The following is a 72,089-nucleotide window of genomic DNA, read 5'->3' on the forward strand; positions in this document are numbered from 1 at the left end:
TTTGAATCGTGAGAATGTCATAGCTGTTTCCAGTTTGATGCCTCTTTTTGACAGGTCGTATCGGTGGAGCGGCCTGTTCAAACAAAGTTTTTGTTTTGGGATGATCTGTTCATGGGTGGATTGGCTTTTAGGCCTGGCGCCTCAATAGAACAGGTGGTGGTGAAGACAGATCGGATGTTCCCACCAGATCCACTCCATCTGGGTCCAGCAGGATACATTTTGGGGGGGCTCATTTACCCAAGAGTCGGGGAGATGTTGTTTGTATTAAACAACATTGTCGAATGTTCTCGTGTGGGGAGCATTCGACAACGTTGATGGTCGTGTTCGACAAGGGCCGACCCATTGCCGCTTTGTGGTAGTGACTCACTGTTTGGTGATTTGATGTGTATTGGTTGCCTCCTGGGCAACCATTTTGGTGGGGGAAGTGTTATGTACCATGATCTTGGTTACTCCTGTGTCACTGTGCATGCAGGTGATTGCTGCTAATTGGCTGATTGCTGCTAATTGGACACCTGGCTGGGAGGTTCAAAGGCACTTCCTCACCCACACATGCAGGGTCACGGTTGCTAGAAGAGATTGTTGAAACAGTGTATTTTACCCTTCCACCACTTTGGTCTTTAGTTTTGTGCTAGTTATCATAATTAGAGTAGTCTTTTGGTTTAAACACAGACCATTGGTGTCTGTGTGCACTAATGTTGCTTCCCTTTGAGCCAGGGTCGTAACAATACCTTTGATTATATACCTTTGATTTGGGAGTATTTGGGGTTTCAGGGAATCAACCAGAACGATTCGGGCTTATTGCACATAACACGTTTTATCTCGCGATCTATGGAAAAATACTGGATTATCTTGGAAATGCGCGATGTTTAGCGTGTAATAAACTACAAACTACAGTGTGTAGAAACTAACTCTCTTTTGCATGTTGGACTACAAGTAGTGTCTGTCAAATGAGCCACACCATTGTCTCCACAGCTATAATACAGAACACACACACAGCTCTGCAAACATCGTGAAACACCTCGGTCATGACTATGCTGGCCTTCTAGCGGCAGATATGGGGACAGCTTATGGCGCTGAAAGCTTGGTCCCGCCAGTTTTACAATGAACCAGAAAAAAATGTAATAAAAGAATATATATATATTATATTTATTTATTTTTTAATATAAAGTTTGCCAATAGGGATGTATCAGTAGTATTGGCAGTTGTAGTAGTCATAATAGTAATCCAGTATATATATTTTTTTTCTAAAAAATAAACCAGTTCAACACAGGTAACCACTTTTGCTTAATTTCTTTGATGGCTCAAGTGTATGCTCTAGTCTAGTCGATTTTGTGTTTTGAGCACAAAGTTCATCATAGATCTAGCCTCTTTATTTTGCTCTCAAAGTGCACCTGATTGATGCATTTGACTTTAAAATGTTAAAAGAGGGGCAGAGGTTCCCCCACCAGTCTCACAAAATCCTGTGGGAAACACTGTGAATGGTTGTCAAACCCATCTGTATACAGATGATACTGTTGTGTATTATATCGCTGACTCTGTACAGTTGGCCATTGAGAACTTTCCTTTATTACCCTCCAGGAACTTTACCAATAAACTTAAATTGGTTCTTAATGCTAGTAAAACTAAATTGATGCCTTTTTCTAGAGCGAGAAACATTGAATATTATGGTTTACTTTACTCATATCTACCGTAAGTGGTTCTAGCATTAGAGAGTCACTGAATAAATATATTTGTATGTGGCTTGATAGGAATTTTAAGGCCCTTATTGCTAAGCTACCTCCTTATACTACATCATTAATCAAATTCAAATCTGCACAAATTATGTTTCTGGCAATAAAAAAACGAATTACCAAGCAACATTAAAAAAAATGTCATAGCTAGAGTGTTTAAATAATTTTAGAGGGACATTAGCTTTAAAACAACCTATTGTACGTACAACTCTTAAAAGCATGTGCATTGCAGTTTGTGGGGTATCACTCTGGAATGGTCTGGATGCGAGTATAAAATTAAGCAATAATATCAACCAATTTAAACAAGCACTTATGGACACATAAAAGAGAGGAACTTGAGCAGTAATGTGATAATTTTTTTTTAACTTCCCCCTGTTCCTTCTCGAACACTTATTGAACTGTATGGAAATAGTCTTTGCCTTATTATTATTCTTTTTTTTTATGTTTCTATGTTAAAAAAAATCGAATTATTGGAATGGGATTTTGGTACCTATGGAACCCGTTCTAGTGACTGGCTGGTCCAGAGTTTGCTCTGAACAGGGTAGATCTGCATTTTTCTATGATGCCCCTCTGTAACGCTCCCCAGGTTGCTGCGCCATCCTGTGGACTAATTCAGGTGGTGCAGCTCTTGTCTTTATTTATTAATAATAATAATAAAATAATGGATTGGATTTATATAGCGCTCTTCTCTGACTGACTGTTGCTCTGACTCAGAGCGCTTCACAGAGTCCATTATTCGTTCATACACAGTCATACTGGTGGTGGTAAGCTACAATTGCAGCCAGAGCTGCCCTGAGGCAGACTCACGGAAGCGTGGCGAATAATCAACGCCTACGGCCCCTCCGACCACCACCAACATTCATTCACATGCATACACATTCATACGAGGCAAGTAGGTTAAGTGTCTTGCCCAAGGACACAACGGCAATGGGATGGACATGGGCTTGAGCGGGATTCGAACCACCAACCCTTCGATCATTGGACGCCCCGCTCTACCCCTGAGCCACGCCGCCCCACATGTGTAATGTGTTTCATGTGATTCTTATCAATCTGTTGTCTGTACATTTGATGTCTGTCTGGTCTGTGATGTTACACTCCCTGGTCTAATGTCTTCCCCATCTGTGTTGGTTTTGTGATCTGGTTAGTGTTGTGTTTGTGTGTATTTATATTTCAACCTGGTAATGTTCTGTGTCACTCTGTTGCCCCAGCTGAGTCTAATCACCTAATTACCCTCCTGTGTCAATCAGTGTCTGTATATATGCCTGTGAGTTCCTGTCTTCCCTGTCGCGTCATTACACCTTGTTCCTGGTTCCTGTCTTGTTGGTTCTGGGTGCCTCGTTCATGGGTGCCATCCCCGCTGCCGCTCCGACTCCAGACCCTTGGGAGGGAAGTCACCTGGTCCGCAGGGGAATGTCCGGGAAGGGACGCGGATCCCGACGCCACAGCCCCAGGGGGAGACAGGGTTCCAGGGACTACCGGTCCCCTTCACCGCCCTGGTCAGGGTCTCTTTCTCCCGAGGAGGTTCCTGAAAGCGATCCCTCGCTCTGGGACTACCTCAGGTCCCACGTCACCGGGGTGTCGTCTGCCCGGAGAGCGACGCCGGATCACACGGCCGGAAAGACCCCAGTCGGGGTTCCTACATCAGGTCCTACAACGGGTCTCGCCGCCGAGGAGCCTCCGGACCGCGGTCCTTCGCCGGGTCCTGCCGCTGTGGAGCCTCCAGTTCGGGGTCCTATGCAGGGTCCCACTGCAGAGAAGATCCCAGTCCCAGGTCCTACCCCTGGGTTATCTTCTCCACCCCCCCCCCTGTTCCAATCGCCCTGCCGCCATGGAGCCTCCTGTTCGGGGTCCTGTGCAGGGTCCTGCTGCTGAGGGGATTCCAGTCCCAGGTCCTACTCCTGGGTTATCTTCTCCACCCCCCCCCCTGCTCCAATCTCCCTCGCTCCTTTCGTCGACCCCCTCCCCCCGTCCCAATTCCCACTGTTTTTTTTTCTTCTCGACCCCCCTTCCCCCAGCCCCTCTTCGCCGGTGCTGCATCCCACCCTCCCACCCTGCCCGTTCCTGGGTGGCCTGATTGGCCGCCTAGTAGTCGTCCATTGAGGGGGGGGTACTGTAACGCTCCCCAGGTTGCTGCGCCATCCTGTGGACTAATTCAGGTGGTGCAGCTCTTGTCTTTATTTATTAATGTGTTTCATGTGATTCTTATCAATCTGTTGTCTGTACATTTGATGTCTGTCTGGTCTGTGATGTTACACTCCCTGGTCTAATGTCTTCCCTATCTGTGTTGGTTTTGTGATCTGGTTAGTGTTGTGTTTGTGTGTATTTATATTTCAACCTGGTAATGTTCTGTGTCACTCTGTTTCCCCAGCTGAGTCTAATCACCTAATTACCCTCCTGTGTCAATCAGTGTCTGTATATATGCCTGTGAGTTCCTGTCTTCCCTGTCGCGTAATTACACCTTGTTCCTGGTTCCTGTCTTGTGTTCGTTTGCTTGTTAGCCGTTCACTGAACTTTGTTTGTAAGTAGCTTAATCTGTCTTGTCGAAGTATCTATCGCTCCTTGTCACGGAGGATATAATTAGTTATATGTATTTATGTTTTGTAGGGCAAGTAGCACGTTTGGTGACTTGCCCTCTCTTTTTGTTTGTAAGCTACTCGTTCCAACATTAAAGGAGCATTTCTCACTTTTCAAGAGTCAACTTTTGTCTTTGTCTCTCCTCTGCTGGTCTGCTCCTGGGTTCGTCTGTCCACTATTATTAAGCCTAACCGTGACACCCCTCTAGCTCAGTCCTTAAAGCTTGAGATTCTCCCCTCTGTTGCAGTTTAAAACCTTGATCTTGTACATGTCTTAATTGATTGTTATCCTAACTTATTGTTATGATTTTATATGCTGTGTGAATATATGCCTTTTTTTTTGCACTTGTATGTACAAAACAAGATTACAAACATCACAAAACAAACTGGTCAGACTACTGCTTGACCTTACTCCTAGAACCAGTGGCGGCTCGCCACTAGGGGCGCTCGGGCGCCGCCCCCCCTGGTTAACCCTGGTTAAAAGAGAGATGAACAAGAAATATTTTTTTTTGTTTTTTGTTTTATAGCCCTATATATAATATAAACATGTTTAAAATGAATAATATTTACTCATTTTAAGTGTTTGTGTTTCCAATGCACAATATAACGTTAATAATATCAAATATAAATAATCGTTTTCCTGAACAGGAAGTGACTCACGTTCCGTTACCGTAGCCTCATTTCTCCTAGCCTTATTTCTCTCGTCTCGGGCTAGACGCAATAGCGCTCTGAGTGCACTGTTTCATCGCTGTATCCGTCGCAGCCAATCAGTGCGTAACGCGCTGTGCGTTGAAATATGATGTATTATGTTGGAAGCCGGGCGCGATTTGAAGCGGTCTAAGCCAGCAGCCTTAGCAGCGTCTATAATTTCCGTAGCCGCATTTCGCGGAGACGCTCTCTGATTGGCCGACGACAGTTTTTTTTTTTGGCCGCATTTCGCGGAGACGCTCTCTGATTGGCCGACGTCAGTTTCTGTTGTAGCTGTTGTGTAACTTGTGTTGTTGTGATGCAGCTATTTGTCTTAGAGTGTGACGGCAAGTTCTTTCGACGGTTAAGCTTAGGCACTCTTTCAAAGTTGGTTAAGGTTAGAGTTTGTCTTAGAGCATGGCGATAGAACGCCAGGTAGTTTGCAGTCTGTTCGACGCGGAAATGGGCAAAGAAATCATCACAGTACTTGTGTTGTGTGGTGCTAACACTTGGCTAACAAGAAGCTATAATATGGCGGATGCAGTCTGGACAGTGGTCTGGATATACATCAACAGTCTGGGACTGTGGGACAGTGGATTATACACTTTATCAAGCCCTCCTGCCCTGGACGTTTAAACTAAACAGTGAGTCTCTCTCTCTCGCTCTCTCTCTCTCTCGCTCTCTCAACACAGCGATGCTGTGTTCCTGTGTCTCCGAGAAATGCGGCTACGGAAAGTATTGACCGGTGCTTGCTGTGATGATAATAGCGCTTCAAAACGCGATGCTGTGTTGTGAACTATAACATTAATTTAGCTGCTGCTGATGCATAATGTATGAATGAATGAATGGTGAGTTGTTTAAAATGACAACATATACATGTGTTAATTATTTTATTGGATTGATCCGAGAGACAGAGAGAGAGATTGCTCCAGAGCATTTATTAACGTTACATTTTCAACTCGACCTAACGTGAACCCCCTGCGACCACCCAACAGTAGATAGTACGGGCCGCCACTGCCTAGAACCCACCTCACCCCTGCCCATTTTGACAACCTAGGATGGCTTAGAGTAGACGAGAGAGTACAGCAACTTGCAATGGGCCTGGTCTACAAGATACACTACACCACTAAGATACCCATGTACATGTCAAAATTACTTCCCAAAGATCAGTGAATACCACGACCACAACACCAGAGGGAGCTCCACACATCATGTGCAACCCAGATTAGGCTCAAACAAGGGACTAAACACGTTTAGCAATTATGCCACATCAATGTGGAACGCCCTACCCACAGCTGTAAAAAAAACGTGAATCCCTACCCACCTTCAAAACCGCTCTCAAAGAGCACCTACGGGAGGCTGCAATTCGAAACTGGCCCCGGTAAATGTCTGAACCCCTCCCACCCACCCCCTACTAATGTACAGTTCCCTCCCCCTCGTATGTATATATTTACTGTTAGGATCTCTGTTTAACTTAACAGTACTGTATATTTGCATATCTTGTATGTCACAAATGAAACAGTACTGTATGTCATAAATGTCATGATTAGATTAGATGATTAGATTAGATTTTTATATCTGTATATCTGTATGTCGTGTATGTCGAAAATGTCATGATGAATTGAAAATGGGGGACCCTGATGTAAACAAGACGAAAGTCTTTATAAATAAACAATAAACAATAAACCACCAACCTGGCGTTCCTCTTGGCTCTGCAGCCTCAGCTCCTGCGTCTGCGCCTCCAGGTTCTTGGTCTGATGCGACAGCTCCTGCAGGAGGGCAGAGTAGCGCTGCTCATAGTCCTGGTCCTGCTCCTGGTCCTGCTCCTGGTCCTGGTCCTGGTCCTGGTCCTTCTCTGGCTGGACCTTACTGAAGTACTGCAGCAGCCTGATCTGGAGCTGCCGGCCCGCCTCCTCTAACTCGGCATGGCGCTGCCGGAGGAGCTCTGTGTGTTCAGCATCTTCTTCAACTGGAGGAGCTACTGCAGTGTCTGCCATCTGCTGAATAATACACCTATATGTTTTATTATTTGACTAAATGTAAAAAAAATACTTTGTTTTAGAGTAGTAAAATTTAGTATTTTAGTATAGAGCAGTGTTAATTTTGTCAACGAAAATTAGGACGAAAGATGTTCATCAACGAAGGTTTTATTCATGACGACAACGTCACGTTATTGAAGACCATGTGACGCTAACGTGACTAAATAGTTAATTAAATATCGTTGACCACAACTGAGGACACAAAAATGTAGTTTACAAAAACCATGACGAATTCTCTCTTAATTTATGTTGACTAAAACAAGATGAGACAAAATAATTATAACTTTTAGAATAATTCACGTTATTATTTCAGCATTTCCCATTTCCGTTTCCGGATTAAGCTCTGCAGCGTTTATGGTTAAAAGCCAAGCTCCAGGGGCCAATATAAGAAAGATTTAATTCTTTTTCAGTTATTTTGTTTTTTCCATTATTGTTTCTCTATGGCCTACTAGGAGTAAGGGGGTACATGTCGTGGTTTAGAAAACCATGGCTGGGGTGGGTTGATGTATTTCATGTATGTTTTTTATTCTATGTATGTGTATTATATGTATGTTTTGTGTTCTATGTTTTTGTTTTTTGGTCATGTTTATTAATAAAAGCAATGGCAATATTTTCGAGGCAAATGTATACAGTCATAGATACTCCTCAAAGATTGCACCAACTACCATGTCAGATATAATTATAAATTCGTGGAACATTAAAGGCTTGGGAAATCCTATTAAAAGGAAAAAAATGTTATCCCTTCTAAAAGAAAACAAAGTAGATGTGGCTTTTTTACAAGAAACATATTTGTCAGACACTGAACACACAAAGTTAAAAAGAGAATGGGTAGGTCAGGTCTATTTCTCATCATATAAAAGTCATAGCAGGGGAACGGCTATTTTGATTAACAAAACAATACCATTTACAGTAGAAAAAACAATTACAGACCCAAACGGACGGTTTGTCTTGGTGTCGGGCTGCATTTGGGGAACATCCATTACTTTTTTGAACATTTATGCCCCCAATGCCGATGAACCCACATTTATGTCTGACATGGTGTTGCTGTTCAATGAAAACTGTAAAGGTTTTGGAGTGATGGCGGGAGATTTTAATCTGACAATGACAGCATTGGATAAGTCTAGTCAAACTAACCATAGCTCCAAATCCTCAAAAGTTCTTCAAGGGTTATGTGCAGAAAGTGGCCTAATTGATGTCTGGCGTGAATTACATCCAGGCATTAAAGACTACAGCTTCTTCTCAAATGTACATAACTCATATAGTAGAATAGACTATGCCTTTATTTACTCAAAATATATATACATGATAAAGGAATGTGAAATTAGCCCAATCATTTTATCAGATCATGCCAGAATATGCATGACTATTCAGTTTAATAGGAACAACTCGTTCACCAAACAATGGAAATTTGATAATTCATTACTCCAAGATGAAGAATTTAAAGTAAAAACGCGAACATGGATTACAAACTACATAAAGGAAAATAATGACCCCCTCATTGACCCTAACATTATCTGGGAGGCTGCAAAAGCCACTTTAAGAGGACTAATAATTTCATATGGTTCATTTAAAAAGCGAGTAAAAAGAGCACAAGCACAAGAACTTGAGAGAGAAGTAATAATATGTGAAGCACTTCATAAGACAGCGTCTACAGAGGACAATTGGAGACAATTAATTGTGGCCAGGGCCAAATTAAACCTTAATATTTCAAACGAAATTACAACAAAAATGAATTACGTTAGACAAAAGCATTACGAATTTGGCAATAAACCAAGTAAATTACTGGCCCATCAATTAAAGAAAGAACAAACTGAAAGAACGATTAAAGCAATTAATCTCAATGATAATATAACATATCAACCTAAAGAGATTAATCAAGCTTTCTTTGAATTCTACAATACACTTTACAAATCTCAAAGTTCTCATTCACAAGAACAACTGGACCAGTACTTACAAAATAAGAAATTGTCAAAATTGTCTGAATTAGACCAGCAATACCTTAACTCATCATTTACAAAAGAAGAGGTTCTGGCCACAATTAAGTTAATGCCCATAAATAAAAGCCCAGGACCAGATCAGTTTTTCTGCTGAATTTTATAAAGAATTTTGGACTGAACTTCATCCCATTTTTATGGCAATGATGTATAATTTCTGTCACAATAGAATACTCCCTCAATCAATGAACCTAGCACATATCACAGTATTGCACAAAAGTGGCAAAGATCCTTTAAATTGTTCATCATATAGACCTATTAGTCTTTTAGATCACGATTACAAGATTATAACCAAATTATTAGCAAAAAGACTAGAAGATATCTTGCCTAAATTGATTAATCCAGACCAATCAGGTTTCATAAAAGGGAGATATTCTGCTGACAATATAAGGAGACTTTTAAATGTAATAAACCATTTGGACACCAGTCGGAGCCCTTCTCTGCTCCTATCACTGGACGCAGAGAAGGCATTCGATAGGGTTGAATGGAACTTTCTTTTTTCTATACTTGACAAGCTTAATATGGGACCAAACTTTATCGCTTGGATTAAAGCAATCTATAAAAATCCTAAAGCAGCTGTCATTACCAATGGAGCTTCCTCTGATTTTTTTACACTAACGAGAGGGACAAGACAAGGATGCCCACTGTCGAGTTCACTCTTCGCGATGGTGATTGAATTGCTGGCGTCATGTGTACGAGACAATATTCACATTAAAGGACTGAAAATGAATAAGGAGGAACATAAAATATCCTTATACGCGGATGACATTATTTTATACATAAAAGACCCAGAACAGTCCTTATCACACTTATATAACGAAATAGAACAATTTGGAAAATACTCTGGATATAAGTTAAACTTTAATAAATCAAATGCTTGTCTCCTGCATATGACCCCAACCGAAACGATGTATAAAACATATCCTTTCAATTGGTCTCCAGAAGGGTTTAAATATTTGGGAATAAACATTACACCGCAACTAGAGAACTTGTACAGGGAAAACTATTGTCCTCTTATAGAAAAGATAAAAACTGATTTGTGTAAATGGTCCACGCTCCCATTATCTCTGCTGGGAAGAATAAATGTAATAAGAATGAACGTCCTTCCAAGACTAAATTTCCTTTTTCAAATGTTACCATGTTACTTATCTACAGAATTTTTCAAATCTATGAATAGACCCATCTCAAAATGTATTTGGTGCAACAAAATGCCTAGGATAAAGTTATTGACACTTATGAAACCAGAATCCATGGGAGGTCTCGGTCTCCCCAACCTCCAACATTATTTTTGGTCAGCCCAATTAAGAAATGTACTGTCATGGTCGTTGGGAAGACGGGACTCACAGTGGTTTCAGTTAGAAGCTAAATTTGTTGACCCGTTACCATTGGACTCTCTCATATTTATAAAACAATTTAAAAAGATAAGAAACATAGGTAATTGCTTCACTGTTTTTAACACACTATGTGCTTGGAAGGACTGCTCAAAAAAACTGGGTATCACCAATTGTACCTCCATATACTCTCCTATCTATCACAATCCTGATCTAGATAAACATCTAAGATCAATTAATATACTCAAATGGGCTCAGTTGGGGATAAGTCAATTCAAAGACCTGTTTCATACAAATATGCAGTTAAAATCATTTATGGATTTAAGAACAGAATATGCCATCCCAAATACTGATTTCTTTAAATATTTACAAATGAGAAACATTATACACATACTGAGAAGAGAAAATAAACTAAGACTAGAATTACATGAAATAGAAGAAATACTAATGTCATCGACCACAATTAAAGGTAAAATTAGTGAATTTTATGACATCTTCTCCAAAGAATGTCACTCATCTTTTTTGCCTTTGTTGAGGATCTGGGAGACAGACCTAACCATGACATTTGCAGAAAATACATGGCTAAATATTTGTGATAGAATACACTTTCCATTTACAAGTAACAAAATCAAAGAAGCAAATTTTAAATTTATCCATAAATTGTATTTAACTCCAATAAAAATGCATAAAATGTCTAGAGATAATTCAATAAACTGTCCTAGATGTAAAACTAACGAAGGAACATTTCTACACATGTTTTGGCACTGTGATAAACTAAAACGATTCTGGAATTGTATTCATTTATTTACTAAATCTGTATTAGAAACGGAATTTGACTTGTCCCCATGTGCCTATTTACTTAATGAATTACCAGAAATCAAGATGGATCCAAAAAAATATAGACTGCTGATTGTCATAACATACTTTGCCAAGAAATGTATTCTCCTGTTTTGGAAAAATGACTCTTCGCCCACTTTTGAGATGTTTCAAGATCAGATATCCCAGCTTCTTCCATTGGAGAGATTGACCTTGGAGGAGCGCGGCCGGGGGTGGATGTTCCGGGACCTTTGGTCTCCGCTGTTTTCTCGATTGAGCAGAGGGGCTGTTGATTGATACGGCTAGTGGCGGTATGTGAATATATCCGCATGCTGTCGCTGGCCGTGTCGATTGGTGGTTTTGCTGTTTGGTTGGGGGAGGGGTGGGGGCCGGGGGTCTTGGGATGTCTATCCCCGGTTGTGTATTTTTTGGAGGTGGGTTTCCCTAGTGGAAGAAGTTGTACAACAGACGCGTAAGAGGCCTGTCTGTTGTATAACAATGATGTTGTTGTTGTTGTCATTGTTGTTATTATTTATTATTGTTTATTTAAAAATACGTATGAGAAAAAATGAACAGTGTAAACAATATCATTAACTCTGAATATAAAAATATGAGAAAAGCAAACAAGACGCGGTCTCGGACTGGTGGGGGCCTCTGATTCGAGGTCTTGGTGAGTCGGAGTGTTAAAGAGGCATGATGCTCTGGCTCGCTGGGGCGCCGGATTTGGGGTCCTCACGGGGTAGGGACCTTGGTTGTCGATACTGGAGATGACTGGTGCTCAAGTAATCTCGCCTTATGGTACATACATGTGGGTATATGCATGTATATATGTATATATATGTATGTGTGTATGTATATGTATATATATATATATATATTCTTATTAATTTATATATTTAATTTATACATGACTATTTTATTTTTCATTATTCTGATTTAACTGATGGTCTTGTCATTGTCGTTATTATTATTATTATTATTATTATTATTATTATTATTATTATTATTATTATTATTATTATTATTATTATTATTATTATTATTATTATTATTATTATTATTATTATTATTATTATTATTACTGTTATTGTCCTGTGATGTCTTGTTTATTAGTATTGTTATTGTATTGTCTTGTTTCATGTTGAAAAGGGAAAATAAAGAAACTGTAAAAAAAAAAAAAAAAGCCAAGCTACATACGTGAGGCTAAAAACTGCGTCCCAGGTCTCTCGTGACTACAGCTTATACCAATAACCATGAACGAAATCTGCTACTCTCTCAACACTCCTGAGCCAAACAGTTCTACCAAAAGAACATAGCATTTAAGACGACGGAGGCTAAGAGGATGGCTAGGCTAATAGCCTGGGAGTCGGGACCTATATCTCAGACACAGACTTGCTCTCTTTCATCTGTGTACACCCACTACTATCAACATTACACATGGATACAACAAGGACAAGACCACGTTCACTTAAAAAGGTAATGTTGGTATGAAAAGAAAAGAAACAGACGAGTACTAACACTGAGAATGACCCTGCTATAAGTTGTTATGAATCCCTTTAGCGCTTGAAGTGCACTAAAACATCGTATATATATATTTTATCCACTTGCAAATGTCCCTGCGCTCCCATTGACTTTAACGCTGGCGTGGGAGCCTCTAATCGGTCATTAAGCTCCAGCGGGGAAGGAGTTTAAAGGAAGAGACGGTTAGTTCTTGGTTGTGAAGCAGAGGAGAGAGACACGGAGGCAAAAGGCTCGACTAGTGGTTTTGTCAGAACAGACAGCCAGTATCTAGAGGGCGGAGTCTCACGACTCACAAGGGTGGGGGCCACGAGGTCTGTGACTTTTTGGAATGGACCAGAGGCAAAAACATGCCAAAGTTCTTATTTTCTGGTAGAAAGTCTTGAAGTTTTCTCTGAGTAAAGAAGATATATTGTTGTGAGTCAAAGTGATTATAAGAAGTGAGATTTATAATCATTGTTTTGTTTGTTGTTTCTTTTTTTCTACGGTCCCAACGAGATGACCTAAGGAGAATAAAAAGAACAGGTTGTATAATTGACAAACAGAATTGACAACATATTTCGCATAAAAAATCCACACATATTTGGATACATATGTGAATACATATATATTGAGGAACATATTTGTGACATAGAGCAGATTATATAGATTGGGAACTGCAGGCAGAGAGGGTATTCAAAAGGATATCTATAAATATTCAAATAAAAATATCTGTGAACTACCAATACATTTATTTTAAGGACAAAAGGGTGACAGTTACATTGCTGATGAGAGCAGAAGCGAGTGTGATGCGGAGGGAGGCAAAGCTTGACTGGTCTGGGTGTTTTCGGGACAGACAGCCAGTATCTAGGGCAGGGGTGGCCAACCAGTCAGAGACTAAGAGCCACAAAAAAATGACTGTGATACCACAAAGAGCCACACCATATACCAGCGTTTCTCAACCTTTTTTTTCAGTCACGGCACCCTTCATGTGTTTATAGGTCTCACCCTCTGGCCTCTGAAGTTGCTAATGTCTTTTTTATTTGGGCCTCACAGGGTTAAAAGTACCCTGTGAGACCCACGGTTGCAAAATTACAAAATCACTTTTAGCCATTTAAAAAAATAATGTTTATTTAAAAAATGTTAAAGGGGAACTATTTTACTATTTCTTTCACTATTTGGGCACTTTTACACAATTCCTGTGAGTCTATGGAACACCTAGGTTTTTTTTCAAAAAAAATGCATTGTTTTGTATTTCTAATCAAGTACTAAAAACCGCATTTTTCTACCTCAAGATCTTAAGCCGTTTTGAGGCTGGGCTCCAACCACTGTGTGGCCTGGTGCCAACTGCCACATCAACTGCCACATTATTATGCAGCTGAGAAATCTCTGACATCACAGATATGCACATTTTCAGATGACTCAGTTCAGTGAGGGTGAATATTGTGAGAGGAGATTTGGAAGAATTCGCCAATATGAGAATTAGAGACATATATCCTATTAATATAAGTCCACATAGCTAAGAAACAATGGTAAACACTGAAAAAAGCCATTTATAAGATAGTTCCCCTTTAAGCACATGTATAGTCAATTGGTCCTGTTGTTCAGCCTCACAATGCTATTTGATAGTAAATGTGTTTATATGTCCCACCCTCTGGCCTCTGAAGTTGCTAATTTCTTTTTAATTTGGGCCTCACAGGGTTAACCTCTTAAGCCCGAGATATACAGTAAAAGTGTATATTTTCAGCATTATGTTTGTTTACCAATTATTTGAACTGTTATTAGTGAAATATAAGATTATAGAAATCTCAGGGCATTGAGTCGGAAACCGGCGCATATTGACAGGAGGAAGTAGCACATCCAAAAGTGAGTGTAGTCTTTTGAAGGAAGAGACTTAGGGCTTTCAAATTTCGAAAAACTACCCTACCCAGCTCACACCAGCCCCTGTCAATCATCTGACTTCTGGATTTACTTTTTAATTTCTCTTATTTTTTGGGATTATCTCCCACAAACCTGAACGTTATTGCCATAAAACAGAACGCAGTTCGTTTCTCTACCTTTCTGTGAATGTCTTGCAAAAAACGGTGTTGCAATATGATGAAGAATGGTGGAGAAATTTACATTATAAAAAATATGGCAGAATTCAGTACTGTATCTACAAAACCTTCTGTTTAATCATCTTCCCTTTATTCATTTGCTTAGATTTTTCAGGTCTGGTCAATTTTAGCATGGTGTTATTTACAGTCAAAGATAATTTTTTTTTTATATATATATATATATATATATATATATATTTTTTTTTTTTTTTTTTATACAGTCAACATATTCTTAAATAATAGCGCTGCCCAAGGCGGGGCATGATACAGTCAACATATAGCAAAAGAGAGAGCGAGAGAGAGCTCCCGTTCTACAGTCAATATACAGTGTACAGAGAGAGAGAGAGAGAGAGAGAGAGAGAGAGAGAGAGAGACACATTGGAAAGAAATTGAAATGCTATTTGGCCCTAAACAGAGAGTACACAGTGGCAGAATACCTGAGCACTGTGACTGAAGATCCTTGAGCACAGCCTAGCCATCGAGAAAGGCCGCCATAGGCACTGTGTGTGTTAGAAAGAGAGAGAGAGAGAGAGAGAGAACATGTGTGTTTGTCATGTGTGTGTGTGTTAGAGAGAGACTATAGCATGTATGAGAGATTCAAAAGGACAAAGATCAACACTTAAATCCAACAAGAAGAGAGAAACCAAAGCAGCAAGGAGCCAATGGCCGACATCAGCTAAATAGGCTAGCCAGGTACTGTGACACCAGGCCACGTGACACACAGCTTTGGCCAACGGCCCAACGCTACCCAAGCTACACAAACGACCATTCACACACAGCACATGTCGTATCTCCAAATGTTGTGAAGTAGCATATGTTTTGCCTGGAAAAAAACATCGTTATTAACAAAACATTCGGGAGGGGAAGGAAGGAAGAGTGGGGTAATGTCATGACATTTTCATGCACGAGGCGCAGGGCGAAAGGCCGCAACACAGGTCTCCACGTTGACGAAAGGCCTCTCGCTGTCGGGACAAAGCTATGGCCAGAGCCTTGTCATGGTGCAGGCCCGACTACATCTTCTGTCAAAGATGATGTCGTAGTCAGAGTGCCAGGGCCTGCTATTCTCAAGGCTAACTGATAGCATCAAACGAACGTTCCCAGCTGACGCTAAACAGCTAACTGGCTAACAGTTAGCTCAATCAGGCACCTGGCTGCATGTAGTAGCCGCATAGCTTGCTTCTGCGTTAGCTAACAGCTAACAAGCTATGCGGCTACTGTCTACATACAGCCAGGTGCTCTCACCAGGCACACACAGTTAGCTACTAGTAGTACTATATATTAGCTAGTCGACCAGTTTGGCTCCAGAGAGAGAGAAAGATAGATAGGTCAGGACAGGTCCACGGCGGGTATATAATCATAGGTTGACTCACCATAACGCAGTATCAATGAATGCGGCGCGGCCGGCGCCAATGGTAAAGTTGGAAGGAGACTTGGCCCACGCTGTAATTTCTTCTTCTTCTTCTTCTTCTTCTTCTTCTTCTTCGAGTACTTTCCGGCAGACTGGACACCTTTCGGCGTATTGCTGCCTAACAGATTTATCTGCTCACAAGTTCTCTTCTCCTTCTTTTGAAAAGACATCCACTCGCCTCGCCCCTCTGGATAGGTTAGCTAATGCTAGTTAGCCGTTAGCTAAGCTAGCTACTAGCCGACATCATCATGGCTATCCCGACTGAACCACACGTTAGCACTCAATATTATAACGTAGCTAAAGCTAACTAGCTGTCCCTGTCTTTAGCCGGGATGGCTAGCCTGACTGAACTGTCTAACATGCAACAACTTTCATCTTCAGTCCATCTGCCGAACGATGTCCTCTTCACCGTGGCTGGCATAAACTCCAATGCTGCACGCGTGGAATAGTCAGACGCTAACTTACCTGTAACCCCTCCCCTCATTGAAACCAATGCCTGCTGCAGAGCACCAGAGCTCCAATAGTGACCCAGGTGCAGACCCAGGAACAAGTCATTCTACAAACGTGTCTAATGTGAAATATATAAGCATATAAGCAAAACTAGATTTTAGGTCTGTGATGAAAAAGGGCCTCGCGGGAAGGGGGGCCTCGCCAAACATTTTTTTTTTTTTTTTTTTTTTTTTTTTTTTTTTTTTTTGCGAGGCCCCCCTTCCCGCGAGGCCCTGTGCGACCGCACTGCTCGCACACCCCCTGAGGCGGCCCTGCATATATGTCCCTAGATTCAGATACCAAGAACATGCAAATGGACCATTTAAAAAAAATTGTAAATGTTTATTCTACGTCCTTATGGAATGAGTGACATAAAAAAAAGTTCTGTGAGCAGTCTATTAATAGAAACGACACAGAGGTTTCTCTCAGAGAGTCTAAGAGACTAAGTATTAGTAAATAATTCAAACAACTGTTATGATGGATAGTAGGGGTGTAACGGTACGTGGATATGTACTGTACCGCGTCAATGTGGTCCTCCGGTACAGTACGGGCTGTGCACCGTACGATTGCAACGGTGCGGAACTTTATTTTGCGGAACTTAAATCCCCCCGGCCCCACGTAATTTATCAACAACACTGCGGTCTGCTGTGAGCATTATAAAACAAACGTGTGTTTAACCGGCCGTGAATTAAAGTGTCAATGCTGTTTGTCATTTTAACAGCAGATACTTTCTTAAATGCCATCCTCCCGACAGAGCGGTGTTGACGGGGAGCTCTGATGGGTTCGCTTGGTGGTGTTATTAGCATTGAACAGCTAACCGAAAGCTAGCATTAACTAACGTTAAAGGTTTAGCCATAACGTTACCTTGGCTAAAGTTGGGGCTATTCATAATCCAGCAATAATGGCTGGATTATGATAATAATGGTGAGAGCAGGCAACTGCACCTCCTCATCCATCACCCTCAACATAGGGGCCCCCCAGGGCTGTGTTCTGAGTCCCCTCCTCTACTCCCTGTACACACACGACTGTGTGGCTCAGCGGAGTAGCAATACAATCGTCAAATTTGCTGACGACACAGTGGTGGTGGGCCTGATCTCTGCCAACGACGAGAGGGCCTACCTGGAAGAGGTCAAGGTCCTGGCGGGATGGTGCCAGGAAAACAGCCTCTCCCTGAACGTCAGCAAAACAAAGGAGATGATTGTAGACTTCAGGAGGTCGGGGGTCAAGGACTACAGCCCCCTCAGCATCGACGGGGCACCGGTTGAGAGAGTCAACAGCTTCAAGTACCTCGGAGCCTACATATCCGAGGACTTGACATGGACCACACACATTAACAGTGTGGTGAAGAAGGCACGACAACGCCTCTACTTCCTCAGGCGCCTAAGGAAGTTCCAAGTCAGCCAGAAGATCCTTAAGAACTTCTACTCATGTACAATAGAGAGCATCTTGACCGGCAACATCACCTCCTGGTTTGGGAATAGCACTGCACAAGACCGAAGCAGACTACAAAGAGTGACACGTTCAGCCGAACGCACAATTGGAGGGGGGCTCCCCACCCTCCAGAACATTTACTACAAGCGTTGCAAGGGCAAGGCTAAGAGAATCATTAAAGACTCCAGTCACCCGAACTGCCTCTTTGAACTGCTGCGGTCAGGCAAGCGATACCGGAGTCTCAAGGCGAGCACAGAAAGACTCAGAAGTAGCTTCTATCCCCAGGCCATCAGGCTGCTAAACGAACAATGAATGAACACTACACAACAACAACCACCAAACGCACATAGCACACACATCCACACGCACACACTCACTTTAAACAAACACACTGTAGCACCCACTCCACACACTTTATAGCACACACCCACTTTAAACAAACACACTGTAGCACCCACTCCCCACACTTTATATTTATGGATGAAGGATTGCACTACAACTCGTACACCTTACTGTAAATTGTACCTAAAATTGTACTCATCCCATTTCTGCTTTGCACTAGATAGTACTGTACATTAGTACACTGCATAGTATTGTGTATTGTATATTATATGGTAACTCAGAACATTGTACATATGTCTATACCGAACACTGTGACCTCATTTTCTTCTTCTAAATTCATGCTATATTATGTTATTATGTTATTTGATACTATCTTGTCTAGCACAGTCTCTGGAGCGTAACAGTAAGAAGCATTTTGTATGAAAGTATTCTGTACTTCTGTATGACAACTATTAAAGAACTTGAACTTGAACTTGAACTTGCAGACCTGCAAGCAAAGTACAGCAAGTTGGCAAAGGAGTATTCCAACGTAAATCACATTTTCACCAGTAAAGTTACAGTCTTTCCATCTCCCGGTAGCTCATGCTAGCTAACCTAGCTCACGTTAACGTTGTCACTGAACCACCTCGCGTACACAATTAATGACATGTTGCGGACAGCCATATCGGTGACAATGTTTAGCTTTTAGTGCCAAATGATAAGAGTCTGAGGCAGTCTCAAAAGAGAATGTTGAATATTTATTGTGCAAAAATCACAACAGATCCTCTGTGCTACTTCAACGGAGCCTTGTAGACTGAGTAGGGTATATCTGCAGAGCCACTGGGTAGCGAGTGCAACACCGTCTAATGTCCGTGTGGATCATTGGAGTAGGGTATATCTGCAGTGCTGCAGCCCCATACTCATTGTATAGATTTGTATTAGTATCATTAATCAATCACCTGTTGTTGAATAAATACCATTACTTTCTAGTTATTACTAAAACAGTATATATAAAACAGTAGCTGTATAAAAAAATATATATAATTTATATAATAAAAAAAAATGTAATGTATGCACTGGTATCACTGGGCCACGCCCACAAGTTTGTTGGCTGTGCGGAAATCCAGGCCACATGGCAAACACCTGTCCAAAACGGCAGATGAACCACAATGGGGGTGGACAGGGTGATGGGGGTCAGTCCAATAGACAGAGAAAACCTGCGAATCCATGGGCAGGGCGAAACCACGGTTGCACGGTGACGAGGGATAGGGCATCCCCCTCCTGTGACACAGGAATGTTTGACACTTTTGATATTGTTGTCGCATTTTGTCTACCCCAGAAGAGGTCGGTGAATAGTCAAACAGTGGATCCCACAGGTCCCATAGGACCCACCCCACAGTCACAAACGAATACATAAATAAATAAAAAACAGGCCTGCAGTAGTCGATGAAGAAATTATTAAAAGATTATTTTATTTACATTTGCTACATTTGATTCACATTAAGTGTGAAGTATAATACAAATATATATTAACAGTATATTAATAGTGTACTAACAGTATATAAATAAAGTAAAAATGTGAAGTATATGATGTGTGACCTAAATAGATTTTTTTTTAAACTGCATGATGAGATGGCAGGCAGCCATTTTGGGAGGTCTGGGAGGTCATGGAAATAAAGTCAGGAGAAATCCACAAGCATAATCTCTTGGCAGAATAGACAGGTTTTAGCAGTGGCGGCCGCCACTGGGGGGCGCTAGGGCGCCGCCCCCCCTCAGGCCCTGCCCTGGTTATATGAGAGAAGAACAAGAAAAATAATTTTTTAGTTTTTAGTTTTATAGCCCTATAAATAATATAAACATGTTTAAAATGAATAATATTTACTCATTTTAAGTATGTTTGTGTTTCCAATGCACAATATAACGTTAATATATAAAATAAAAAAATACTCGTTTTCCTGAACAGGAAGTGACTCACTTTTTTTTTTTTTTTTTTTTTTTTTTTTTTTTATCGGCCCGGGCTAGACGCGATAGCGCTCTGAGTGCGCGTCACTGTTCGATCGCTGTATCCGTCGCAGCCAATCAGTGCTTAACGCGTTGTGCGTTGAAATATGACTATTATGTTGGAATCCGGGCGCGATTTGAAGCGGTCTAGGCAGCAGCGTCAAGAATTTCTGTAGCCGCATTTCACGGAGATGCTCTCTGATTGGCCGAATCCACTTTCTATGTTCCAATTCTAGCTTATTCGGGAGAGAGTTGTGTTGTTGTGACTGAGATGCAGCTATTTAGAGCGTGACTGCAAGTTCTTTCGACGGTTAAGCTTAGGCACTCTTTCAAAGTTGGTTAAGGTTAGAGTTTGTCTTAGAGCATGGCGATAGAACGCCAGGTAGTTTGCAGTCTGTTCGATGCGGAAATGGACAAACTGTCTTGTTGTGGTGCTAACAGCTAACAAGCTATATGGCGGATGCAGTCTGGTGGACAGTGGACAGTGTTCTGGATATACATCATCAACAGCGGATTATACACTTTATCAAGCCCACCACGTTTCAATTAAACAAAGTGAGTTGGAGGGACATGCACAATGCCATGGAGTGGATTATACTTTATCAAGCCCTGCTGCCTGCTCTGCTGTCAATTTAACAACAACAAGCTGGTGAGTCGCGATCTTTTTCTCTCTCTCTCTCTCTCTCTCTCTCTCTCTCTCTCTCTCTCTCTCTCTCTCTCTCTCTCTCTCTCTCTCTCTCTCTCTCTCTCTCTCTCTCTCTCTCTCTCTCTCTCTCTCTCTCTCTCTCTCTCTCTCTCTCTCTCTCGCTCTCTCTCTCGCTCTCTCTCTCGCTCTCGCTCTCTCTCTCTCTCTCTCTGCCTATGCGTGTGTTTGGAGACGGAGCGAGTTTGTTTCTAACGTTTCTATTTATATATTGTTTCAAGTTGAATTAGACTGTACTTTATTTGGCCAATGCGTGGTACATGTTTGGTATAGCGCCCCCTAGCGCCCCATCTGGAGAATAACCCAGGAGCCGCCACTGGGTTTTAGATTGGCTACTACAGATGAAGCCTTTAGTATTCATGGTCGCTTTGCCGCGACGCGCGCACGGTGATATCACGTCGTTGAAATGAATTAGGAACCCAGGCTGCTGTTCTATTTTATGCCGCCAGGAGGCGCAAAGTCATTAGACGGACGCTACAACGTCCTACACAGTATACTGTATAACGATCTGTATATGTTTTGTTGTCTAAAATAAATACCATACCATATGTCTACAGGCGTATATGTGAATAGGCGTTCTAAACCTTTAAATTACAATGAAGGCAAATTGCTTAGGAATGCTGAACAATGATCCGCGTTTATGCAGGAATGAAATTTAACTATGGTTACCTGGAACAAAACAACAAGCCGACGTACGTCCATTAATGTCATCAGAAGAAAGCGGTAAAGCGGTTGTGTAAACACGCAATGTTGCTGAATAAAATAATTAACCAGTTAAAACCTGTCGAATGGAGCAGTCAATGTGTATATTTTGTGTAGATTGCTAGTGGAGGTGCCAGGTGGGCTCTGTTTATAATGGATATATTTTGTCTAGTACCGTGGTCTAATGGTTTATGCGCATTCCTCTCAAGCCGACGCTCCGGGTTTGAATCCCAGCTTGTCTAATATATATTTTTTATTATTTATAAAATGAAATTGCCCGCAACGATGTGCATAATACAATAGTAATAATATATAATAAGAATCCAACCAATAGAGCGACATTGTGCAATAAACAAGTAAACAAAGTAGGGCATATCGGTATTTGTACATGAGTTATTCTCGAAGTCAACTTCTTGTCTGTTGTTGCTACGCAACTTCACTTGACTTGAAAAGACTTGATACCTCCCCCCATGCCCAACGATTAAAAATTAACGTTATTAAATGTATATATATATTAATTCATTTTGTGCGAATCCACACTTCATTTCCCAGATCCACTTTGTTTTGAAACAATCCGACCAATCACGTTGCGCGATAGCACGAGCGATCCACAGTCAGGAAGTAATGTTACAGCTGAGTTCACTCATTCAGAACGGCGAAATGTAAAATGCTACCCAGGATTGTTGCGTTTCGTTATAAAGACTATGCGGTGATAAACAAAAAACGAATCGCAGTATGCAAAACGTGCGGTTCGAGGATCACAGATGGAGATGCAACGTCCAACTTCGTTCGACACTTGAACTAAGAAGCTGCACAAAGATCGGTAAGTGAATGAACGAATGAATGAAAACTTTATTTAACAGATTGCAGAATGGGTACAATACAGTACAGCTCAGTATACACAATTGTTAAGGGGATGCAGACCAGAGAAAGACTTTCGTCTTGTTTACATCAGGGTCCCCCATAGTAAGTAACTTGGCTTGCTAGCTACAGTTAAATCAATGAGCCATCGACAGTGTGCTAACGTTATCATATACTCTCTTTTTTAGACTCTTTTTGTATCACAAACAGTACTGTATTTGTAAATCTGGTATGTCATAAATGTATAGATGTAGCAGTACTGTATATGTATGTCATGTTATGATGAATTGAAAATGGGGGACCCTGATGTAAACAAGACGAAAGTCTTTCTCTGGTCTGCATCCCCTTAACAATTGTGTGTATTGAGCCGTACTGTATTGTACCCATTCTGCAATCTGTTAATAACGTTTTCATTCATTCATTCATTCATTCATTCATTCATTCATTCATTCATTCATTCATTCATTCATTCATTCAGGAGCAAAGGTCAATGACCAAACACACCCAGACTACATACCATCTGTATTCCCTTCAACATCACAGTCTACACCATCTACGTCAACAAACATCAGTCGCCATGAGCGGCGTGAAAAAAGGAGAGGGATGCAGCCAAGGAGGATGGTGACCAACAGAGAACCAAGGTCGAGTCAAGCTCCTTGACCGCTTCATCTGTGGACAGCAACGACACCAAATGCAAGATGATGACAGGTGTTACCTGGCCAGTGCTTCAGCACTTGTTTTCTTTCTTGCACACAGAGAAGACAAGGAGCACCATAATCTCACCCATAGATCAGCTATTTATCACCCTTGTCAAACTGTGTCACGACATGTCCTTTGACCTCATCTCCCACATCAGAGGTGTGTCAAAGGCAACAGTCATTAGTGATGTGCCCAACGGATCATTTCAGTGAGTGAGCGATTCGATACACGCTCACGGCAATGAACCGATTCACTGATTCGACTCACGGTTCACGGTTCAGTGGCGCTTCCGGATCCCGCTGCGAACCAAAAACTATGAAAAAATTTGGCAGATGTTATACATACAATTACATACAATTATACATACAATTGTTAAGGGGATGCAAACCAGAGAAAGACTTTCGTCTTGTTTGCATCAGGATCCCCCTGTTTACATCAGTAATCATCTGTAACATTTAGAATTGATTTCAAGGTCCTCCTCCTTATATACAAAGTATAAACATTGCGATCATCTACTATTGAAGGTTCCGAGCCACAGTCTAAAGAAAATCAGTGATGCAGCCTTTGCTAACTATGCACCAAAGTTATGGAACACACTACCTATGGACATTAGGGAAGCTAGATCTCTTAATATTTTCAGAAATAAGCTAAAAACGTACCTCTTCACCATAGCCTTCTAATACACCCCGCTGTTGATTGTACTGTAGCACTATTTTACTCTGGCCATTCTATTGCATAATTTTACTATCTATTCTACTATTCTATTATTGCACTGTATTATTGGTGTGCAAACCAGTCAACTTACAAAAAAGAGCCTGTTGGAGGATTTCAACAAGATAAATGCGACAACATTGCAAAATATTTCACTATAATATTTCAAAGTGAAGTAAAAAATATTATAATAATTATTTGATCATGTTAAATAAGTGTGACTGACTGACGACTGTGACTGTACTGTAGCAACACTGACACTCACAGCACACAGCAGGCGCAGCAGGCGTCGGTGTCGGGACACGCATGGTCCAGTGACGGACGGCAGTAGTATAGTACACCAACGGAAATATTAAAGTTACACGTTGACCTATAATTCCGCCAAAGGATAATAAAAAAAACCCAACTAATGCTATGTTAAACCTACCTACCTATGACCGACCCATCACTAACAGTCATCAAAGTGTTCTGGACCTGGATAGACCTGATGTACGTCAAGCTTGACTTCTTGATTAAATGGCAGGACAGGGACCACATATTCTCAACCATCCCCCCAGTATTCAAAACAAAGTTTCCTCGTCTCACATCGATCATAGATTGTTTTGAAATTTTCATCGATGCACCCAGAACTCTTAAAGCTCGTGCTCAGTGCTATTCCTCCTACAAACGCCACGCCAAAGTGAAAGTGTTCATATCGTGCAGCCCAGTGGGTCACATTAACTTTGTGTCCCAGGCCTGGGGAGGCAGAGCCTCAGATATCCATATTGTCAGGGAGTGTGGATTTATAAACCCTGCGCTGCACACGCCCGGGGATCAGATCTGTTTGCGGGGTCCAGTTCCAATTTGCTGTGTTCAGAGTCTAGCAGGTGAAGCCAATCGTGATCAATACAGCAGCATCGACAAGATCATCCGAGTCTGTGCTGCTTTGGTGAATCTGGGAGACAGCATTGTTCTCAAGGATTAGAGAGACATTTGTGATTGACCTGTGATACAGTCCACATTACAGTTCTACTTTTGTTTTGATGTGAAAAGTGATGCTGCATAAGAGGACTGCATTTAGCACTGACTGAGAAAGTACATATTACAGTTCTACTTTATAAAATGCTAATTGTAAATATGTTTGGCAATGTTAATTAATAGGAGAAGGTCCACATTACAGTTCTACTTTTGTTTTGATGTGAAAAGTGATGCTGCATAAGATGACTGCACTTAGCACTGACTGAGAAAGTACACATTACAGTTCTACTTTATAAAATGCTAATTGTAAATATGTTTGTCAATGTTAATAATATGAGAGTCCACATTACAGTTCTACTTTTGTTTTGATGTGAACTTAGCACTGACTGAGAAAGTACATATTATAGTTCTACTTTGACATTTAAAATGTTGGACCAAAGCATTGCATGTAATTAGAATACAGGCAAATAAAAGTAATTTAGTTTAAAGTACAATCTTGGCTGTCTTTTTCTCTCAACACTTCAATAGGTAGATGACTAAATGTAAATGTAAAATCAAATTTTAACAGATTGCAGAATGGGTACAGTACAGTACAGCTCAATACATACAATTGTTAAGGGGGTGCAGACCTGAGAAATACTTTCGTCTTGTTTACATCAGGGTCCCCCAACAATTAGCATTTCAATGGTGTGTGTGGGGGTTGCCAATTCCAATGTCACACCTACACAGGCTAGTCACTCTACCCCCCTGTTGGGATGGAGGGAGAGACGAGACAGACTGTTTTCAAGTTTAATGTACATTAGATCTCTTGTTTTCGAGACTATTCTATTGGCTTGCCTTAGAGTAGCCTGTTCATACATAGACTGCAGGGATGGGTGACCTTTCACCCCTATGATCTTCCATGCGGTCTGCATCAGACGGACCAGTTTGGACTTTAATTGTACAGACAGGTTACCAAACCAAGCTGTAATACCATATCTGATGAGACTCTCTAATACAGATTGGTAGAAAAGTGACATACATTTTTGATGGAAGAAGAAGTAAAAAATTAGAAAAACAGGGATTCGAACGCTCAAAATCAGGGTTCGAATGATCACCTGAGAGCTATGGGGGCCCCCTGAATTATTTTTTTTACTATTTTTTTCCTGAAATTGTGGCTGTTTTCGAAGTCATATTTAGAGGAATATCTCATTAGGATTAGTCTAATACTAAGTAATAATGACATCACACAACAGTCTAATCATTAGACTATTGTGTGATGTCATTATTCAGTCTCATTCTTAACCATCAATATTTGTTCATTTTCTTACTCACCTCTGATATATAATGCCATATTTACTTATTTGCATCTGATAAAATACAACAATTTAATTTGAAAAATTAGACCAAATTTATGAACTTGAATTAACATTTATTTGTCTCTGCACTTATAAATCAAAAACTAACAATAATCTAATGGAAAATAAATAGTTGTATGGCACAACAGCAGCATTTATCAGGATACAGTAAGTAACATTATCATCTGATAATAAAATGAACATAAAATAAATACTTGTATAAATCTAAATAAATAATGTTTTTTTTTCATCTCTGTGGCAATGTGCTCTATGATCTGTGCACAAGAATGATCGGATCGGTGAGCTGGCCCGACTGTCGCACCGTTCAACTCATTAAGTGTCATAAGGGGGTTCAGTTTGGTGAACGGCAACCTTTCTTTAGCGACGGTATATGCTGCCCTGAATGAACTGGCTGTCTCCTTGAGCAAAGCAGATGTGATTTCGCTCACTTTTTTTGGAAGCACTTCCTTCTGGTTTTGACTTTCTATTTCTATAGCTTGCTTATGAGCAATGCTATCACTGTGCAAGTATATTTTCTTCCTCAACTTCTTGCTCTGAGAGCTAGTCACAGTCCCATTCATCCACTGCTATTTTACATGGAAGGCAGCCAATGCATCCCTCCTTGGCAAATAACCAGCTACTGTATATTTATTTTTCCAAAGGTTCCACTGACTCGGACCCCAGCATTGTGGTGGTTGAGTAGCAGCACAGTCCAGGTCTAGTGGTGGAGACTCGGGTCTGGCAGTGGCAACCGGCGCGGTAACAATAATAGGCGCACTGCGCACAGGAGCAGCAGAGCTAACACTAGTACTAGCACTAGCAGTGTCAACTTCAGTGACAGTAGCGCTGCTAGCTGCTGCACTAACAGCGTCAGTCTTTGGCCTTTTTATAAAACCAAAGCTGTCCAGCTTTGTACAGCCTTGCGGCGGGTTGAGCCTTTTTTTTGGCGGCATGTGGCGTACTGTTTAGTGTTTATGTTTTCAGTTGCAGGACACGGACCAGCAGCTTTCTGTTTACAGCAGCTGCTTGCTGCTTCTTCTTCACTAGGTTGGAGTAGCGTTAAACGTATGGGCGACGCATAGCGGCTTGGAGGTGAAATGCAGCCTATTCCACAACATTAATTACTGTTATTTTAAAAACTGAAAAGAAAAATATGATCTATTAACAATTTATTTAGGTAACATAAATAATACTAATTCGTACATAAAAAAAAAAAAATTATATAATTTTTTTGAGAGACCCCCACAGGGGGGCTCAGACTCTAGCTATGGGGGCTGAGCCCCCATTGGCCCCCTCATAATTCGAACACTGCTCAAAATGGTCAATTATTGCCGTGTTCTTGGCTGTCCGTTTACACATTGGAAAATGTTGTAGCCAGCTCACAAAGACTAACGTTACGTTAGCATTTGAACTTTCTCAGATAGCAATCTACCTGCATGCACCAATTGATCGTGAGGTCTATGTGGAACAACCTGAAGGTTATGAGATAGAGTCAGAAACAGGAGAAAAGCTAGTATGCAAATTACAGAAATCCCTATACGGTCTAAAGCAGTCAGGCAGAAACTGGAATGCTCTGTTACATGCATATCTCACTGAGAATGGTTTTGAACAAAATCCTGCTGATAACTGCCAATACACAAGGGAAAAACAAAATGAAAAAGTGATTCTAATTGTATTTGTTGATGATTTAATCATTGCTGGTAACAATGAGGAGGTTGTGAAAGGTGTCAAAATGATGCTTGCTGAGAGGTTTAAAATGAAGGATCTGGGAAAATTAAAACATTTTCTAGGGATAGATTTTAACCAGTCAGAGGGTCAAGTCACAATGTCACAACAGAGGTATGTGAACAAAATCCTCTCCAGATTTGGAATGCAAGAGTGTAGGTCCAGAGAGACCCCATGTGAATCAAAACTTGAATACACAGAAAATGCAGAAAAATTTGGAGACCCGAGGATGTATAGAGAGGCAGTGGGAAGTTTGATCTATTTGGCTACATGCACTAGACCAGATTTAAGTTTTGTAGTCAGTAAACTTTCCCAGCATCTTTCTGAACCAAGTGAAGAGCATTGGAACACTGTAAAACATGTGTTCAGGTATCTTAAGGGTACAACAGACCGTGGCTTATGTTTTAAAAATAATGATACAGGTGAACTAGGCCTAATAGTCCACAGTGATGCTGACTGGGCATCAGACGTTGTAGACAGACGTAGTACCACAGGGTACTGTGCCAGTCTAAGTGAGAGAAGCTATCTCATTTCATGGAAGAGTAGAAGACAACCAACAGTTGCACTTTCTACCTGCGAGGCAGGATACATGGCCTTAGCATCAGCCATACAGGAGTGTATGTATTTGCAACAGCTACTCAAGGGTATTGATGGATGTCAGTATGCACAAACCAAGGTTTATGATGATAACCAAGGAGCTATTGCACTAGCCAGGAATCCTGTAAACAGGCAAAGATGTAAACATATTGATATAAAATATCACTTCATAAGAGAAACTGTGAATAGTGGGAGGATATGTTTGGAATATTGTCCTACTGACAACATGATTGCTGATGTGATGACAAAACCAGCCACTAAGCTACAACTGAAGAAGTTTGCTCAGTATTTGTTTGGCACTTAGTTAGAGTGAAAGAAAAGCATGGATGTGCCAATATGTTTTTTTTTGTTGTTGTTTATTTTGTATTGAAGGCCAAAGAGGGAAAATATATATATATATATTTTTATTTTGTACCACAATAAGCTAAGTTCGAGTGGGGGTGTTAAATATATTATTATTATGTGCGCCCTTGCTCATTTGTGTTCTACAGAGGGCGATGTAGTAAATCCAGTATGTGACGTCACTGACGTTTCCTTTCCATTCCTGTTCCGGTCTATTATTTGTGAATGATTGTTGTTGATATATATAGCGGCACTACGACCGCATCTCGCCCGCCTAAGAAATAAATATGCCAGAGGCTAAAGATGATCAATGAGTCGATTGAGTTCTATTCAATCGCCACCGCAACGCACTCCGTTTAACAGCGATCACAGCCGTCTGGTTTGATACAACCTAAAACCTAGGTTGTACTGTACCAGACTGAACAGGTTCTCCCCACGCTGAAGTTGCGTAGCAACAACAGACAAGAAGTTGACTTCGAGAATAACTCATGTACAAATACCGATATGCCCTACTTTGTTTACTTGTTTATTGCACAATGTCGCTCTATTGGTTGGATTCTTATTATATATTATTACTATTGTATTATGCACATCGTTGCGGGCAATTTCATTTTATAAATAATAAAAAAAAATATATATATCAGAAGGGGTGGGATTCAAACCCCGGTCGTCGGATTAAGAGGTATGACCATAAACCGCTTAACCACAGTACCAGACGGAACAAAAAGGCGCGTTGGGCAGTTGTCACCAGCTGTATGAGAGCGACAGGTCTTAACGGTTTAATTATTTTAATCAGCGACATTGCGTACACAAACTTATTGTTAACAAGAAGCATTACACTAACACTTTCTTCTGATGAAATGAATGGACAAGAGAGCCATACGTCGGCCGTCTAATGAAGTTAGATTTGACACGTTTTAATATATACACTTTGACTGCTGAATTTACACGTTTAACTTATTTATTCTTTAACTCAGCAACATTCTAATCGTGCAGTCTGTAGACATACTGTAGGACGTTGTAGCATCCTACTGTATGAATGAAGTCACCAGCTGTAATGGAACTGAATGGAACTCGAGCTTCCAATGAATGAACAAAAAGCCGGTGCGTCGGGCAGTTGTCACCAGCTGTATGAGAGCGCCCCCGCTGGTCATTGTTAACATTAACCATGCCAAACGGCATCAAAACGGCCCAAAAACAGCTGTTCCATGACTATTTCTGGCTGTATCTGTAGGAGCAAAGGGAAGAGTTTGCAGTATGGGTAAATACGTTTTTTTTTTTTTAAAGCATTTGATTTTGGAAGTGGGTAACATTATCTGTCCTAGTCAAATAAGAATGAACCTGACTGCGTCTGACGAATGGTTTGTATAAAAGGCCAGATCAGTTGAGACGAAAAGACAGTGTGTAGTGGAATTCTCAGTCCAAACTGTCCGATCATTATGGAAATATTATGTTGGTTGAATATTGAGTCCCACAGATACATGGGTTTTAGAAGTCTCACATTAGATCAGTGATAAGTGATTGATTAAATTAGGCACTGGAAGACTGTCAGTTGGTCTGGGTAAACTGGACCTAACACTATGTAAATACGACAGGATACTGGTCACGCTGGTCGGCCAGCATTTAAATGAGAACAAACGGCTGTGTCAGCAGACCCCCGTTTATTACTATACAAGCTTCCAAGTTTCTATTTAAAACCAGAGATAACATCTCCCTGAGAACAGTTGGTTATCTCACTTCAAAGGAGTATCGGGTGTCCCAACAGATGCACCGGCATTTCATGTGACCACCTGGTTTTCTCCTGTCTTGCTGGGCAGTGAATAGTGTGGGTTCACTAAACAGTGGAGGTGTCTGTTTGCAGAAACATCCTGTGGGCTTTGTAGCAGAGACCACCTCTAACTGATAAGGGATAATGATTAAAATACACTAGGAGGTCACCATTTGGCTTGTCTTAGGAAAATTAGGCTCTTCTAAGTTAAATGATATGAAATATGCCATGTTTATGACTGGGAATCACAGAGTTTGAAATTAGGCCACGTCTGAATCTACATTGGAAAATACTTAAATGTGTTGAATACTAACTGTATAAAAGAGATATTGATGTAAGTTAAAAGAATGATTAGGAAACTAGAAGAAGTGGGCTTAATTGTAAACCTACTGTGATTCTCATTTAGCTTCACAAGAAACTGTTCAAAAATGATATCTCTGTGTTTATGCAATCAATCTCAATTCGAATATATATATCTTGGGTTCAACAACCAAAGTATTATGTTAGTTAGACGGTATTTATTCTTTGACTGGAAAACAAAGGAAATAGATGGTGGGCCTCAGAGGACAACCTCCTATTTCAAATTCAAACTTAGAGAGGCCGTGATTGGAGGAACACATCTGCTTGACGTCACTCTGGTGACATCACTCAGACACTCCAGGCTTTTGATATAAGGGGGGGTGTTGTGACTGTGGGGGAACACTCTGAAACGGAAACACCACAGGACGACACCCACCTTCACACAGCGGACAGGACGCGGGCAGAGGAGAATCAACGGACAAGAGCTTTTGGAGGGAGAATAGACTATTCTTTGTTTGCCAGCCAGACAACAAAGAACATCAACAACGGAACAACTAACATTCTTTAATCTACTTTAACATTAGTCTGATATAAGGGATCAGTGGCATAGTACTTGAGTACCCTTATATCATTGCAGAATCCATTTTTCATTGTAATTACACTCTTAACTTTGAATTAAAACAGATGCTGTTACAAACCTCTCCTCTTCATTTCTCCTGCTGCCTAGCTCTGTCGAATAAGACCAGTTGGTCTTTTTAAAGTACAAGGGTTTTTAGGAAACACAATTCACAACGCAGAGGACGATCCAGCCGGTTCTGATCTTATCAAAACCAGAACATAGACCTTTGTGACTTCAAGTGTTCCTGATTTTTTTTTACTGTGTTGAAAACCAGCCTATTCTCTATCGTTAGAGAGAGTTGCCTGTGCATAGTAATAGTGTTTGTTCTTATGGGACAAGTGGTTTATTAACCTTCATGTTGTGTTGGGAATTGACACCTCTGACCGTTGTTAGTGGGTCAATGTTGACCCAGGGTCTAACTCAGTCCTGACCAGTAAAAAGAAAGGAGTATCACTCAATATAGTTATTACTATATCCTAACTAGCATTATATGCATTCAAAACCATATAATCCCATTGTAATTTGATTTATGGCCCCCGAGGTACATCATGTCCTTTATTTGTAAGATGAAAATGAGGTTGTTCAATCATAATACACTAAATGAAAAATCCATAGATAATAGTGTGTTCTAAGGCTGTCCCCGAACCCTGTTTTTAGGGTTCGAACGTTCGCCAGGGTTTATCGAACGAACGTTCGAACGTTAGTTTTTTTTAAATTTTTTAATAGTTTCTTTTTTTAATAATTTTTTTATTTTTTTTGTATTATTATAGATCCTACGGAGGGCGGCATTGCATAGTCTATTGGTGAAAAACATGTTGTTTACAGTGGTGGCTGTTCATGTAAACATGTAATTAAACAAAGCACTCAGAAGAAAATAAACAAGCTACTGCATCAAAGTTACTACTTATGATAAACAATAGCCTTTGCACACCGCAGTCACGTAAGGGGCTAGATAAACAAAGGCATTCGTTTTGTGGCATTAATGTTATATAGTTAGTGTTACACGTTCAATAACATCAGCATATTATTTACCCAAACAGCAAGTAGCAAGCACTCGTCCTCAGAGTCTGGCTATTCCCATCATGTCACTGCCATTGGCTCGGCGCCGCGCTCTCACCGGCCGTCTTACCCCACGGATGCGCGCCCGTCCTGGGCATCGGTCAACCATGCGCCCCAGCCGTCCCCTTGGGCTTCCGTTGCTCATAAGAGCCCTGAGTTGTACCCATTCTGCAGTCTGTTAATAACGTTTTCAATCAGACACATGTATAGAAAGGCTTTGTTTTATTATAACATTCGTTGCAGACTCAGTAAAATCATTATGACTCGTTTGGTCATCCGTTCTCGGTGGGGAGCTAACGTATTAGCTACGGTAAGTCTGTTGTGCTTCTCGCAAGCAGATCAATGGCGGCATTGCCGGAAGTAAAAAACTAATAAACGCTTGCCGATTGGTGGTAACAGCAGAGGCGGGTGCAAGCGGTGTGACGTAATTGGCAAAATCGCCTGTCAATCAAAATTGTTCTATTGCCTTGGTTGAGACCTCTGGTTGAGACAATAGTATCCAGCTACAAGCCGCCAGCAGCCGGGCAGACCATACTGGTTGAGCCGAGCGCCGCCTCTTCACATCGTTTCAACCCCGTGTGCCTCTTTTATTTTTTTTTTCATCGAACGTTCGAACCCATTAATTAATGTCCGAATGTCAGCGTAACGAACGAACGTTCGAACGTTCGGGCTCAGCCTTAGTGTGTTCTGACTATAAAAGAACAATAAGTAGAATATAACATCTGGAAATAGTTTAGTGTATTTATTATTATTTTATTTATTTATATTTAGTATTAAATAAATTAATAATGTCTGTGACGCAGTTTTGGGTTATAAACTGCGACTACTGCTGTGTTCTGTTCTCTCTGAAAGGGACTTGGCAAGCATGCAAGGCTTGGCAGGTCACTACAGATGCATGCCAGAAAAGCTGTGTGCTGAGTTGAAAGGAGAGAGAGCAGCTGAGAGTGACACCAGATGGTTGTTTTGGAGAATTACATATAGCTAGGGTCTGTCAACAAATGAATAATAATTAATTTCCTTATATTTTTGTACGCGTGATCTCAAGAAGGTGCTGAGCGAGATCACGGGCAGTTTTTAATGTTTGGTCATTGTAGGCATGGTGTTGGTCACTGTCAAAGATGCAAAGAAAAATTGTAGTTCATATTCTCTTTTGTTTCATCACAATTTAAGAGGCCTAGTAATAGACACAGTATATGCTGACACTGTGAATACATTCCCTGAGGTCATAGATGTCCCTAGATACCAAGAAGATGCAAATGGACCTCGTAGGAAGTGGAGCAATATTCCATTTACCTATATATATTGTATATATATTTTAGGCAGTTTTTAAGAAAGTATTGCACGGGTGGAAGTGGTTTAAGGTAATGAACAAATGATTTGTCATTTGGTCAAAGGGAGGAATGAATAGAGAATAAATAGAGAAGAACAACACGATGTTGTGAAAATGTATGACAAGCGAATAGTGACAAGAATGGACTGACTGACAACAGACAAATTTGAGTGAGTGTGTGACTGGGTGCCATGAATGTTTAAAAAGTTATCTGATCATTTTCCAAATCAGTGTTGTCCCCTAATAGGCTGTGACGAGGACGGACGAAATCCTATTAACCACATGTTTTTCACAGGTATACAGTGAATCTAACCTACGCTGACTAACTAACTAAAGCTAACTAATAAAAGCGCTAAAAATAACAATGAGGCCAACAGGCCTGCAGCTTAAAGGTCCAGCAATAGGACTTTGCATGAAGCCGCCAACTGCAAACTGCCACATTCTGTTAAAGCCCTCTGAAGGAGTGACACCAAAAAAGAAGGACCAGTGATACGACCTTCTCGTGTTGTCCGAGCCAGAGGAACCACGACTCAGCATCACCTGGAGCGCGACACGAAGCACAGCACGAAACAAGGACAGTGTTGTAATAATATAATGTCAAACAGAAATGACCATGTCCAAGCACACAAACATGGTGTAAGAGGATTCTGTTCTATGCCAATGACAGCAGAGAGTACACCAGCAGAGACTGAGGGGTCCTGAGGGATCCAAGGATCCAGGGGGAGATACGCTGGACAGAAGGTTGAGTCCTCGAAATGCAAACGCCAATACCTCAAGCAACTCCACATGTGCCAGCCCATTTGGGGTCACCTTGCCAGCAATTTCACTGTATGTGTATATATATATAGATATATCTTGAGTCCATAAGGACATAACCTATTTGATATTTTGGTTACATTAAGGAAAGTGTTTTGTTTGCATAGATAAATACAACATGAAGTGACCGTATGGCACAGTTAACCAAAACAGTACCTCTTGTCTGTTCATTGTTATGAGTCCAATGTAGCTGTAGTGTCCATGTTAAATAAAGGTGTTTTGGATTTGTTTAAATTTGTACTTTAGTGCAAGTAATGGTTGTATGCACCGACCATCAAATTTACTTTATTTAATTGGATAGGGGGCAGGTAATAATACGAATTTATTCTTCTTCCTGCTCCTTTTCGCTTATGGGTGTATTTGAATATAATAACAAAATGAATTATAGGAATCTGTAATGAACTAATACATTACCATGTGCAAAATTAAATGAAATGAAATAAAATGAAGGTGCCCCAGTTTGACGGCCAACACGATAAAGAGAGTCATGATGGATGGGATGAATGTACCTGGAATGTGACAAAGTGATGTGAAATGTGAAATTCATGTATTTGGGGTTAAGGCCTAAGGGATCCCTGCCTAGATTTGCGCCCTGGGACTGGGGACCTCTCGGTTATGAGAACAAACTGGATCAAAGAAGAAGAAACCTATCTCTGCCGGGGGAGGGGGGTCTCTATTTGAATACTGTGCAGCTCGCGTGAGATGGATTATGTTCAATATGGGATCAGCTTGACCTGGTGGGGGGGTGTGACCTAAGGGACAAAGAGGTGTACTCTACCAAAGGGAGGTTCTAAAGGTCAAAGTGGTGGTCAAAGTGAACCATACAAATTAAAGAGTCTTATTCATCATTTCTTTCAATGTATTATAGAATCTGATATTTCCAGTAAGCGGTTGTATGTCACTAGGACAGTTACTGCACAAGTCTGGTTTAGCAACTAATTGTGTCAAATTAAATTGAAACTGACGTGTGGTGAATGAGAATTGGTTGTGCATTCAATGTTTACTTTTAGGAGGTTAACTATTATAGTTTGTAAGATAGGCCGAGATGGCTAGGAGAGAGTAGTAGTCAACTTGAATCTCTCCATAACCCATTATGTGTAAAATTTAAAAGGATCTAAGTGAACCAAATTGGTTCAATTAACAGTAAATATGAGGGAAATTCTAATTGTAACTTTTCTGTTGGACATGTTGCAATTGTACCCTGGTCAAGACGGTGTGGAAAAAGAGGGACATTGGAGGAGGATGAGGACTTTCTATCTGAGTACAAGTTGCGGCCAATACCAACCTGGACACAACTGATATGGCCTGATCCTAGAAGCTAAGCAGGATCAAAGCCTGAGGCCAACATCATCAGGAAAGCGAGTGGCAGATGAAAGGACAATTGTGTTGTGGACTATGGACTAGATGATGGACGAAATGTGGACAGTAAAGAGTGGACAATGATTAAAGTGTTATTATATTTAGGCCATTACATGTTACACTGCATGTTGTTTTTGTATTCAAGTGAAAATACGCATGAGAATATGATCTTTTACTTGATGAAGAACTAAAGATTGAAGTGGAGCCGAATGTTGAAAAATGTAAGGTTACCGACATGAATGTCACAATAAGTTAGCTTTTACCAAACTTCCTTTAACACCAAAGGAGTTATTTTTCTCCTAAAAAGAATGTGATGAGGAGGGGGACATTTTCTAAAATATTGTGGGTTCACTGGAAAAAAGCCTCGGATTAATCTACAGTTGGTAGGTCAATGAATTACAAACCTGAAGCGGTGATTTTTCACTATTTTCAGCCGATGAGGTTTTTCTGTGAACACGGGAACTGATCTATTATTGTTTAAAGTGTGGAAAGGGTGTACAGTATGTTCACAAGATAACACATCATTAGACACATAGTGATGATCACAGTATTTAACTGTGAAAGGGAGGAATGTTGTGGAATGTCAAGTTATTGGACAGAGGTGCAGGGCTATGAGATATAAACTCATACTAGGCTGGGAAAGAGTGGGTAACGGGTTAAGATATGTCAGCTAAGGGTTATGTCCCAGAGTGAACTCAAGAAGTGTCTAGAAGGATCTATTGCAAAACACACCCATACTTGTTGTACGTATGTTTTTGGGCCTCTAAACGGTATTGTAAAAACTCATATTGGAGCCTCACGCCCTTATATGGCCAGCATCCCTTCACTTCCCGTCACTCAGCCCAGCTGCACTTCATCCCCCTGATTCACACGCTGTCAGGCACCTCACTCCTCACAGCTGTATCCCATCCCCCGTTGATGAAGACCCTACTTCTACCGGACGACGCTGACCAGAGGTCGTCGTGGTGTTAGTATCACTACCTAGGTACGATGTCTCGGCCTGAAGCCCTGCTAACCTGCTCTTGTGATTATTCCTTGCTCTAATCTGTTTCTCTTGTGCCCAGGACCTCCGTTCCAGTGCACCTTCCTGCCTGGACATCTCGTGCTGCACAAGGAGTGCTCTTGCTCTCTCTCCCGACACAGACCTGTGTCTTCTGCCCACAGCTGCACTGGGAGTGCACCTGTCCTCACCCCCCAAGAACATTCTAACCCCTGTCTGTTGCACATTCCTGATGTAATACTTGTCTGCTTGGGAAATACCATTAAAACCCCTTGAAACGCTCCATTCTCCTCTCCTGTGTTCAGCGATTGGGCTGTGTTCAAAATAATAATAATGGATTGGATTTATATAGCGCTCTTCTCTGACTGACTGTTGCTCTGACTCAGAGCGCTTCACAGAGTCCATTATTCGTTCATACACAGTCATACCGGTGGTGGTAAGCTACAATTGCAGCCAGAGCTGCCCTGAGGCAGACTCACGGAAGCGTGGCGAATAATCAGAGCCCACCTCTCACACCAAATGCAATACGCAGTTAGAAAATGCAGCAGATGTGGAAAAATAGGTTGGCAATAACAGAACCATTATTAAGTTTGCCAGGATACACACCACACACATACACAGACACGCACATACACGCACGCACTCACATTGGGTTGAACACACACACACACACATATCCACACTTGTCTACACCCACACACATACACAGACACACATACATTTCCACACACACCCATATTGGATTGTATTACACATCTCACACGCACACACACACGCACACACTCCCATGCCTACACCCACACACAGCTTCAGGTATAAAAGGTTGTCTTGTGACAAATTAAGTTAGAGCTTTGTCTGAAATGATTGTTGTTCATCGACGAATAAATCTCTCCCTGCGCAGGATTTTTTTTAAAATTGAATCAGCTCTGTGTCATAATTTGTAAGTATCACAAATTGAATGTAAACCTATTATAAGGGCCAAACTTGATTTAACAAAACAATAAATCTATAAGCCCTTGAGGAGGCTGCTACCGGCTAAAAACCTATAATTGACGCGTCTGTGGCCGCTGTTGTAACCGTCTGGTGAAAGGAATGAATGTCCACAAGGTTCGTTCCAATAACACCCCAAATGGGTTTATTTACCACACAAACGTGATAAAACGCAATTGCCAAACGATACCTTTCAAAAGAACAAACAAAACACTTTACCCTACAAACAAAACGATAACAAACAACGTGCCGTGTCGACGTGACAACTTGACGACTTGACGACTTGACGGTCAAAAACTGTTTGGCTCTACCGGTAACCAAACACACCTGCCTGTCATCAGTCCCGTTACTCATTAAGTAGCTACGTATGTCACCTACTGGTGAGCAACGGGAACTGATGCCACAAACTCAATTTGGCAGGCTGGCAGGCACAATGTATTACAGGCAGAATTCATCATAAATACATAAATCCAAACAAATGCATAAAATATAACATATGGCACTACAACCATGTAAATTGGCTCTTACACGCCGGCCTCTAATTGTTAAATGTCATAACATATAACAATTATAACATAAAATGAAAAACAAAAAGAGCCAAAGTGTGCCATATAACCACAAAACAAATCAATGCCATATAACCACAAAACAAATCAATATTTGAGACTATCGCCTCGTGCATAACAAACTTCCAAGCCCGGTCAATGGTCATTCCAAGATCAATGTCTTGGCCTTTAAGCACCGAGCACCCCAAGCCGTTCTCGTCTGGGAAGGCCTCTAAAAACTCTGCAGAGGAGCTGCAGAGTTGCAAATGTCAATGAAATCTCCCGCCATCTTGTCCATTGGCGCTCAATGTCATTGGGAATGTTTTCATCCCAGCTGCACACTCTTCTCCACAGTTTGAGCAGCATGGACTTGGCAGGAAGTGTAACTGGGCCAAGGAAACTCAAGGGACGGCACACCGAAATCTGGTTGTTCAGTGAAGTTCCCAGGTTGCTCAGTGTCTCTTCCAATCTGCTCACGGAAATCATATTGACAGTGGCCACTGAAATCCTATTTTCAGGACCATTATTTTCTTGCAGGGGCCCGTTGACCACCCAGCCCAGAACAGTTCTCATAGCATACGGACCATTTCCACGGCCGTTGATCACCTCCCAAGGTTCCAATAACCTGGGAGCATTGGTACCAATCAATAGATCAACATTTGCCTTTATGCTGGGAATTTGGACATGGGACAGGTAAGGCCACTTCAGCAAATCTTCCTGTGATACAACATTGTCACTTGTCACAGGCATTTTCCTTTGTGAAAGGACTTCTGGGAGGCTATAGAAAGTGTCCCCATTGAGACCAGAGACCTCCAAACCTTTCAGTGAGGTACTTGATACCACCTGCTCCTGGCTCAAAGTGCGCAGAAGGAAGCTAGTCTGTGGTCCAGTCACATCCAATGCACTCATTAAATGCTCAGAACAAAATGTTGCAGAACTGCCAGGGTCGAGAAAGGCGTATGTTTGCAGTATCTTTCCATTTGTGGACTTGACTTGGACTGGCAGAATGGACAGCTTACAATTTCCTCCGCCGGCCCCAGTAAGACCACACGTCTGCGTGGCTATAGTGACACTTGACTTGACAGCTGAAGTGACACTTGCAGATGAATTAGGCTGCTGGTATGTGCTGAGGTAAGGCCTGTCAATGTGAAGCATGGTTGGATGTTTTTTCTCACAAACCTTGCAGATTAGGCGCTTGTCGCAACCAGCACTCATGTGACCGGAACACAAACATCCGAAACAAATCCTATTTTGCTTTATGAAGATAATTTTATCATTGTGGTTCTTGCCTTTCAGCCGCGGGCACTCTGACAGAGAGTGATCCTGAAAGCAGCATACACAAGACTCAGATTTCTCCATTTCAAAATCCTGCCCCCTATGGACAGAGCCTGAATTGACTTTGAAATCATGTCCCCTATGGACAGAGCCTGAGTATGCTCCGCTATTCTGTCCCCTATGGACAGAGCCTGAGTCTGGTTTAGAATCATGTCCCCTATGGACAGAGCCTGAATTGGCTTTGGAATCCTGTCCCCTATGGACTGTGCCTGAGTCTGGGTCCTTGGAGTCCAGACGTGTGACAGTTGTAGCAAAGCTGTTGCCTTCAGCTCTGCCAAACTTGGACTGAGGCTGGAACTTGCTCCTGTTGCTCAATCCATCCTTTATGGTTGGTTTATCCTGGATGTCACCGAAAAGTGGGTCAGAAAGGATCCTGACCTGACGTTCCACGAATGTGACCAGATCATTAAAAACAGCTCTATGATGTCGTCGCTCAAGTAGCTCATAAGCTGTTGTCCTCCATCTTTCCCTAAATCGGTAGGGCAGCTTGGTTATAATCATGCGCATGTTGGTAGGCATGTCAAGCTCCTGCATGTGTTGCATCTCTGTCATCACGTTGCAACAGTTGCGCAGGAACAGAGAATAGTCCTGTAGTGCCTTTACATCTTCAGCCTTAACTGCGGGCCAGGCCAAGGCCTTTTCGATATATGACGTAGCGATCTTAAATTCATTCCCGAAATGTTCTTTCAGGAGACCTTTGGCCATGTCATAACCACGGTCTGGCATCATGTGCTGACAACTCCTTACCAGCTCACGTGGTTGTCCTTTTGTGAACTGTTCCAAAAAATATAAACAATCTGCTTTGTTGGCCTTTGCTTCAATATTGTGCTCAAAGGATCTTATGAAGCTCCTGTAGTGAAGCGGGTCACCATCAAAGGCAGGGATGTCTCTGGATGGTAGAGACATTGTGAGCTGTTGTTGCACAAGAGCATTAGTGATTTCATTCTGCCGTTGCAGGACTGTACTCAAGTCTCCTTGAAGTTGTACTTGACAAGGTTGATACAGTTGTGGTTGCATAGCAGCTCCACCTTGTGGTGGCATTTGAAAAGGTTGATACAATTGTGGTTGGACAGCAGCTCTACTTTGTGGTGGAATGTAAAAAAGGGGTGGTTGTGCAGCAGCTCCACCTTGTGATGGCATGTGGAAGAGGGTTGGTTGTGCAGCAGCTCCACCTTGTGATGGCATGTGAAAGAGGGGTGGTTGTGCAGCAGCTCCACCTTGTGATGGCATGTGAAAGAGGGGTGGTTGTGCAGCAGCTCCACCTTGTGATGGCATGTGAAAGAGGGGTGGTTGTGCAGCAGCTCCAACTTGTGAGGGCATGTGGAAGAGGTGAGGTTTAACCTTTGGCTTGACAACAGGCTCTGGCATAGGAATGCTGAATTGCTGTGCTGTCGGATTTAGCACAGTATGGCTTGAATGAGGAGGTCCGGTGTGATTTCCCACATGCCTTTGGCTAGAGGTTCGTGACCGTCTACCTGCATCTGACGTAGTATGCAGAACAGCCAAATGGGCAGTGGATACAGCCAACTCAGCCTCCATTTCAAGCTGCTCCTTTTTCCTCCTTAACACTTCCTTGCTCCTCCTTATCTGTTGCTCTTGCTCCTCATTATTCCTCCTTAACTCTTCCTCTTGATCCTCCAGAGCTTGTCTCTCCTTTAAGTACGCTGCTTTCACCAGCAGTGATGCTCTTTTAGCCTCTGCTATGAGGCGTTCAGAGCTGGCACTGCTACCACTCTTTCTGCTGCCTTGTGAGCGTCCAAAGGAGATATTTGAAATACTGTCATTTGGTTTCACATCATCAACCACTGTTTGTATGTTGTCTGGGCGCACGTCATCTGTGGGTGTACTGACAGTGTGCACCTCCCTTGTGTGCACATCCTCTGTGTGCACAGCCTCTGTGTCTACACAGACAGTGTGCACATCCTCTGTGTGCACAGGTTCTGAGTGCACTTCACCCTGGCTATTTGTAATTGCCATATTTTGTGCCAGCCAAGTCTCAACATGCACGTGGAAGCTTTCCAACGTGTTTATTCTTGACCCAAACCAGGCAGTTTGTAATGCATTTTCGTCCGGGGACATAGTTGACGTATTCATAAATTCATTTTGTACAGATTTGGCTGTCTCACACAGCCTAACATATTCACATAATACACCTTGTACCCCTGTCACGTCAGCATTGTGCATAAATACCTCCATCATTTTGTACAACTTTTTTGCCTTATTTAATTTATCTGATCTTTTATTTTCCAATTTTCCCAATTTTTCCATTACAGCCTTTAAGGTCAGTTTAATTTCCCTTTTTTCCATTGTGACAGTTTTCACAACCGCCTCTGCACCGACGAGTTGCTCATTATTAATGTCTTGATTGTCATCCGCAACGCTCATGTTGACAATCAGCAGTGAAATGATTGAAGCAATAACGTTATGCCCGGCGCGCACGAAGGGATTCAAACAGTCAACGATAGTTGTGCGTGGCGCACATAACGGATTATCATTCAACGCCAACGGTGGCGCGCACAAACAAATCAAAGTTAACGGTAGACTGGTACGCGCAGTCTATTTTCAGCTACCAATGCATTGGACTTTATGCTCGCAAAACGTAAGAGTTGTGTGCACACATTTACCATGGCCAAAAAAAAGGGGTAGCGCTACCTTACCTCGGCTTGTAGCCTACCAATGAAAATGTTGGCAGCTGACGTTGGGTACCGTTGGTTGTAGTCGGAGCTCTGATGAGTAGGTTGACGTTCAGCGCTTCTCAGCTCCTGGCTATGTTGACATCCAACAGCTGGAACTGCGCAAATCCCACGCAGTCCTCAACGCATCAGCTCCGCGCGCGCATCAAAGCGAGGCTGAATGGCTTCCCCGCTGTCCTCAACGTTTCTTGTTGCGCAAAGCTTAAACCTACTTTGCTCGTCTTGCTGTGGTTCTGGCTGATCCACTTTACTGATGAGCAAGTTTTTGACTTGCTTTGCTCTTGGTGTGGTTCTCAATCCACCTTTATACTAAAGAGCACTAGTTTTTGACTTGCTCTTCATGTGTTCTCAACGAGCACGAGTTTTTGACTTGTATAAGGGCCAAACTTGATTTAACAAAACAATAAATCTATAAGCCCTTGAGGAGGCTGCTACCGGCTAAAAACCTATAATTGACGCGTCTGTGGCCGCTGTTGTAACCGTCTGGTGAAAGGAATGAATGTCCACAAGGTTCGTTCCAATAACACCCCAAATGGGTTTATTTACCACACAAACGTGATAAAACGCAATTGCCAAACGATACCTTTCAAAAGAACAAACAAAACACTTTACCCTACAAACAAAACGATAACAAACAACGTGCCGTGTCGACGTGACAACTTGACGACTTGACGACTTGACGGTCAAAAACTGTTTGGCTCTACCGGTAACCAAACACACCTGCCTGTCATCAGTCCCGTTACTCATTAAGTAGCTACGTATGTCACCTACTGGTGAGCAACGGGAACTGATGCCACAAACTCAATTTGGCAGGCTGGCAGGCACAATGTATTACAGGCAGAATTCATCATAAATACATAAATCCAAACAAATGCATAAAATATAACATATGGCACTACAACCATGTAAATTGGCTCTTACACCTATATAAGTGATAATTACCAGTTTCAGACCTGTGTCCATACTCAACGTGGATTACAAGATGTATACATCGATAATATCAAAGAGATTTGAGACGTTTATGCCAGACATTATAGATGAAGATCAAACTGGATTTATTAAAGGGAGACAGACACAGGACAACGTGAGAAAGACATTACACATAGTAGAGGAGATACAAAAACAAGGGGGTAGCGCGGTACTGATTAGCCTAGATGCAGAAAAAGCATTCGACAGTGTGAGCTGAACATTTTTATATAAAACATTGATGAGGTTCGGACTGAACGGGAGGGCGATGAAGATGATCAAGGCGCTATATCAAGAACCGACAGCGAGGGTTAAGGTGAATGGCAGCCTGACGGATAGAATCAGATTAGAGAGGGCTACCAGACAGGGATGTTGTCTCTCACCAACGCTCTTCGCCATTTTCATAGAACCACTGGCGCAACTGATCAGACAGACCGAGGACATCAAGGGAGTAAGGATAAAGGGAACGGAATATAAACTAGGCCTATTTGCGGACGACGTGATAGTATACATGAGACAACCAGACAAGAGCTTCCCGGCACTGATGGATCTACTGAAGGAATATGGCCACTACTCAGGATACAAACTAAACGTGACAAAGACACAGACCTTAGCATGGAACTATACCCCAACGACGGAAATTAGGGAACAGTACGGGATAAGATGGGACATGGACAAGATTAAATACTTAGGGGTGAACATCACGAGAGGGGTGGGGAAACTGTTTGAGGCGAACTATACACAGATAAATCAGAACATCAAGAGAGACTTAGAGAGATGGACAGTAATGCCCTTGGACTTCAATTCAAGAATAGAGGTCATTAAAATGAACATACTACAAGGTTACTGTACCTGTTCCAGTCACTACCGATAAAAATACCACAGAATCAATTCAGGGAGTGGGACAGACTGATATCGAGGTTCATATGGGCGGGGAGAAGACCACGGGTCAGATATAAAACACTACAACTACCAAAGGAAGAGGGAGGGATGGCAGTACCCAGCCTACAAGATTATTATTATGCAGCACAACTGAGAGCAGTGACGTGCTGGTGTAACGACAAATATGAGGCAAGATGGAAAGACATTGAAAAAGAAGGGGAGGGATACAAGGTACAAGCTCTGGTGGGAGATAGGGAAGTGTTCAAAGAAAAAGAGGGACTGTTAGATCCTATCACCAAATGCACCTTGACCATATGGAACAGAGTAGTAAAAACACACAAATTAGAGATGCAGTCAGGGGTTCTGAGATGGATAGCACATGACAAGAGATTCAAACCAGGGAGGCTGGACCATGGATTCAGAAGGTGGGAGAGGGGGGGGGGGGGGGGGGGGGTGGCAACAGCGATATGCAAAATGATAGAGAAGGGGGAAATGCAAACACTACAAAAATTAAAGGAGAAATTTGGACTAGAAAACAAGGACCACTTCAGATATCTACAGATTAGAGATTACTATAATAAAGAAATAAGAAGAAGAACAGAATGGAATAATTAGGATGATAGTAAGGGCATACGAAGGAGGGAAAGGAAGGGTAATATCAGCATTGTACCGGGCTATAATGACCAGTAAGGGACACACGACCGATTATATAAGGGAGAAATGGGAGAGAGAACTAGAGATAGGAATAACAGGGAAGGAATGGGGGAACATATGCGAGGTGCAACATTCAACAACAGGATCAAGGATATGGAAAGAGTTTGGATGGAAAAACATAATCAGATTCTTTATAACCCCAGAGCTGAAGGGAAATATGCACCAACACAAAGAGCATGCTGGAGGATGTGTGGGAAGGAGGGGGCAAATCACACGCACATATTCTGGGGATGTCAGAAGCTGAAGGGGTATTGGGAGGAGATAGGGGAGGCAATTATCAGAATATTAGGATACGGGTTACCACAAACAGGACTGGTGCTTTACTTAGGAGACCTGACACACAAGGGAATACAAGGGGGGGACAAATATTTAATAAAGATAATGTTGATAGCGGCCAGAAAAGCAATAACAAGACTGTGGTACAAAGAAGACCCACCGACAATAGCACAATGGGTAGGAATAGTGGAGGAGATACAGGATATGGAGAGGATAACACACATGCTGAGGTTACAGGAAGAGACATTTGGAGAAAGATGGGGAAAGTGGGAGGATTACAAGGGGAACGAAAACGACATCACAGAGGAAGAACCAAATGCATCACAAGAGGGCGAAGGGTAAAGGAGGAAAAAGGTTCAAGGAGGGTCTCTGAACCCATGTCACACACTTTTGACTTAGTTAGTATTTTCTGATTTTATTTTTCATTTTTTGGGCATTACAATTGTATTAAATTTTTTGTACTTTATTATTTATGTCTGTTTAACAATGTTGTATTAATAATCAAGGAAGATGTGGTTTGTAAATGGGTGAATCAAAAGGCAAAGAGAAATTTAGTATAAAAGAAATAGAAAGGGCGAAGGATAAGAGAAGAAGGAAATTCAAGGAGGGTCACTGGACCCATACCATACATATTTGCCTTAGTCAGTATCTAATCCTTTTGAGTAGGTATTAAATTTGTCTATACCTGTTCAAGGGCGGTATACAATCAGTCTTTGTATTAAGTGCCTGGAAAAACAACTGTAGTGGAAACATATAACCAACAATGCTATTCATGTAACCATTTATGTTCACTGCATTCTTTCATATTGTGTTATGGGATCCATTTTTGTGTAAGTGTTGTTTGTCTATAAATGTTAATAAAAATTTAAGTTTAAAAAAAAAAAGTGATAATTACCTACAATAGACCCTCTCCCGTTGGCAGGCATCACCCACACTTTCACAATTTCCCCGCGTGGACAGCTAGCTAGCCGTTGTAGACACTCACCTTAGGCATCTTGTTTGAAAAATGCAGGCTTCAGTCTATGTGTTGTTTAGTCTATCTGTCTGAACAGGACTGATTAATCCTGTTTCAAGTTGCACAATGAGACCTTCTGAGAGAATTGTTGAATAGATACACTAATGTTCTAGAATGTTCTATTATGATGTCATAATCAGTAGGGATATCCTCTTTCATTGGTCTATGTTGACCATGCCCCCATGGTTCAGCTCCTCCCCCTTCAGGGGATTAACCCTTAATCCTTAGGCCGTGCCCCCTTTTTGTATCTTTTGAACCGTTTGTCATAGGGACTTGCGGGTTGTGCCATTGTACTCAGTCAGGATATCCTCTTTCATTGGTCTATGTTGACCATGCCCCCATGGTTCAGCTCCTCCCCTTTTGTGTATCTTTTGAACCGTTTGTCGTAGAGACTTGCGGGTTGTGCCATTGTACTCAGTAGGGATATCCTCTTTCATTGATCTATGTTGACCACAGGATTTGAATCAATTAAGGCTTGCAGGTGTACTGAGTTGATTGACACCTGCATGTGCATGTGCATGTGCATGGCACTTAAGGGAGGTGTCAATCAACTCAGTACTGACTTCTACATTCATTGGTGGATGTTAGCCATGACCTCTATACAATGGGTTAACCCTTTAACTATACCACTTACATTAGACACCCTAGCAACCACCTATAACACCCTAGCAACCACCTAGAAACACCCTAGCAACCAGCTATAACACCCTAGCAACCACCTATAACACCCTAGCAACTGCCTAGAAACACCCTAGCAACCACTTATAACACCCTAGCAACCACCTAGAAACACCCTAGCAACCAGCTATAACACCCTAGCAACCACCTATAACACCCTAGCAACCACCTAAAAACACCCTAGCAACCACTTATAACACCCTAGCAACCACCTAGAAACACCCTAGCAACCACCTATAACACCCTAGCAACCACCTAAAAACACCCTAGCAACCACTTATAACACCCTAGCAACCACCTAGAAACACCCTAGCAACCACCTAGAAACACCCTAGCAACCACCTATAACACCCTTGCAACCGTCTAGAAACACCCTAGCAACCAGCTATAACACCCTAGCAACCACCTATAACAACCTAGCAACCACCTATAACACCCTAGCAACCACCTAGAAACACCCTAGCAACCAGCTATAACACCCTAGCAACCACCTATAACACCCTAGCAACCACCTAGAAACACCCTAGCAACCACCTATAACACCCTAGCAACCACCTAGAAACACCCTAGCAACCACTTATAACACCCTAGCAACCACCTAGAAACACCCTAGCAACCACATAGAACACCCTAGCAACCACCTAGAAACACCCTAGCAACCACCTATAACACCCTAGCAACCACCTAGAAACACCCTAGCAACCAGCTAGAAACACCCTAGCAACCACCTATAACACCCTAGCAACCACCTAGTAACACCCTAGCAACCACCTATAACACCCTAGCAACCACCTAGTAACACCCTAGAAACCACCTATAACACCCTAACAACCACCTAGAAACACCCTAGCAACCACCTAGAAACACCCTAGCAACCACCTATAACACCCTAGCAACCACCTAGAAACACCCTAGCAACCAGCTAGAAACACCCTAGCAACCACCTATAACACCCTAGCAACCACCTATAACACCCTAGCAACCACCTAGAAACACCCTAGCAACCACCTATAACACCCTAGCAACCACCTAGTAACACCCTAGAAACCACCTATAACACCCTAACAACCACCTATAAACACCCTAGCAACCAGCTATAACACCCTAGCAACCACCTAAAAACACCCTAGCAACCACCTATAACACCCTAGCAACCACCTATAACACCCTAGCAACAACCTATAACAACCTAGCAACCACCTAAAACACCCTAGCAACCACTTAGAAACACCCTAGCAACCAGCTATAACACCCTAGCAACCACCTATAACACCCTAGCAACCACCTAGAAACACCCTAGCAACCAGCTAGAAACACCCTAGCAACCACCTATAACACCCTAGCAATCACCTAGAAACACCCTAGCAACCAGCTATAACACCCTAGCAACCACCTAGAAACACCCTAGCAACCAGCTATAACACCCTAGCTACCACCTCTTTTGTATTTTTTGAACCGTTTGTCATAGAGACAATACAGACCCTCTCCCGTTGGCCGGAGGTGCACAGGCGTCAACCACACTTTCATAATTTCCCCCGCAGAATTGTCTAGTGTTGCCTTGTTGGTAAAAAAAAATAAGCAATTTAAATCAGAATATGTTCCATTCCATGTCTGACTATTTCTGAATCTATTGACCATTTCAAGGAATGTTTGGTTACTATTGGGCTTCTAGCCTTCTACTGAACTTATTGTGAATCAGCTGATAGGGTTTTGGCTAGACTATACTTAATAAATAGAATTGCATTATTTACAATATAAAACTATAAAATACCTTTTTTTCATTCGCGAAAACTAGACAAAAATTATCAGTTTTCTAAATCTAGACAAAAACAAAAAAGACAAAATCGAGACTAACACTGACTAAGACTAAGGCCCCGTTTAGACGAGCGTTTTGTGAACAGAAACCGCAAAAGTCATCTTGCGGTTTCACTTTTAATTTTACGTTTAGACGAGCGTTTTGGGGTGAAATTCTCCGTGCAGACGACGCTGTAACGACGGAGACCCGCTGTCACACGATTGGCGCATATGTCACATGACGTGCTGTGAAGACCCGCCCTACTCTGCCTCTGATTCGCAGACTGTGGATGGGGAATGTGATTGCACCAAAGCAGAGTCACTCACAGACAGTGGGTCCACTCACGCCGCGGGACAGATTCTTGTGTATTTAACCCTTTCACTGCCACACGACAGCCGGTTGTGTGATAGTAAAGGGGTAACCTTCTGTCGTGTGGCAGTGAAAGGGTTAAAAGTACTGCCAATGTAGCCTTCAGGTGATCTCCGTTGATATAAGTCAGACATACTTGCTTTGTTTACGTCTCGGCTACTGGCGCATACCTGCTACCTGTGACGTAAGCAGTACGCGCGACCAGAGCCGTGACAACCCTTTCGTCATCGTTTTATCAGATTTATACGTTTTAACAGTTTAGACGAGAGCGCAAAGCTTTTGCGTTTCTAGGAATTCCACCCTGGAAGGTAGTCTCACTTTTTTGCGGTTTCACCCCGTAAAAACGCTGTTTCCGTATAAACGAAAGGCACATCCGAAAAAATATTTTTGCGGATTCACCTGCTAGCGTTTCCGTCTAAACGGGGCCTAAAATGCTCAGACATTTAGTTGACTAAAACTGACTAAATGAAAAATAAATGCAGATGACTAAATATGACGAAAAAGGAGCACTTGACACATGACTAAGACTAAAACTAAAATGAAAATAGCTGCCAAAATTAACACTGGTATAGAGTATTATCCTCTCGCCCAGTGAGTGAAACCGCCGCTTGTTTGTTTTGCGTTGTCGTGGAGACCGCTGTGTGTGTCTCTGAGCCATTCAGCGGGGCTCTCGCGCGCGCCTCTTCGTAATATCATTAACCCTTTCACCGCCGCACTACCAACACGGTTAACCCTTTCACTGCGATGACACACACTTTAGTTTAGTTTAGTTTACTCAGTTTATTTGATCAGGGACAATGCATATCAATCAACAGTTTATACATTTATAAATGAATACAAATGTAAATATGCCAACATTAGCAGGTTGCTAGTAGTCCCTGGGGCTATAGTTGTTTAAGCCAGAAAAGAAACAGAAATAAATAGAAGGATATTAAAGCTAATATAAAAACAGTTTAAAAACATATTCTGTACATTCACTCTCTAGGCATGTTGTGCATCTATAAAAAAGAAAAGAAAAGAAAAAAATAGTGTACAGGGACAAATCAAAGCTATACATGTATAAACACCATATAGGCAGGCACACCATATGATGATAATCACACATATGCACACATATACATAATCATAAATCACATAACCACATAATCACAATAAGGACAGTCAGGCTAGTAGGCAAGTCAGGCTATTAGGCAACAGAAGGTTAACCCTTTCACTGCCACACGACAGAAGGTTAACCCTTTACTATCACACAACCAACGGTTAACCGGCTGGACCTTCTGTGTGTTGTTGCAGTGAAAGGGTTAACCGCTTGGTAGTGCGGCAGTGAAAGGGTTAAGCTGACACGGTAGATCCGGCTTCACAATCCCGTCCACTGTATCCTTTGTTCTGTTTGTACTGTTGTCTCTAAGTGCGCCCCCTCCCCCCCCCTCCATCTTTAGTTCCCAGTGGGTCGTATCCACAGACACCTGAAGTCCAGAACCACGAGCCATGGCAGGGTCGGTGCCACCGTGGCCGTGTACAGCGCGGCTATCCTGGAGTACCTGACTGCTGAGGTGGGCACCTCACACTCGCAGAGCTAGCTTGCACTCTAGATCCAGTAACAAACCTGTTTTTTTTGTTTTGACTTGGCCTTATAGCAACAACATGCATCATCATTTCCCTTTCACCCTCAGGTCCTGGAGTTGGCAGGAAATGCATCGAAGGATCTGAAGGTCAAGCGTATCACCCCACGCCATTTGCAGCTGGCTATCAGAGGAGACGAGGAGTTGGACTCCCTCATCAAGGCTACCATAGCTGGTGGTGGTAAGTAGAGCGAATTAGTGCGGTGCTCGGGTCACCATTATTATGACAAATGACTAGGTTCACTGAACTGACGCTAAACCTTGTCACCGTCTTTATGTCATTATGTACCTTGCCACTATGTTACCATCCTTATACTACTACCTATCATGCTAGTGTCTATACTACTATGCACTCTGTTTGACGAACAATGCCACTGACTGCCAGAGATGTACCCCTCATTTAATTTCAAACCTTTATTTCTCATTTGCAAGAGCGACCTGATCCACCAAACAAATGCAAGACTAGTAACTCAACAAAAAATCTAAGGGGCTGAAATCTAGATAAATTAAGAGCAAGAACAGGCTCCCATGGATGCCCTTTCAATATTGTGTATAAGAAGTTTAAAATCGCCATGGGAACTGAGTTCGGGAGCCTCTGTTCCTTTTGCAATAAGTTCCACGTAGATGGGGCAGAATGGGAAAAGGCTGCCCCCCCCCCCCCCACAGGTGTCATCCCCCACATCCACAAATCTCTGATTGGCAAGAAGGGACAACAGAAGACTGTATAACCTGCGGTGCCATGGAAGCTGAATCTCAGGACGTCTGCATCAAGTGGTTCCATGTTTTAGCTTAGTAGACCTTTTGTAGGAGTTTTAAAAGCGTATTGTTTGAGCTTGCATCTACTCACCTGGGGTATTTTTTTTTCTTTTTTTAAAGTGGCTTCAGAGAAGCTTGTTTTTATTCAGTTTTGGCTTGTTTTTTTTGGTACTGCAATTTTGTGTATTCCGTAAATTTGCGTACTTGTGGTGTTTTCATCTTTACAGTGGTGTTTGAATAAAGCTTCAAGGTATTGTGCATCTACAGTCTTGTTATGGCCTGTTTATTATTATCTTTTTGGTTCAGGTTTGAGGCCTGTTGAGTTTTGGGTATAGTGTGGGCAGTTTGTTGGGTAAATAAGTCCTTAGTGACACGACTAATAAAATGCACATTTGTTTATTTAATAAACATCGTTAGCCTCATACCTGTGATTTTTGGAAAAGAAGAAACACATTTTCCATCAAATGTTTATAATTTATATTTAGAAAATAAGTTCCACACGTGTATCAACAAGTTTGCAAAGATCCAACAACCATTGTGTAACAAAATAAGGTGACTCTCCTCTTGCATACATGTCACACACTAGGCAGTTTTACTTGCCTACGTCATACGATCGCCATCTGTATAACGTTCAAGTCATGAGTGAGTTAGGCAGATGGGGATTTTAACGTAACAAACATTCTGATTGGCTGAGGACACAGGCACTAAGCCAGGGCGATGCAGCAGTGTGAGGGGAGTACTCGGAAATCTCAATTTGACCCAAGAATTACTTGGGTAATTATCGTATGAGGCTTAAGGATATCTCAAATTGAATTTCCTGTATTCAACCTGAAGAACCCTGTCAATTTATTTTTAAAGTTTAAAGTTTAAAGTGTTTCACAGCAGTAAAAAATACAGGCATAAGCGAGGATAAAGATAGTGGTAGTAAGGTAAATTAGTTTTCCACATTAGGATCTAGCATCCCAATAGGCCTGTTTACTGCTTCATTCAGTAACAAAATAGAATAGACAGTAAAAAAGTGCGGTTTGATTCAGTTTAAAAATGGGCAATACTAAAAATAATCAAATTACAAGTTAGATTTAAAACGTGATAAAATATACAATAACATTTACAACAGAGCATCGCTCATAACACTTAATACAACAACAGAGCAGTGCATCACTTAACAATGGAATGGTAGGCCTAGGCATACTCCTTGAGTTGGTCAAGTTCTTCAGATGAAAAATAAAATTTGAATGGTGTCATTTTTTTACATTTTTACATTTACATTTAGTCATTTAGCTGACGCTTTTATCCAAAGCGACTTACAAGTTCTGTGCGACAAGACAGCAAGAAGGGTATAACTCTATCAGCTGAGTAACAATGTTCATCAAAGTGTTGCGTGTTACAGTGTAGGTTAGTTTATTAGGACAAGTGCATGACATTAAGGTTAGTCGGGGTTAGATTTTTTTTTTTTTTTTTTTTTTTTTTTTAGCAGTTGTACGCCTACAGCCTCTAAATTCAATAAATGACGAGTCAAGATAACTTTTATATAGCGCCTTTCATAAAACCCAAGATTGCTTTACATAGGGGGGGGGACACAATAAAAAACATGGTGGACAGAGAGCATTCAATGTAGTTTAGGGGTCAAAGGCCATGTTGAGGTGAGTTTTTTGAAGGAGTCCAGATTTGGGGCGTTGCGGAATTCTGCGGTCCAAAAATCCAACTGTATCTTCAAAAGAATGTTGGTTGTCTTGCAAATACTGTCAACTTGTATTTCAGCGTTGTCGTATGCTTTGATTGGAGCCTTCATACCATATTTTGTCCATGATTGGGTTTCTGGTATTCCAGGAAAGAAACAGACTAAGAAATGATGTAAACTGATGACAAAACCGAGGAAAACAAAAACAAACCACGTGAACTTTGGAAATTACTCAATAACCAACTAGGCTGCAGTAAAAAACTTAAAACCAGATTCTCAAACATAAACATAAAGACGGACAACACGCTCATCACAGAAAAGCTGGATGTAGCCAATTACTTAAATAGTTTCTTCACAAACATAGCCACAACACTGGTAAACAAACTACCCTCCCACTCAGGGCATTATGGGGTAGAACACATAGTAGCATACTACAAGAACCTAGGGGTCCACAAGGACGACTTCAAACTGGAAATGGTAACAACAGATGAGGTACTCAAAAAACTGAGCACCCTCCAACCTAACAAGGCCACTGGCCATGACAACATCCCCTCCAAATTCCTCAGAGACTCAGCAGCCGCCATCACCCCAGTCATCACACACATAATAAACCTCTCTATAAGACAGGGGCACGTCCCCAAGGACTTCAAAATTGCGAGAGTGACCCCTCTGCACAAAAAAGGCAGTAAATTAGACCCAGGCAACTACCGCCCTGTTTCTATCCTTACATCCATCTCGAAAGTCATGGAAAAAATTGTATACGAACAGGTCGAAAAATACCTTGCGGAAAAAAATCGAATCTACGAATTCCAATCTGGCTTCAGAACATCCCACTCCACTGACACATGCCTTCTCTATTTAAACGACCACATCAAACAAGAGGTGGACGCGGGCAAATACTGCGGCATGGTCCTACAAAAGGCCTTCGACACTGTCAATCACACCATTCTGATTGACAAGCTAAAAGCAATTGGTTTTGATAGTCTATCAGTGAGCTGGATGCAATTCTACCTGGAGGGGAGGCCTATTGCTTAATAACAGCGGAGCAGTGCTGCCGTTGCTTCCGCGTTTTCCCTGATTGGCTGCGACACGCCCCGCGGCAGGCGCGGCAACCGCGGAGCGGAGCGGCAGAGCTTGCGGAATTATGTAACCGCCCTAATCCGCCATGATTTTCATTCGACGCTCAGCTCACCTGGCAGCTCAGCGGTCCTGCGGTCCTGCGGTCCGTTGTTGACGAGTTCGAATCCCATGAAATCTTTTTTTTTAACGTGATTTTTTTTTTTACGTGTATTCTTTCGCCGGTTAAGGTTAGGCATGGTTAAGGTTAAGGTTAAGGTTAGGCATTGTTTCGGAGTTGGTTAAGGTTAGAACGGTTAAGTTTAGGTGCTGTTAAGGAGCTGGTTAAGGTTAGAGTTTGTCTTAGAGAATGGCAATATTCTTTCTATGGTTAAGGTTAGGCATGGTTAAGGTTAAGGTTAAGGTTAGGCATTGTTTCGGAGTTGGTTAAGGTTAGAACGGTTAAGTTTAGGCGCTGTTAAGGAGCTGGTTAAGGTTAGAGTTTGTCTTAGAGACAGCCTATTTCCGCACTGCCGCTCTCCCGCGTTGCCGCGGTCACATGGTAAAATTGTCACATTCTTGCACTGCTCCGCTGTTAAAAAGCAACACGCGGAGGGGAGAGAGCAGATGGTGGAGGTAAACGGTACCCTATCCCCCCCCCTCACAGTAAGCTGTGGTGTTCCACAAGGAAGCATACTAGATCCGCTACTGTTCCTAATTTATGCAAATGACATGTCGTCAGCTTGTGACTGCAACTTGTTCCTGTTTGCGGACGACTCAGCCCTGCTGGTCTCTGACAAGAACAAGTTACAGGTTGAAAAAACCCTCAGCTCAGAACTAGGAAAAATCTGCATATGGCTCGCTGATAACAAACTATCATTACACATGGGCAAAACAGAGTCCATTCTCTTCGGTTCAAATAACAAACTCAGCAAGACCGACGGTTTACAGTGGGTGACAATATTGTCACAAGGAAAGAAGATATTACCTACCTGGGTTCCATCCTAGAGGCAAATCTTTCCTGTGACAAAATGGCATCCAATGTAATAAAAAAAGTCAACCAACGAACTCGATTCTTGTACCGGATCTCCTCACTGGTAAACAAGAATACCCTGAAGACTCTGGCAGGAGCACTCATTCAAGGGTACTACGACTATGCTTGCACCTCATGGTACCAAAGCACCTCAAAGGCGCTAAAAACAAAATTACAAACATCTCAAAACAAACTGGTCAGACTACTACTTGACCTTACCCCCAGAACCCACCTCACCCCTGCCCACTTTGCCAACCTAGGATGGCTTAGAGTAGACGACAGAGTACAGCAACTTGCAATGGACCTGGTCTACAAGATACACTACACGACCAAGGTACCCATGTACATGTCAACATACTTCCCAAAGGTCAGTGAATACCACGATCACAACACCAGAGGGAGCTCCACAAATCATGTTAAACCCAGATTCGGCTCAAACAAGGGACTAAACACGTTTCGCAATTATGCCACATCAATGTGGAACGCCCTACCCAAAGCTGTAAAGGAATGTGAATCACTACCCACTTTCAAAAACACTCTCAAAAAACACCTACGGGAGACTGCAATTCGAAACTGGCCCCTGTAAATGTCCTAACAACCCCCTCCAATGTACAGTAAATTACCAAGTATGGTCTTGTCAATATTCCAATGTACAGTTTTGTTTGTACAGATGTACAGTGTCCCCCACCCACCCCTCATACCCAACCCCCCCCCCCCCCCCCCCCCAACCACCTCCAATGTACAGTCCCCCCCCCACCCCCACCTACCCAATCCAATGTACAGTTTCTACGTCAAATGTATATACTTTTTTTTTCTGGACTCTTTTGGTATCACAAACAGTACTGTATTTGCAAATCTGGTATGTCATAGATGTATAGATGTAGCAGTACTGTCTATTTGTATGTCATGTATGTCATATATGTTACGATGAATTGAAAATGGGGGACCCTGATGTAAACAAGACGAAAGTCTTTCTCTGGTCTGCATCCCCTTAACAATTGTATGTATTGAGCTGTACTGTACTGTACCCATTCTGCAATCTGTTAATAAAGTTTTCAATCAATTCAATAAATCAATGGAACACCGCAGAAGTGGTGGACCTGTCCTCAGCTTTAGCTTTATAGCCCTGTAGTTTCAGCAATTATCCACTAGGTGACGCCCCAACGTCATTACATGCTGAGAGAAAAAACTGACTGGGCATAAAAGCATTAGGGCAGACGGTGTTATTGAAGCAAAATAATATGATATTATTATCCACACACTGCTGCACTGCTCGTAATACTTTTAATAGGCAGTATTTGAGGCCAACATGGACTTGTCTGTTGGGTAGAAACATTACCTGTTAGCCTATAAAGTATTGGAAGCTGTAATCCAATGTTGGGTAGATTGATTGAAAATTGTATTAACAGATTGCAGAATGGGTACAATATAGTAGAATAGAATAGAATAGAAATACTTTTATTATCCTGTGGGAAATTAGACACTGCAAATCGCTCACATTTAAACATTTAGACAGGACAGGTCACAATTTAGAATGATAACACAAATCAAATCAAGTTGCCTAGGATAAGAGTAGAGTAAAATAAAATAGGATAAAATGAAATGAAATAAAATATACAGAAATAAATACAGTAAGAATATACTGAGCATACTGAGTGTTGCGTATTCTTGGAATAACGTGAGACCACAACTGTGAACTGATCTGGTCATTTATTTACCATCGTAATCACGTCAGTTAACACTCTCGTTACCTTGAACTCCCCTCCTATACATAGTCCCCAGCCCCATTCCTATTGGCCGGGCACTCACCTTACTTCCTGTTCGTCATACCAATAGACCCGGCCCACATAGATGGTCTAAACTATGATAACACCACATCTCCCCTTTCTTGAGAACAAAAGGGTAGACTGCCTTTGTCTCCTCAAACCTTAGAGGATTATTCTGCCTCTTGTGTAGAAAGGTCTGTCCCTGTTTAACCCTGTTAACCAAACATTATTATTCATAGTGCTTTATACTAGACTATACCATTTACATTCTACATACCATATTTACATACATTTAATTTGTCTTATACATTTGTGCCCTTTTTTTTTTTTTTTTTTTTTTTAAACAATTTCAGATCCCCTTTCCCCCCCCAGTTCACAGGTCAAGCCTATTAGGTTTCACTACAGTTCTCCCAGACCGGGTTTTGAGAGTGAGAGTCCCTTTAGGTGCGACTTGGGATACCACACCCGGTGACATGGGAGCCTGCTCAGGAGTTGGCTCAGCCTGCTCAAGAGTTGGCTCTGGCGTTTGGTGCTGTAGTGGGGAACCTCTGTCCTGCTCAAATGTCTGAAGAGGTATCAGGTGCAGGCGGTTGCGTCTCACCACCCCCTGAGGTAGATCCACCAAGTATGACCTTGGAGTGGAGTGTTTCTGGAGCACTGTCCCAGACTCTTCAGCGTCAGTGACCCATACTTGTTCTCCTGGTGACAAGTCACTGAGAGCTTTGGCACGGTGACGTTTGTTGTAAGTTTCAGCATCCGCCACGCCTCTCTTCTCCTCCTTCCGAGCGAACGCACTGCAGTCCGGCAGCGCAGGAACCAGCTGGGAGGGAATGGTCGGCACAGTGGTGCGGAGACGTCGGCCCATGAGAAGTTGAGCCGGGCTGTAACCACTCTGGAGAGGTGTGGCTCTGTAGGCGAGTAGAGCCAGATAAGGATCTCCAGCCTTTTTCAGCAAATTTTTTACTGTCTGGACTGCGCGTTCCGCTTCGCCATTACTTTGGGGAAACCTCGGGCTGCTGGTGACATGCCTGAATCCATATGTAGCTGCAAAGGACGCGAAGGCCTGTCCAGAAAACTGTGGCCCATTATCTGACATCAGGACCTCTGGAATGCCATGGCGGGCGAAGATTGAGCTGAGGTGAACGATGATGTCGGTGGACCTGGTGTGCGATAATAGTGCAATCTCAACATACCTGGAGAAGTAGTCGACAACGAGCAGGTATGTCTTGCTTCCCAAGACAAACAGATCTGCCCCCAACTTCTGCCATGGTCTTTCAGGGTGTTCAGACACCATGAGTGGCTCTCTGTGGTTATGGCGCTCTTGTATACATGTCCTGCAGTTGAGTACCATGCTATTTATTTGCTGCCCGAGTCCTGGCCACCACACGGACTGATGCGCGCGCGCTTTACATTTCACCACGCCTTGGTGTCCCTCATGTATTTTGGCCAGCACATCATTTTGCATTGTTGCTGGTATTACAAGCCGTGCTCCTTTCAACAGTAGTCCATCTTCCACTGTGAGTGTATCTCGCTCTGGCCAGTAGTTTTTCAACAGCGGTTCCTCTTTTACATGCGCTGGCCATCCTTCTGTGCACAGTGTTATAATACGTGAGCAAACACTGTCAGCTTTCAGCTGTTCTTTCAGGTTTTCCACGTATGAGGCACTGACAGGTAGACTCTCGAGAACAAAGTCCACGTATATGTTGGTGCTCTCCATCAGCTCTTTATCTCCTGCAGACATACGTGACTCCACAGGTGCACTCGACAGCATGTCTGCTGTCCAAAGTGACTTTCCTGGTACATGCACAATGGAGTATGAGTAGCGCATGAGCCTCATTCTGAAGCGCTGGATTCTTGGCGGCAGCAGATCCAGTGCTTGGGCTCCAAGTAGACTGAGTAGGGGTTTGTGGTCGGTCTCCAGGCAGAAATGTTTCCCTATGAGGTAATCCCGGAACCTTTCACAGGCCCATGTGAGGGCTAGCGCCTCCTTCTCTACCTGCGCGTAACGCTGCTCAGTTGGATTGAGCGAGCGTGATGCATACGCCACAGGCTTCCATCCCTCCTCCTCTCTCTGGAGAAGAACGCCTCCCAATCCATATGATGATGCATCAGCTGACACTTTAGTGTCTCTGTTCGGGTCATACATAGCCAGCACAGGAGCAGAACACAGTGCCTTCTTCAGCGCTTCAAACGCCATAGCCTGGTCCACGTCCCAGACCCAACAATTTCTCTTTGAGAGGAGGTCCCGAAGCAGCTTATCAGTCTCGGCCAGCTGAGGGATGAACTTTCCCAGCTGATTGACCATGCCGAGAAAACTCCTCAATTCAGTAACGTTCGTTGGCTCCGCCAACTCTGTGATGGCCTCTGTCTTCCTCGGGTCAGGGCGGATGCCCTCCGATGTGATGATGTGACCCAGGAAAAGCATTTCACTCTTGGAGAACTCACATTTGTCCACATTCAGGGTGAGGCCAGCTTTTTCCACTCTTTGTAGCACAGCATGGAGTCGAGCATCATGCTCTTCCTGGTCCCGCCCCCACACTAATAGATCATCAATGTGGCAGACCACCCCTTCTAGCCCCTCTATGACCTCCGCCATCATGCACTGGAAGTGTTCAGGTGCTGAGGCGATTCCAAATGGAAGACGGTTAAAGTGGAATCGGCCAAAGGGTGTAATGAACGTGGTGTACTTGGCTGATTCCTTCGTGAGTGGAATCTGCCAGAACCCCATGTTGGCATCCAATTTGCTGAATATCTTCGCTCCCGTAAGTGTCCCGAGATTCTGCTCTACTGACGGTAAAATGTACTTTTCACGGCACACATACTCATTCAAGCCTGTCAAGTCCACACATAAACGCACCTTCTCTGTCTCTTTCTTGGGTACGACCACCATGCCGGCGCACCAGGCGGTCGGCTCCTTCACGCGGCTGATAACACCCAGCCTTTCCATGCGTTGGAGTTCTTCCTTGACCTTCCCCACCAACGGCAGTGGAATTCTCCTGGGGGTTTTCAAGGAAATCGGCACAGCATTGGGTGTAAGCTTAATGTGATATGATCTACGTACCATACCCAGCCCGCTGCATAGCTTTGGGTAGCTCGTCTTGAGGGTCCCCTTGTCCACACTGTTGACACGGATGAGCAGGCCCAGGGCTATTATGGCTGGCAACCCAAGCAATGGCGTACTCAGATTTTTGACCACATAGACTTTCTCCGTGGTATGTTTGGCTCCCTTTCTCAGCTGCAGTCTGGCGAAACCCGACACATCCAACGGAACCCGTCCTGGACCCAATAAGGGTCTCTCTGCTTTCTGGAGAAGAGGCTGCTGTGCATGGGAAAATATACTGTTAAACATTGTCTGTGACACAGCCGTAACATCCGCTCCGGTGTCCAATTTGAAAACGATGATTTTCCCCATTATGCCTATCTCAGCAGTCCATGCCTCTTGCTCAGATGTCACAGAGCCAAGAAAATAGCCCCTTTCCTCCCCTTCCTCAATACCATGCACAGCCTTACCAGCACGGCACACACGCTGGTAGTGACCCATTTTCCCACAGGAATGGCACCTGACCTCATTTGCAGGGCACTCGTGTTTAGGATGGGGTCCGCCCCCACATTTGTAACACTGTGAGCTGTTTTGATTTTTACTCTGGCTGCTGTGTGCTCCATAACTCTTATTTTTGGTGAAACTAGGCTTGTCATACTGCTGCCTGCCTTTAAACACTCTGTCCATAGAGCTAACACTATCCATGAGTCTTACACAACCGGCATCGCTCCTCAGTGTGTGTTGCTGTTTTTTAATCTCTTCTGATTGTCTAGCCATGTTAATGGCTTTTTCCAGGTCTAGATTTTTCTCCATCTGCATGCGTTCTGAGAGATGTGTGTTAGCCAGTCCCACTACGATCCTGTCCCTAATTAGCTCATCATGCAACGTCCCATAATTGCAGTGCTCTGCTAATCCATACAGTGAAGTAATAAATGCATCCACAGTCTCGTTTGCTTCCTGCTTGCGCATGTTAAAACGTGCACGTTCATACACAATGTTCTTTTTCACAACAAAGAAAGACTGAAAGCCATCTCGCACTTTACCGTATTCCAGCTGGTCTGTAGCACTGAGATTCAAGCCTCTCAAAACATCATCCGCTTCATCTCCCATACAGTAAATCAACGTGTTTACCTGATTTTCTTCTGAGTTTGCAGTTAAATTGCTTGCCTGACGGAACCTCTCGAATCTCCTGATCCATTTAGTCCACTCAAGCGGCTTGGAGAAATCAAAGGGCTCAGGCGGTTGGATGTTGAAAGTAGCCGCAGGTACGTTAGCCATGATGCTACCTCCGCTTCTACCTGGCTGCTCTTTCTCCTCCTTGTCACTCATGAAGCCTCTTTATTCCACCTCCGAGGTAGACCGTTTGATCTGTTTCACAGCACTTCTGACACCATGTCGCGTATTCTTGGAATAACGTGAGACCACAACTGTGAACTGATCTGGTCATTTATTTACCATCGTAATCACGTCAGTTAACCCTCTCGTTACCTTGAACTCCCCTCCTATACATAGTCCCCAGCCCCATTCCTATTGGCCGGGCACTCACCTTACTTCCTGTTCGTCATACCAATAGGTATTGATAGATGGTCTAAACTATGATAACACCACACTGAGCATGGGGTAAACAATTTGGTCAATATAATTATAATTTAAATCTAACTAAATGAAATATGAAATATATATTCCAGTATATTCCAGTATTCACAGTGTCACAAGGTGCAGTATGCTTTAGGTAGTGTATTGTCCTCCTTGGGTTCCAATAAGACCTAGATCTATGTCTGGCAGCCGTCGCTGCCCTCTGTTGTGGAGCCTGGAGGCTGCTAGTCGCGTCCTCCTGCCACTAATGAGCTGCCGCTCTGTGCTCAGTGATGCAGTGAGGCACAGTGATGCATTATATAGTCTGATGGCTGTTGGAATGAACGACTTCCTGTGCCGTTCAGTGCTGCATTTGGGTAGTGTGAGCCTAGCACTGAACATGCTCCTCCTGTCAGCCAAGTCTGTGTATAGTGGGTGGGTGGGGTTTTCCCTGATGGCTTGGAGCTTAGCGAGGCTCCTCCTCTCCGCCACCCTCGCTAGAGAGTCCAGCTCCACCCCAACCACGCTGCTGGCCTTCCTGACCAGCTTATCCAGCCTGGTTGTGTCCACTGCTCTCAGTCCGCTGCCCAACAGCGTACAAGAAGGCGCCCGCCACCACCGACTCATAGAACATCCTCAACATCCTTGTACAGACATTGAAGGATCTCAGCCTTCTGAGGAAGTAGAGTCGGCTCTGGCCCTTCTTGTACAGTGCTTCTGCATGTACAAGCTCAATACACACAATTGTTAAGGGGATGCAGACCAGAGAAAGACTTTCGTCTTGTTTACATCAGGGTCCCCCATTTTCAATTCATCATAACATATATGACATACATGACATACAGAGAATCACATATTTTTCTGACCTCATCAACAACTCCCACAACCCCAGGACCCTGTTCACTACCATCAACTCTCTCATTAGCCCCCCCCCCCCCCAGCACCTGCCTGGATGTGTCCCCAGCTAAGTGTGAAGAATTCTCAAATTTTTTCACCACCAAAGTTGAAGATATCAGAAGGAACATCTCACCCCCCACACGTAACTTAGCTGTCCCTCTGGTCTGCTCATCCACACTGACCTGCTTTCAGCCCATCAGTCTACTCACCCTCACAGAGATAGTTTCCTCTATGAAACCTGCGACCTGCCCCCTTGACACTGTTCCCATTGCTCTCCTGAAACAGGTTTTTCACACAACCGGTTCCAGCATCCTCTCCATTATTAACAGCTACCTGGCAACTGGTACTGTTCCATCCTGCTTTAAACATGCAGTAGTCCAGCCCCTATTGAAAAAACCAAACCTTGACCCCACCCTGCACAGTAATTACAGGCCCATTTCCAAGCTTCCTTTTCTGTCAAAAATACTCGAAAAAGGTTGTTCTGTGCCAATTGTCTCCCTACCTGCACCAGAACAGCACTCTGGAGACATTTCAGTCAGGGTTCAGGACTGGCCATAGCACAGAATCAGCCCTCCTTAAAGTGTCAAATGACCTACTCCTCGCCGCTGACAACCGTGACTGCTCTGTTTTGATGCTGCTTGACCTCAGTGCCGCTTTCGACACTGTTGATCACACCATTTTATTAGATCGTCCCCAACATGGGGTTGGTGTCAGTGACACTGCACTAGCATGGTTCTCCTCCTATCTCACAAATAGAAGCTTTGCTGTCAACATCGCCAACTGCTCCTCCCCCTCAACCTCCCTCTCCTGTGGGGTCCCGCAAGGGTCCATCCTTGGCCCGATCCTGTTCACCATTTACATGTTACCCTGGTCCAATCATTCAGAAGCACAACATCTCTTTTCACTGTTATGCTGACGACACACAGCTTTACGTTTCCCTGAAACCCAACAACCAGTCTCTACTTAACAGTCTCATATCCTGCCTGGATGATGTTAAATGTTGGATGGCACAAAACATTCTACAACTAAATCAAAACAAATGCAAAATAATCCTCTTCGGTCCCCCAGACGCTGTCACCACCCTTACCAACAGCACATGTACATTGGAGGAGGTGGGGGGGGGGGGTTGGGTAGGTGGGGTGGGGGGGGACTGTACATTGGAGGTGGGGGGGGTGGGGGGGGGATGGGTAGGCGGGGTGGGTAACTGTACATTGGATTATCGACGAAACCTTACTTGGTCCAATAAGAGGGTCTCGTGTATTACTGGGTTAGGACATTTACTGTACATTGGAGGGGGTTGGTTAGGACATTTACAGGGGCCAGTTTCGAATTGCAGTCTCCCGTAGGTGCTCCTTGAGAGTGGTTTTAAAAGTTGGTAGTGATTCACATTCCTTTACAGCTGTGGGTAGGGTGTTCCACATTGATGTGGCATAATTGCGAAACGTGTTTAGTCCCTTGTTTGAGACGAATCTGGGTTTAACATGATTTGTGGAGCTCCCTCTGGTGTTGTGGTCGTGGTATTCACTGACCTTTGGGAAGTATTTTGACATGTACATGGGTACCTTAGTCGTGTAGTGTATCTTGTAGACCAGGCCCATTGCAAGTTGCTGTACTCTGTCGTCTACTCTAAGCCATCCTAGTTTGTCAAAGTGGGCAGGGGTGAGGTGGGTTCTAGGAGTAAGGTCAAGCAGTAGTCTGACCAGTTTGTTTTGTGATGTTTGTAATTTGGTTTTTAGCGCCTTTGAGGTTCTTTGCTGCCATGAGATTAATGTATCTTCTCAATGATTCTATGTTATAGCTATATGATCGTTCTCTATTGTATAGTGGAATAGCTTACTCTGCTCGTTGTATTTCCCGTTTAAGTAACAGTTCATTCAAATGTGGTCCTTTGGAAATCACGTGGAGGCGGAGACAGCGCTGCGGGTGAAAACGGTTCTGACCGTTGTTTTATTGGAATATCCAACAGCTTAAATTATCTGGTTCACAGCATCAATTATTTTCTATCTCTAATCAGCTTTTCCCGGAGGGCTTCTTAGTGGCGTCTCTTATTCTCGAACTGGTGGGGTGGATTCTCCGTCTCTGCTTTTCCGTTCTCCCTGCGTGTCTCTCTGCGTCTCGGTGTCTCCGTGTCTCTGTGTCTCTGTCTCACCTCCATCATTCAACCTGTAGGTTTTATAGAGAAGAGAGAACCCCCCCCCACCCTTGCCCCATCCAGTGCCGTCACCCCAGAGAGCCTGCTTTCCTATTGGCTAGAAGGTCTCCCCTCTCAGTGATTTGGGTCTTGCGAAACAGCGTTACAAGGTGACCTTACAGAGGGGATATGAACTAGTTTCCTTTTAGAATGATTTACCCAAGTGTCCTTGAATGCGACCCTCATACAGATGGAAATATAGTACCCACTCAACTTAACAGTGGGTATCACAGAATGGCCTGTTTGGTCTGCTTAGCTAAAGTAAACAGAACTCGGATGTTGGCCTTCAGGCCGTCACTTCTTGACTTAAAAGTTTAGTTATTTGGCGCACCATCCCTGTTCGTTGTGGAGGAAGATGTGTCATATGTTTGCCATTTGATCTGTTCTTATTTTTATGGCACTCTGGGCCTTTCCTATAACTGCTAAGTGAAGGCTGAAGGGGTGCACTGTTAGCTTTTTGACTGAGTTCTCCTGTGGCTTTTTCCATCAACCGCTAGATGATTTTAATCCTTCCCGTAATGCTTATATGGGTCATTTTGATCCATTTCGACTGAGGCCAGTTAACAGCCTTCTTGTTGACTCAAATGTATGGTTAACCTAACAGGTGATTTGGCATGGCTGTGAGTCTCTATTTTTCTAAGAGAAAATAACCTAGTTCTTTGCTATTTCATATATGTGCATAATTTCTATTGTTTAATTTACAGGTTTTATTTAGATAAATATACGACAGGTGCAAGCATAGTCGTAGTACCCTTGAATGAGTGCTCCTGCCAGAGTCTTCAGGGTATTCTTGTTTACCAGAGAGGAGATCCGGTACAAGAATCTAGTTCGTTGGTTGACTTTTTTTATTACATTGGATGCCATTTTGTCACAGGAAAGATTTGCCTCTAGGATGGAACCTAGGTATGTAATTTCATCTTTCCTTGTGACAATATTGTCACCCACTGTAACTGAGAAGCCGTCGGCCTTGCTGAGTTTGTTATTTGAACCGAAGAGAATGGACTCTGTTTTACCCAGGTGTAATGATAGTTTGTTGTCAGCCAGCCAGGTTCAGATTCTGCCGAGTTCTGAGCTGAGGGTTTTTTCATTACCTGTTAACCTATAAACCCTCCCAAAATCCAACCCTAACGTCCTCGTCGTGGGAGGGGGAAGCAGGTTAAGCTGACCAATAGGGCAATGGTAAAACTCATGGGCCAATCCCCCGTGAAGTGGATAATTGGATTACAGAAACATTGAAGAAAAGTAAGAAACCCTGCACCCTAGGAGATGGAAGCTCTTCAAGCATACGAGCTGAAGAGACTATGAAGACGCATGCTGAAAACCACATGGAGAGGGTGCGTCAGAACCTTCTATCCCCTAGGCGGTCTACCAACATCGCAACCTGGAATATCAGGACCATGTACACAGCGGGGAAGACGTCAGTCATCGCAGAAGAGATGAAAAGATACAAGCTCTCTATCCTCGGCTTGTGTGAAACCAGATGGCTCCAGACAGGAGAAGTCAAACTGACCAGTGGTGAATCCATAATCTTCTCTGGACACCCGGATGAGAAAGCACCACACATGGAGGGAGTGGCACTCATGCTCTCCAAAGAAGCGCAGAGGGCCCTCATCAGTTGGGAGCCCATCAATTCCAGAATCATCACCGCAAGATTTAAAACCACCCATAAAAGAATTAACCTACATGTCATCCAATGTTATGCACCCACCAACACCACAGATGAGGAAATAAAGGACAACTTCTACAACCAGCTACAACAGCTACTCCAGGCCAGGAGAGAAAAAGACATCTTTCTCCTCATGGGCGACATGAATGCAAAGGTTGGGAACAACAACAATGGATACGAGCTGATTATGGGAAAGCATGGAATCGGCAGCATGAATGAAAATGGTGAAAGATTAGCAAACGCCTGTGCGGACTACAACCTGGTCATAGGAGGGACAGTTTACCCCCACAAACCTGTTCACAAAGCCACATGGATATCACCTGACCACACCACCGAAAACCAAATAGATCATATATGTATAAACAGGAAGTTCAGACGTTCCCTCCTGGATGTACGAGTGAAGAGGGGGGCAGATGCGGGGTCAGATCATCACCTACTGGCTGCAAAACTCCAACTCAAGCTGAAGCGCTGTAACAGCCCCACTGACAACAGAGCAAAGTACAACATCCAGCTTTTCCAGGACATAGGAACAATGGAACTATACCAAATCACCCTACAGAACAGGTTCCAAGCCCTGCAAGAACAAGCTCAAAAACCAGTGGAAGAGCACTGGAACAACCTGAAAACCGTATGGAATGAGACATGCCTAGAAGTGGTAGGGAGAAAGAAAACAAGCAACAAACCCTGGATATCCACTGAAACACTGAAAAGAATAGAGGAGAGGAGGGCAAAAAAAGACACAATAAACAAATGCAAAACTCGAGCAAAAAAGGGAGCAGCTCACAGAGACTACGAAGTAGCAAACAAGGAGGTGAAGAAAAGCATCAAACGCGACAAACAGAAATACATAGAAGACTTGGCGCAAGAAGCAGAGGAAGCAGCGGGAAAGAATAACCTCAAGCAACTCTACCTGACCACCAAGAAACTAACCGGGAGGTTTAGACAGACAAACACACAAATCCGTGACAAACAAGGACGACTGCTCACCACCAAGGAAGAACAACACCAAAGGTGGACTTAGCACTTTAGGGAGCTCCTCAACAGAGAGCCCCCTGTCCAAGAGGTGGAGATTCCGCCAGCTGCACACATGCTGGAGATCAACTGTGCCCCCCCCAACAAGATATGAGGTGAAAAAGGCCATCAATGCATTGCGACGTGACAAGGCAGCAGGGCCAGATGACATTCCAGCAGAAGCTTTAAAGGCAGACGTTGAAACCTCAGCCACCATGCTACACCAACTGATCAAAAGGATCTGGGAGAAAGAAGGAAATGTACCAACAGACTGGAAGGACGGGCTCATTGCTATTATACCCAAGAAAGGAGACCTTAAGAACTGCAACAACTATCGTGGGATTATGTTGCTCTCAACACCAGGCAAAGTGTTAAACCGCATTATCTTGGACAGACTGCGAAAAGGGGTCGATGATGAACTGAGAGAAAACCAAGCCGGTTTCAGGAACGGTAGATCGTGCAGTGACCAAATTGCCACCCTCAGGATCATCATCGAGCAATCCATAGAATGGCACTCACCTGTCTGTGTCAATTTCATAGATTTTGAAAAGGCATTCGATAGTGTAGACCGCGAGCTGCTTTGGAAACTCATGGCACACTATGGAATCCCTAAAAAATACATCAGCATAATCAAGAACATGTATCAGGACATGAAATGCCAAGTGTTACATAACGGATGTGCACAAGAACACTTCAAAGTGCTCACCGGCGTGAAACAGGGCTGCCTACTTTCCCCCTTCCTCTTCCTCCTATGCATCGACTGGATCATGAGGCAAACCACAACCAATAAAAAGACTGGCATCCAGTGGAGTCTAACGGAGCACCTCGAAGACCTGGACTTTGCGGATGACATCGCACTACTCTCACACAACCATCAACAGATGCAAGACAAAACCCAGCTGCTAGAAACAACTGCAGCTGGGCTTGGGCTCAAAATAAATGGACAAAAAACTCAAGTAATCAGAGTCAATAATAAAAGCACAAACCCCATAACCATCGGGGGCCAGACACTGGAAGAGGTTGACAAATTCACATACTTGGGTAGTGTTATAGCTGTTGATGGCGGGACTGAGGAAGACGTAAGGGCAAGAATAGGAAAAGCAAGAGCAACATTCAACATGTTAAACAAGATATGGAAAACCCGAAACATCAAACTCAACACCAAGCTCATAATCTTCAACTCCAATGTCAAATCCATTCTGCTATATGGCTCTGAAACCTGGAAAACCACCACTAACATCAACAATAAACTGCAGACCTTTATCAACCATTGTCTGAGACGTATCCTCAGGATCTTCTGGCCAAACACAATCACCAACATCAAGCTGTGGGAATGCACCAAGCAAGAATCAGTGGAGGTCCAGCTGACCAGGAGAAAATGGAGCTGGATTGGGCACACACTTCGAAGACACAAAACCGCAATAACCAAACAGGCATTAACCTGGAACCCACAAGGCAAGCGAGGCAGAGGAAGACCCAAAAACACCTGGAGAAGAGACACTGAGCAGGAACTCAAGACAAGGGGACTGACGTGGAAACAGCTGGAGAGGATGGCGCAAGACAGACGGGGGTGGAAACTTTTCATCAATGGCCTATGTTCCGAAAGGAATAAAAGGCCTAAGTAAGTAAGTTAACCTATAAAGTATTGGAAGCTGTAATCCAGTGTTAGAGACATTATCTGTTAGCCTATAAAGTATTGGAAACTGTAATCCAGCGTTAGAGACATTACCTGTTAACCTATAAAGTATTGGAAGCTGTAATCCAGTGTTAGAGACATTACCTGTTAACCTATAAAGTATTGGAAGCTGTAATCCAGTGTTAGAGACATTACCTGTTAGCCTATAAAGTATTGGAAGCTGTAATCCAGCGTTAGAGACATTACCTGTTAGCCTATAAAGTATTGGAAGCTGTAATCCAGCGTTAGAGACATTACCTGTTAGCCTATAAGGTATTGGAAACTGTAATCCAGTGTTAGAGACGTTACCTGTTAACCTATAAAGTATTGGAAGCTGTAATCCAGTGTTAGAGACATTACCTGTTAACCTATAAAGTATTGGAAGCTGTAATCCAGTGTTAGAGACATTACCTGTTAACCTATAAAGTATTGGAAGCTGTAATCCAGTGTTAGAGACATTACCTGTTAACCTATAAAGTATTGGAAGCTGTAATCCAGTGTTAGAGACATTACCTGTTAGCCTATAAAGTATTGGAAACTGTAATCCAGTGTTAGAGACATTACCTGTTAGCCTATAAAGTATTGGAAGCTGTAATCCAGCGTTAGAGACATTACCTGTTAACCTATAAAGTATTGGAAGTTGTAATCCAGTGTTAGAGACATTACCTGTTAGCCTATAAAGTATTGGAAACTGTAATCCAGCGTTAGAGACATTACCTGTTAGCCTATAAAGTATTGGAAACTGTAATCCAGCGTTAAAGACATTACCTGTTAACCTATAAAGTATTGGAAGTTGTAATCCAGCGTTAGAGACATTACCTGTTAACCTATAAAGTATTGGAAGTTGTAATCCAGTGTTAGAGACATTACCTATTAACCTATAAAGTATTGGAAGCTGTAATCCAGTGTTAGAGACATTACCTGTTAACCTATAAAGTATTGGAAGCTGTAATCCAGTGTTAGAGACATTACCTGTTAGCCTATAAAGTATTGGAAGTTGTAATCCAGTGTTAGAGACATTACCTGTTAACCTATAAAGTATTGGAAGCTGTAATCCAGTGTTAGAGACATTACCTGTTAACCTATAAAGTATTGGAAGCTGTAATCCAGCGTTAGAGACATTACCTGTTAGCCTATAAAGTATTGGAAGTTGTAATCCAGTGTTAGAGACATTACCTGTTAACCTATAAACAGGGCCGCCTCAGGGGGTGTGCGAGCAGTTCGGTCGCACAGGGCCTCGCGGGAAGGGGGGCCTCGGACAAAAAAAAAAAGAAAAAAAAAAATTATTATCTTTTACATTTTTTTAAATTTATTTAAAAAAAAATTTAAATTTTTTGCGAGGCCCCCCTTCCCGCGAGGCCCTTTTTCATCACAGACCTAAAATCTAGTTTTGCTTATATGCTTATATATTTCACATTAGACACGTTCCTGGCTCTGAGGCTCTGCAGGCAGCAGAATTGGTTTCAATGAGGGGAGGGGTTACAGCCAGGTAAGGTAGCGTCTGTTGAGTTCATTGTGTGTGTCTGTGTGCGTGCCGGGGGGGGGGGGGGGCGTGAACCGACTCATTGCCAGACGTGAGCGATTCGACTCACGCTCACGGCAATGAATCGGCTCTTATGAACGAGTCGCTCATGACCGACCCATCACTAGCGTCTGACTATTTCGCGCGTGCAGCATTGGAGCCTAGGTTATGCCAGCCAAGATGAAGAGGACATCGTTCGGCAGATGGACTGAAGATGAAAGTTGTTGCATGTTAGACAGTTCAGTCAGGCTAGCCATCCCGGCTAAAGACAGGGACAGCTAGTTAGCTTTAGCTACGTTATAATATTAAGTGTGGTTCAGTCGGGATATAGCCATGATGATGTCGGCTAGTAGCTAGCTTAGCTAAAGGCTAACTAGCGTTAGCTAACCTAGAGACAGCGCGTGCAGCATTGTTATGCCAAGATGAAGAGGATGGTTGTTCGGCAGATGAACTTCGTCAACTCCACGCGGTTGTCTCCATCCTCTTGGACGTTTGGTGAGTTTTTAATGCACTCTGTTCTATTCCCGCCGTGGATATCTCTCTCTCTCTCTCTCTGGAGCCAAACTGGCCGACTAGCTGTTGTAGTACTAGTAGCTAACGGTGTGTGGCCTGGTGTCAGCACCTGTATTGCTTTTCTCATGTTGTACAGTTTTTCAGTGGTAGCCGCATAGCTTGCTTCTGCGTTAGCTAATGGTTAGCGATAGCCGGGTTGAGCTAACTGTTAGCCAGTTAGCTGTTTAGCTACGACGTTAGCTGCCGGCTGCGCTCGGCTGGGAACGTTAGTTTGATGCTATCAGTTAGCCTAGAGTTAGCTGTTAGCTTGTGCTACGACCATTGACATTAGCCGTGAGAATAGCAGGGGGTTCTGGCACTCTGACTACGACATCATCTTTGACAGAAGATGTAGTCGGGCCTGCACCATGACAAAGCTCCGGCCATAGCTTCTTTTTGTCCCGCCAGCGAGAGGCCTTTCGTCAACGTGGAGACCTGTGTTGCGACCTTTCGCCCTGCGTTCCTCGTGCAGGTAAGATGTCATGACATT

At 42.9% G+C, this 72,089-nt stretch overlaps 1 protein-coding gene across 1 annotated transcript; it reads left to right on the plus strand.

The window, feature by feature from the left end:
* Positions 1 to 19,581: 19,581 nt before the first annotated feature.
* On the plus strand, positions 19,582 to 52,088 carry LOC311226649 (histone H2A.Z-like; the record flags this gene model as incomplete). The annotated part of the gene is made up of 4 exons (XM_084312066.1): positions 19,582 to 19,605; positions 50,996 to 51,109; positions 51,230 to 51,359; positions 51,845 to 52,088. The coding sequence occupies 4 exons, from the start codon at positions 19,582 to 19,584 to the stop codon at positions 51,904 to 51,906; spliced, it is 330 nt and encodes a 109-aa protein (XP_084168192.1). The 3' UTR covers positions 51,907 to 52,088.
* Positions 52,089 to 72,089: the final 20,001 nt, after the last annotated feature.

Source organism: Notolepis coatsorum (genome assembly GCF_963971535.1).
Source record: "Notolepis coatsorum genome assembly, chromosome: 4".
NCBI classification, from domain to species: domain Eukaryota; kingdom Metazoa; phylum Chordata; class Actinopteri; order Aulopiformes; family Paralepididae; genus Notolepis; species Notolepis coatsorum.